The 71,776-nt window shown below is 44.4% G+C and overlaps 2 protein-coding genes across 5 annotated transcripts in view; both read right to left on the bottom strand.

Moving 5' to 3' along the window:
• The window catches only part of MORF4L2 (mortality factor 4 like 2), a 12,640-nt gene extending 5,240 nt beyond the window's left edge, over window positions 1-7,400 (bottom strand). The window contains exons 1-2 of one of the 4 annotated variants that reach the window (XM_027097531.1): window positions 7,246-7,400; window positions 4,417-4,505 (exon numbers count right to left, since the gene is read on the bottom strand). The gene's annotated coding sequence lies outside the window, so the exon portion shown is untranslated. Of the gene's footprint in view, window positions 1-4,416; window positions 4,506-5,586; window positions 5,606-5,666; window positions 5,909-5,928; window positions 6,113-7,245 lie in introns of those variants that run through there. The other 3 variants (XM_027097529.1, XM_027097530.1, XM_027097532.1) reach the window with 3 other exon arrangements.
• A 16,376-nt stretch (window positions 7,401-23,776) lies between these two features.
• LOC113615293 (glycine receptor subunit alpha-4) lies at window positions 23,777-53,084 on the bottom strand. The gene is made up of 9 exons (XM_027097517.1): window positions 52,579-53,084; window positions 48,855-48,985; window positions 48,502-48,569; window positions 47,647-47,870; window positions 47,437-47,519; window positions 45,555-45,695; window positions 42,443-42,657; window positions 29,618-29,767; window positions 23,777-24,215 (listed from the first exon to the last, which is right to left on the bottom strand). The coding sequence occupies exons 1-9, from the start codon at window positions 52,647-52,649 to the stop codon at window positions 23,925-23,927; spliced, it is 1,374 nt and encodes a 457-aa protein (XP_026953318.1). The 5' UTR covers window positions 52,650-53,084; the 3' UTR covers window positions 23,777-23,924.
• Window positions 53,085-71,776: the final 18,692 nt, after the last annotated feature.

The following is a 71,776-nucleotide window of genomic DNA, read 5'->3' as shown; positions in this document are numbered from 1 at the left end:
CTAAATATCACGAAAGTCCCATTTCCTCTTTAAATTTCCTAACTACTCTAGCCCACCTTTCACTCCCATCGCCAGTATCATATGAAGCCGTTAGTACTCCACAGCTTAGTATTTAAATGTTTCATGTGTTAGTTTTGCTTATGGAACTACATCATTAACCTCCATTTGCCATAGGTCTTGTGTAATATGTATCTTGTGCTTTTTGCAGTAGCACTTAGGTCCCTGGTGGGTATGGTATATATTAGTGAATCAGTGAGGAGGTGATTCAACACATGGGGAAAATGGAAGCACAAATTAGGGACGACAGTCATCAAATATTTTTCCACTTGTTCCCTACAGGTCAGCTCTAGGGTATGCCAGATATTGAGAAAACACATCCGTATGTTTGCCTTAGTTTTCTATCTTCAATTTCTGTGTAAATACTCTGAGGTAACCTCATCCTGGTATTAAATCACATTTTCACTTAAAAAAACTTGCTATTACAACGGATCATTTCCCCATGTTAGTAAGGTTATAATATACATACATCTTGAGAGCTGTAGGAGATCCACCAAATGGGCATACTTTAATTTACTTAACCACCCCCTTTCTGGAAAGTGACCCTCCCCCTCAATCTATCCTGTAAGTAAAATATCTTTTGCCCTCATTATTCCTTTAAGATTCCCAGATGCAGATTTAGTAGGTTAAGAGGTAATATGTTGCCAAATTACTTTCCCCACAAGTTGTACCAATTTTCAACCTCACAACTCTGGTCAGCACCGGCTATCCAGCACTGTAAATCTGACAAGGAAAATGGGTGTTTATCTACTCGGCTTGTATTTCTTATTAGTGGTTTTGACATTTAAAAAATGTGTTCCCTGGCCAGTTATATTTTGTCCTCTACCCATTCATTTTGAGTTGGTTCTTAATGAGTTTAACATTTACAGTTGTTTATCAATTGTCATATTGGGCAAATATTTCCCCTAGTTTAGTGTCTGATAAGATTTGTATGATGAAATATGTGGTTTTTCCTTCCATTAAGCTTAAAGATTAAGATGACATTTTAATGGATTTGTTTATATTTTAATTCCTTAATCCACCCAGAAATTATTTAAATTGTGAACTGAAAATCTATATTCCTCCCGCCCGAGTAATTCATTTTGTGGTAGTATTTGAGTAATAGTTCCTTTACGTAATTATAAATACCAGAATATATAAAGATGTGGGCATTCTCCCCTTACCACCTCCCCTCCCCACCTCAATCCCAGAATGAGTGTGTATGCTTTCAAATCTTTTTATGTACACATTCACACAAAAACCTACCTTTAAAACTAAATGTGTCTGTTCATATTGTGAATATGTATCATGCATTTACTTGATTTGTCTTGACAAATGTGAGATACATATTGCTCCCCACCTTTTCTCACTTTATCACGGCCATCTATATCCACACATACCTAGCTCATTCTTTTTAATATCTGCATCATTCTATAATCTCCACATAATGTAATTTAACCAGCCCCATATAAATGAACATTTAGGTTTCCAATACTTCATTACTATAGAAATGGTGTAACAGACATCAGTGTACAGACATATCAGCATGTTAGGTAATTATTCAGGACATTCTCAGCAGTGGAACTGCGCAAAGGATCTGCTTATTTACAACTTTGATGACATAGAGGCAAATTAATTTGTAAAGAGCTGTTTTAATTTGTACTCCCAGCAAAGACGTTAAAGTTCATTCACCCACACCTTCAGCAACACTGGATAAACATCTTTTTGGGAAAAAAATTGGGGGGTCCAATCTAGTATGTAGTAAGAGGTTTTTATTTGCATTTGTGTGATACTGAGCATACCTTCAGACATTCATATGTATCTTTTTCTTATGTAAATATTTATCCTCATTTCTACTAGGTTGTTTTGCCTCTTTTATTGACTTCTAATAATTAAATACTAAGGTTTTTTGGTATGTTGGAAATATTTTTTCCAAATTGTCATTTTTCTTCTAAGTGGGTCTCTCTGTGTGTATAAGAAACACAAATGTGTCAACAACCTTTTCCTTTCTGAACTTTGGCATGTCATGCCGGGGGAAAATGCTCCCAAATCAGTATTCTAAATGACTTCCTATATTATTTCTCAGTATTTTTATAGTTTCTTCCAAATATACAGCTAATTTTTCCTAGTATTAATTATTAGAGCCTATCCTTTCCCCACTGATTTGAATTGCTTATTTATAACATTCTAAATTCCTAGAGTTCTACGGGTCTTTTAAGGTACTCTCTTCCCAATGATTTTTGATTATTCAATTTTTAAAGGTATCACTGTTTCTAGGTCATCTGTTCTGTCACAGTGATGTCTGTTCTCACACCAGTATCAACACTGGTTTAATCATCATAGTTTAAAGACATAAATATTGCCCTGGAATAACATTTGTACATGGGTTCCAAGGATGTTTGATGCAGTATAATTTGAAACAGCAAAACACTGGAGTCAACCTAGAGGACTATCAATAGTGATTTGGCAAAACAAAACGTGGTTTATCCATTACATGGACTATAATGCTAGTTAAAGGAATGCCACTGTGAATGGAATCAGAACTCTATGAATGGACGTGAAGACATCCAAGACAATTTGTTGAATAAAAATAAGTTGCAAAACAATACCTATAATGTGACACCATATTTATGTAAAAGAAAACACAAAACAATATTTTATATGTATCCATATACATTTTTTAAACAGGTACATAATTAGAGATCTCGAAGGAAATAGAACTGATAATAGTGGTTAACTCTGGGGAGAGTAAGAGAATTGGAGGTATGAGAAAAGGAGACCTGGGCCTACTCCGTAATATTTTAGCTTTTTACGTTACAAGGAGACTGATTCACATGATCAATTATGTGACTAAAGATTTATATTAAAATACACATATTTAAAATTCATAATGATTTTCTGATGTATTCTTATCCATGGTTCTAACACACAGCTAGACTTTTCAGTTAATTATCATTGTATGTCGTATACTTTGTAGGCATTCCATTTGAACTGGTTTCCTTACCCCCTTCTAGGTTCTGCCCATCCTCAGAGGCCCTGGTCAAGGTCCTTTTCCTCCTTGAGGCTTTCTCCATTTCAGGCTACATTGACCCTTGTCTTCTCTGAGCTGCTACTGGCCTAACAGTACACCTCCCTCCCTTTCACCTTTAATCATTCTCCAAATGGCCTCCCGTAAAGGGGTTCTGTGCCTACCCATCTGTTGCATCTTTCCCACCAGGAAAGTGCCCTTCTCTGCAACCTAGCTTTCAGAAGAACAAAAAGTAAAAAGGAAAATATCGTGACTCCAAGGGAAAATAAAGCTGTCAAGAGACTGAAAAACCTTCCTTCATCTCCTCATGCAAGTGATGGGCCATTCAGGAATACAGACTCCAAATGCTGACATTTTTGTGTATGAATGTGTCAGAAGTGAGTGTGAACAATATCTCCAACAGTTTGTTGGAATAAACCTTTAAATGCATATACACCATGTCAGTTACATTTACATCAATTCTGGATCTTGGAACACTTCCTTTAACAGATATTTTTTGAGTCTGAGACAAAAGAGGAATGATATAAAAGTTGTTAGCAGACTGAATATGGTTATGATTTGCTAGTTAAAATTATAGCTCCTGGAAATTCCCTTATAAATAAATACGATCAACATACTCAATATCTTTCTAGATTGTTAGGGTAAGTCAGAAGTTATAATTTCAGAATTCAGTTCTAGTAGTAACTGCTGCTTCTGGAAAATCAGGAGAGAAACCAACAGTATTATTATTTTTTACAACTCTAAAAAGGTATCCACTGCTTTTATTAACATGTGTGTGCACATGTGCACGTGTGTATAAAACAGGATGAAGCAGAAGGACTAAGAGTCATAATTATTAAATCAAACACTTATATGTGCCAAACAATGTCCTGTATTTTACATGTAATTCCCTCAACAATCCGATGAAGTAGGAACTGTTCTTATCTTTATTTTACATATGAGGAAATTTAGAGCCAAAGCGAGTAAGTATCTTGCCCAGGATCACACAATAAGTGGCAGAGCCAGGATTTATATTCAGGAAGTCAGTATTTGCTCTTAACCACTAAATTATGCTGCATATGGGATGCCACAAAGTAAAAAAAAAAAAAAAAAAAAGATGTATGGCGCTAACTAGAGGAGATCAATTACAGTATCTTTTATCAAGGAATGTAAAATTATACAGCCCTCTGTTGTTTAGGCACTTTCTATATTGGAAGAACAAATGGACTTAGCTCCATCCTTCCCTTCTTATAAATGTAGAGTGCTTTCCTAGACAGGCGCTTATTAATCCTCAAAATATTCCTGGACAGTTAGGAAGGTTATGTGGAATTATCTTGTTTGCAAATTGAGGCCAGGAGAAGGGAGGCACTTACCCAAGACTCTGTAATTAGGGATGTTCTGCAATCAGGATCAGATCTTCTGATCCTCACTATTCAGCAAACTTAGCTTTTCTGATGGTAGCCTAGAAGGTCAAACAAGGGGACAGGAAAGGACATAAAATAAAAAGATATGAGATGAACGTTTTCTTTTCCATCAATGCATTTTATCACACACAAAGGACACCAAAACTGATAAATAATGTACAAGTGTTTTTTTCCTTTCTTGTGGTTACATTTTCAAATTTACCTTATTGTACATTTACCCTGATTTTTGATAAAGTAATTTGTTTTTGCTTTTTTAAAGTACTTTTTATTAAGGATAATTTCAAATGGATAAAAATGTAGGGGGAATAATATTATAAACCTATGCGAATGTATAACCCAGCTTCAACAATTACCAACTGAAGGCCATCTTGTTTTATCTATAACCCCACCCACTGCTCCCCCCCACTCCGTTTTTTTCAAGCTCACTGAAGAGCTGACTTTCTGTATTTTATTATGGAAATTTTCAAACATATACCAAGGTAGACAGAATAATGTAAGGAATCCCATATGGCCATCACTCAGCTTAAACGATTAACTTAGGGCCAATTTTGTTTCATCTATACCCCTCCCCACTTCCCCCTACCGCTGATCTTATTTTGAAGCAAATCCTAGATATCAACGTATTTTGAAGCCAATCCGAGACATTTTATTATTTAATGCATATTTTCGTATATTATCTCTACAAGCTAAAGACAATTTGAAAACATAACCACAATACCATTACAACGTCTAAAACATCGTCATTAATTCCTTAAAAAACATCAAATATCGAATCCGTCTTCAAAATTTCCCGATGCGTGTTAAACATTTTTTTTTTTATAGTTGGTGTGTCCGAATCAGGATCCAAACAAGGCCTACTCCTCGCATGCGGTTCACCTCCAGCTCGCTCTCATTCTCCATCTCTCCCCACCCCCAAGCCGCTTTTTTTTTTAAACTTTTCAATATGGAAAATTCCAATCCCCGCTATTTTGAGGTAATTCCCAAATAAATTATTTCATCGGTAAAGACTGATACGTCTCTCTTATATCTCGAATTTCTACTAGGGAAGGGGGTGATGGGCAGGAAAAGCACTGTAATGAACGACTTTACATAATTTTATGGTTTTTCTCATTCTATTACCCGGGTTTTTCTCTCCACAATAATAGCTAATATCTTCCGGAGCCAGGCTTCGTATTAAGTTATTATACGTACTATATTACCTCGCTTTCATATATTACACGCACTAATATACAGCACACGCCTCGGAGGCACACGTCTCTGAGGTAGATACTATTATTATCACCACTTTACAAACATGGAAACCGAGACGCAGAAAGAATAGCAGCCAGCCCAAGCTGGGCGTTGGCGAGTAGGAATTTGAATCTAGCTCTGCCAGATTGTAAAGCCATTAGTTAATCTTGTCTATATACGCGACGATAAGAGGAAATCGTCAACCCTTTCTCCCCACCCCCACCCCGAAACCTGAAACGAGAATCCAGCTCTTTCCAGCAGCCGACGTGTGATCACTGCCGACCCTCCAACCGCCATAGTAAAGCCAGGTTTCTCTGGCAACTGATATCCATAGGCAGACACGTCACCCTGGAGGCGGGTTTATGCCCTCCAGCCAGTCACAATCGTCTTGTCTAAGTTTTAGAATGTTCTATAACCAAATGATTGGACGAAGCCCACCACGTCAACAATGACACTTCGCCGCAGTAAAGGCGGGTGCTAGCAGCCTGCTTCTTCACGGGTAAGGCTTGAAGCAAACCAGTCACCTTCCTCCTTTAGTGCGGGCTCTGGCCAATGACGTTCGCTCTCTTAGGTCCTTAGCCCGCCCTCCAAAAGCGCGACAGGAGTTGGGTCATAAGTCTATAGGGCAGGGTGTTCACGTGGCCTACTTTCACGACCCAGAGTTCCCCAGACCAGAGGGGTTTTTTTTGTTTTTTTTTCCTGCAGGGAGGCATTATGGGTTTTTTTTTTCCACTGGGAAAGGAAGTGTCTACGTGGCCTGCGGAAACAGGATGGGCGGAAATGAGCTAAGGTTCCCGCGAGTGGGGAAGCGCTAGGTCAAATCTGGGGCCACGCCCCCGAACCTGTTGCACAACTCTTGGAGGAAAAAAAAATAAGGTAGAGTGGGGGTTTCGATGTGTGTGCGAGTTGGGGTGCGGGGGGGCTCTGCGGGCGCGCAGTGTCAGGGCGTCTGCGCGCAGGCGAGCCCACGTGGCCTTGGGCTTTCCGTGTGCGTGAACGCCAGGCCTCGTGGCGCTGGAGGTAGCTGGTGTGCGCAGGCGTGCGCCCCTAGCGTTGGGGCCGGTGTGTGTCCCGAAGCGGGTGCATGTGCGTGTGTGCGCGCGTAGGTGCGCGCGCTCAACGGATCGTTTTCTACTTTTGTGTATGTTATTCTCAGGAAAAGGAAAATTAAGTAATTAAGGTAAGGCGACCGTAACTGAGATAAAGGGTCTTAGCTAGAAATATTTCGGTGTCCCCTATCGATTTAATTTTAGACCCTAAAAATACACTTTCTTCCCACGTCTTTCTCCACGTGAAAATCCTGTTCTAAACCGTAGCCCTCCAGCGGTGAAGAGCCAAACCCTCCCATTCTCATATTAGCAATTCCAAGAAGCAGCTTCTTTGCTGTTCCCTAATAGCCTTCCCCTCCAACCCCCGCTCCCTCCGCCCTCCCCTCTTCAAGTTGCTTCCATTTCTCCTGGCACAATTTTCTGCTGAGAATATCTATATAGGACAGACTTCCCCTCCACTAGGGACTCCGAATTTCTGTGGGGGCTGAGGTTCTCTTACCTTTTTGTCCTGATCTCCACGCAGAGTGCTCTTCAGGCAAGTACGCACTCTTAATTTTCCAGAAAGTTCTCTGGGTGAGGTTTATACCTTTTGAGTTTGCCACTAGATGCCGCCAAATTCCAGCAAAGGATTGGCTGTTTGGTCCCTGGAATTATGGGATCCCCCCCTTTTCTGATTTGTTGAACTCTCCAATCTATAGAGATCGTATATATCTTTCATTGCTAGGGAAAAATCAAATTAACTTCTGTTACTAGCCCTACAAGGCAGGGGACTATGGCCCTTGATTCAAATGTTTTACCTCATTTCTTTCCTTCTTTCCTCCTTAAAAAAATCCTCCCCCCATCTCTCTCTTCTTTCCTACTTGCCTTTTGCGGGTGGGGGGGTGGTCAGAAGTGATAAATGACCCCAGGCACCAATGCTGATGAGATTCTAACCCTTTCTGTGGGGTTAAGATCTTCTCTTCAAATGCTGCCCCCCAACAAAGGGAAAATATAGATGGCTGTTTTGTCAGTAAAGATGTTTCTCTTTATTGGACTTGGACCCTGGTATTGAAAAGTGATCTTTTTACTTTTGAAATTACGATTAGATATGTGTGTTTTCACCCTATTTTCTGTAGCGGTCCTGTTAAACTATTGTTTTTGGAGTCAGAGGCCTAATTTTATTTTTTTGTTTTTGTTTTTGTATTTGTTTTGCGGTACGCGGGCCTGTCACTGTTGTGGCCTCTCCTGTTGCAGGCTCCGGACGCGCAGGCTCAGCGGCCATGGCTCACTGGCCCAGCCACTCCGCGGCACGTGGGATCCTCCCGGACCGGGGCACAAGCCCGTGTGCCCTGCATCGGCAGGCAGACTCTCAACCACTGCGCCACCAGGGAAGCCCAGAGGCCTAATTTTAAACCCCATTCCACACTTACTAGTTCTGAGAACCTGGGATTAATGTTCTGTGATCCTCAGTTTTTTTCATGCTTTCTATATTTTAGATGCTGTGTCATATCATTCACATGGATATTCTTTTATTCTTCACAAAATCCTTATTAGATGCATACTAATAAATGAACATCAAACAACAAAAGTTATACCTCTTTCAGTTATAGATCTTACACATGTGTGCATGCATGCATGTGTGTGCTCATGAACACACACATACAAGCACACACCCGGAAAGGGCAGGATTTAGAGCAGAAGTCCTCAAAGTGTTTCCCAGACACACCAATAGCATCATTATCACCTTTTGGGAAGTTGTCAGAAATTTAGATTCTCACCTCCAACCTAATTAATCAGAAATTCTAGGAGTAGGTAGCGTTTGGCTATCTGTTATAACAAACTGTTATGGTGATCCCAATGCACACTGAAGTTAAAAGCACTGCTTTGGAGGGCAGAAATACAATGCTTATTTTTGTACACTCCACTAGAGGGTACTACAGAATGTAAAGCAAAATAATAAATGCTGTATATGTTTTATTGAGACATCCTGCGTGATATCTGTCCCGTTTCACAGATTAAAAACTATTGTGAAGAGGTGCCTTTTATTTTCTCAGTGCATACAAAAGTTTGGGAACCAGAATTGAACTTTACCTGTCCTTTGAGCCCAAGCCTTTGACAGTACTATGTTGTTCAGCCACAGTAGCTTGTCTTTCTGGGCCTCAAAATGCATCACAGACACCTTGTTCCCTGCCTTGGCTAACGTTGACTAGAGCATCAAGAAGAGGGCAGGGAAGCAAACCAAATAAATGGAAGTATTTTGATGATTTCATACCTTCCCTCATCTCCATTCTATAATAAAATATCACATGAAAGCTCATAAGTGTTTCCTTTCTTGCTTTTATATTTCCCAAGTGCTCTCTACCCTACAGTTATCTTTTTTAGTTTATGTCTAAACCTCTTCTATGTGTGGGGGAGGAAAAAGGATGGTGAGGAAAGACAGTTGTTGAAAGCGACACTCTATACAGCTCTAACCCATTAATCTCAACAATAAGCCTATAAATTAGGTGATAATTATCCTTATTTTATAGATGATGAAAGTGAGTTCTAGAGACTATAATTATTTCTCTTTGGTTATGTAACTTGTAAGTAGTAGAGCCTAGGTAATTCCTGGTGTATCTGACAGTACTACCCTGCTAAACTTTCTACTCCTTGTTTTGAATCTGATTTAGTTATCTACTATTTTATGTGACTTTCAGCAAGTTCTTTAATTTTTCTGAGCCTCAGTTTCAACATATAGTAAATGGGAACAAATATTCCTGCTTCATAATCTTAGAGCTGCAGTATCCAATACAGTAACCACTAGACACATAGGTATTTAAATTTGAATTACTTAAATTTAAGTAAAATTAAAAATTTAGTTCTTCAGTTGCACTAACCGCATTTCAAGGGCTCAGTAGCTACTTATGGCTAGTGTTAGTACCAAATTAGATATCAACAAATATAGAACATTCCCACCATCAGAAAGTTTTATGGGACAGTGCTGATTTAGTGTATATAAGGTATGTAAAAGGGCCTAGCTTAGTGTATATTTCATGGCAGGTACCCAAGAAAAGTAATTTCTTCTGCTCTTGCCTTTCAGCGTCAGAGCTAGGTATATTCTCCTGTTTTATTGATGGGGTTCGGAGAGGGGAGTAACTTACCCAATATACTATATAACAGGGGATATATCTGGCATTGGGACCCACGTCTCCTGACTCTCCCTCCAATATTCTGTCTGGTAGACCTGGCCTTATGCTCTACTGAGTGAGGTCCTAAGGCCACGGGTGTGAATAATGTGAATTAAATTTGGAGTCAGGGTAGTAGCAGAAAAAGACGTAGGAACTGAATGCCTCCTATGTGCCAGGCAGCACTATGCTCAGCTCTTCACATCAATTGTCTTAGTGACTCCTCAGTGAAGCCCAGAGAAGTTAAATATTTACTCAAGTTGCCAACTAGTAAACAACAGACCAAAGATTCAGACTTCTCTGTGACTTCAGAGCCCATGTTTTTTCCCATTATGCCATGGAACCCTCTCAAATGTGAATACTCTCCTGCCCCTTCCACTTACTAGTGGGATGAAGCTTCAGCAGATTCCTGACTCTTATTAGATCCTCAGAAAATGTGAGTTACTCTTCTTCCCTTTGATTTTACAGCTGAATCAGTGTCTTCACAATCTGTGTCAACTGGAAGGGAAATATACCTTTGGTCAATGTTTGGTTTCAAGGCCCAAGGCCAAACAGGCTATGGTCGCAGCCTTCACAGAACACCTGATGGCTCTAAGATCTCTAAGTTAATTTTCAAGGCCACCATTTGCTCATATGATGACTTTGTGCTAATTAGAAACATGTGCCACCTGGGGGCAGACAAATTGCAGAGAAGTGTCCACTCTAGTGGAACAATGAGAAAAATATTTTCTTTCTCAGGGATATTGGAGCTCCACCAGGGCAGTTGAAGAATGAATTTCAGCCTCCACTTGTTCCCTCTCAGTTGGGTACCCTTGTGCAGGGTACAACCTGCCCTGCCCAACAGTATCTGCTGGCCTTGCTTGTCTTACCTCGTGGTTAGGTCTGGAAGGTAGTGGTCAGTGTCTTCTGGAGGGTGGAGAGGGACACCAGTGTCTTCCCATGGTTTCTGGGTAGTAGATGAAATTGCTCCATTCTAAGGTTAATTTGATATTTTTTCATTTGGTTCTGACTAGTTTATTGGATGATTTTTAAAAGAATGCTTGGTTACTTTAAAAGTTTTTTAAAAACCTAATATTTCAAGGCTAAGCAAAATGGTATTTCTTTAATAATGATGTATTTTCTATTTGTACCTGCCTTGTTCTATAGGGATTTCATAAAACCAGTTCAGCAAATTAGTCTGGATCAGTCTAGTTTGGTAGCCCATGACAGACAGGGCCAACGATGGAACTAGTCATGGGAAAGTTTTATCCTTTTAGGGGTATTTGTTCTCTTCTAGCTCCTCTCCTCTTCTGTAATCAACCCCTGCCCTGCTCCAACTGACCCATCCATGTGGCAGAAAGAGGTTACTTCAAATGACTGAGAACCTGAATCTAATCAATGTAGTCCTTGAGTGGCCTTGGGATGCCAGACTTGCACACAATCCCTTGGTTTCCCCTTCCTGAGTCAGTAGTTTAGCATGCGATTCACCAAAATGTGTAGCTTTGTGAACCACACACCTCACTTGGAATCATCATGTCAACTCATCTGCAGTACACATCAACCAACAGAGATGAGGACTGATTTCCCCCAGTGTATACTGACTCCTACAATCTGAGCATTGCCTCCGAGAGGATGCCTTGAGCCCTTTTTCAGAGATAACTATGGTCGTGCTTATAACTTGCACTCACAGTCCCCATTTTACTGGGAATGATAAAAGCTATGCCTTTTGAAAATTTCAGCTGTCGTATTAAAGAGGACAAAACAGTAGCACTTAAAGTGCTGTGTCTTTAAATTGTAGAAGTTTAATGATGGGCACATGGGGGTTCATTATACTAGTCTTCCTACTTTTTTGTGTTGTTTGAAGGTTTCCATAATAAAACAGTTAAAAAAGACAAAAAAAAAAGGAAAAAGTGCTTCATCAGTCCTGGGAAGGAGAACACACATGGGATTCTCTTCTGTTAACGAAGGGCTTGGGTGATAACATTTAGTAGGAAGGTACCATGTAAAACTATGTGGAGGGGGGTATTTTAGATTGAAAAAGCCTCTGTGCTGGAAATCCTGAGAAGGTCTCCTAGAAGGGGAGACTCCTCCAGTCTGCAGTCCCTCTCTACCGGATCCCTGAAGAAGTGTTGCTATAATGAGCTACTGCAAGTGAGAGAAGTGAATCATCTCCCTCGGGCCTTTGGGAGTGGGGAGAGGGTGAAAACCAGGAAACAGGCCTCAGCTAATTGGTGAAAACTGTTAGCCAGTAGGCAGAGAAACACAGGCAAAGAGAACCTGGGGGCAAGAGAAGGGGCTTCATTCTCGCCCCAGGTGAGTGCTGGAGAGGGCAAAGGTGCTAGGGAAGGAGGAGACCAGGGAGCAGAATATGTGGCAAAGAGGCCCTCACTTGGGACCTCAAAGGCTAGGCTTTGAAGGCTACAGGCCCCCATCTGATTTGCAGGTTTTAAAACAAGTGGGAAAGCTGTCTGAAGGCAAAGATTATATACGCACGCGAGTGTCCAAGGGCCTGGAACCTTGTCTGCTCAGCTTAGGAAGACAGGCTCGATAAAAGTACACTTTGAAAACTGGGTGGTTTGGTTCTTTGTTGTTGTTGTTGTGTTTTTATTTCGACTGAGCAAACGAGGGTCTTGGTACACTGGTGGGAGTCAGAAGATGTGGTTGGAGAGATGGGGCACTGTTTGGAGTGTGGGGACCTAGGAGGACAAGTTCTTTCAAAGCCCTAAAGTTGAGGTAGCATGATTAGAGGCTGGGGCCAGAGAAGAGAGCAAGGGCAGTGCCTAAAAGGTACAAAGCCAAGATTCACCCAGCAGCTCCCAGGCCAGAGTTGTGGGTGGGATGTCAGTGAGACCCAGGCGGGTGCAGCCAGTTTTCAATAGAGCTGGTCTGTGAAACTTGGCTGAGAGGACAGAAGAAGATTGATGTTTGCTCCAGCGTGGGGCTGTCAGCTGTGCTCACCGCCTCACCATAGTCCCAGCTGTAAACAAAAGTCCTGGCCCTTCATGGCACTGCAGAGCAGTCCAGGCTGGTGTAAGTCTCTGAGGACAGCTAGACCATTTTCTCATCCTGGCTGACAACCAGAAGACAGAAGAAACAATAGAAGATGGTGGTGGGAGAGGGGGTGGGATTGGAAGGGGGGTGAGAAGCAGTGACCAGTGGGAAGGAGCTGTTGATTTCAAATCTTAGGTCTTTGGATGCAAGTAGCAGAAATCTTGTAGGGAAAGAAAACCTTTTCCTTGTCAGCTTCACAGATAATAGTGAATTACTAAAGGAGGCCTGCAGGGGCTCTAGTGCCTCATTCATTCATTCATTCATTCAGTGAGTACCTTATGTGCCCATCACTGACCTAGGTACCCTGGGTGATGCCAAAGTAATCGAAGACAGTTCATAAGTTTAAGGAGCTTACAGAGTTTGTGGTTATGTGTAAAGTTAAATAACAACACTAAATAGTGTATCTTTAAACGCTAAGTGACAAACATGGAATAGGAGTTTAGAAGCAAGAGAAGCCATATTTGGATGTGATCAGAAAAGGTGGGATTTGAGAGGGCCTAGAAAGATAGACATGATTTGACTAGAAAGAAAAGGCACTTGGCATTCCAGGTTGAGACCAAAGCATTAGCAAAAAGGAGGACTGCTTTGGCTAAAGCAGAAGATTATTGTGATGGAGATTCTCTTCAACTCCTCACCCCCTCCAGCTCCTCACCATGCCTAACCCAGCCTTCAAGTCTCACCTGAAATGTCACTTCTTCACAGAGGCCTTCTTTGACCTCCAGGACCAGGTGAAGTGCCCTTGCTTTATGTTCCCCTTGGACCCACTACATTCCCCTTTTCCATCGCCATCTTCATGTAATGTCCTACTCTTGTCTCCCTACAATTTGTTTCCCACACTGTGACTCAGAATGTTCTTGGCAAAATGCAAATCTGTTTCATTTTTTACCTTTTAAAAACTCCCTTTGTTCTCTTTTCCCTCCTTTTATGTCCTTCCTGCTTCCCTCCCTCTCACTTTCCCCTCAGGTCATATCTTAAATGTCTCTGTCTCAGGGAAGCATTCCATGACACCTCTTCCCCCAGCTTCTACCATAATCAGGTCAATTCTCCCTCTTACATATTTTCATAATACTTTTTCCCTTTTACTATTCTCCACTACCTTACTACAGTTTGTCTCCTCCACCAGAATATAAGCCCTCTGAGGGCAGGGGCTATGTTTCTTCTTCACTGTGTTGCCCTCGTAGTTAGTACAGTGCCTGGCATATTGTGGGGTGCTCCACAAAAATTTATGAATGAATCCAAGGGGGATGAGGCAATATTCATAGATAAAAGCCAGCTGAAGAGATTGTTCTCACATCTATGGGCAAAGTTTAAAAAACTTTCTCTGCTTTTGATTATGGGATGAAGAAATCATTAGACAACACTGACTTTTTTTTTTTAAGGCTGCACCATGCAGCATGCGGAGTCTTAGTTCCCCAACCAGGGATTGAATCTGTGCCCCCTGCGTTGGGAGCATGGAGTCTTAACACTGGACCACCAGGGAAGTCCAACACTGACTTTTGAAGAAAACAAAACAAATAAAAAGCCAGTTCAAACTAACAATACCCAGAGAACTCCAACCTCAGCTTACCCTGAACCCTATCCTCCCAATTATTGTGTGGACTCATACTCCCTGCTTACCTGCTCCCCTACACCACTCCCTCCTCCAAAAACACAAGAAAACTTACTCATTGGTCCTTCCAACTGGAGAGATTTAGCAGTAGGGCCAAATGCACTTACTTTCACAGGTGCAGTTGTTCATTGGGCTGGTATTTATTGCCCATCTCGGTTGTCTCAAACACTGTGCTCTTAGCTACAGATGAAGAAGGCCTTATTCCTACCTTAATGGGGTTCACAGTTGAGTGAACCTCTCATACTGATCACTCAGTCGCTACCTTCAAATTGCTGACTGAAGAACTTTGCCTTACCTGGGTTCAATTTGGGAGATTTTTTAGGGCACTAAGAGCCTGCAAAGGAGCTGAATCTCAGGCGTTGGTCCTCTGGGAAACTGGGGACTCAGTGAGACACAAAGAATGGATGCCAATCCACACTAGGTTTTCACCCTTCCAGGAGGAGGCTAAGTAGCAGGGTGAAGAATGTCTGGAAGGGCAGTCAGGCAGTAGCCATTCTTTAACCTTATGAGGTTGTACCTAGTAAGGCAAACAGACCTCCAGTGTACACCCCTTGAGTGAAACAGAGTGAAGGAGCTCAAGGAATCACAGGAAAAGCAATTAGATTTCCCAATAAAAATTGAGGACCTGGCCTTCCCCCTGAAGTGAGCTGAAACAAAAATGTGGCTCCAAGAAACCTTCCAAAGATCATCATAAAGCACCCACCTTCACCCTTGGGTAGAGGTTAGTGCCAGGGAATGGTTCCTTTTCATCTTAGATTTGGTTCCCAGGTGGTTAGGAACATAACAAATGGGGATGTCAGAGAGGCAGTGCACTCCTGCCCCTGACCCCACCCCAAGGGAGAGTAAAGGGAAGCAATGGATACTGTTTTGCAGATACAGTCCTAACTGGTTATCTCTTGGTTGAGAGATAACATCAAACATAGTGCCAGTGAAGTTTTGAAGATATATTCATTAGTTTTTACCCTTTCTCTCTCCCTTGAATCCTTTACCCTGAAAATGAATCCACAAGGATATCAGAGAGAGAGGAATATATAAGTAGCAGATAGACATGAATGAGATTAATTTCCATGACTCATTACTCTACTCTGTTAGGTGGCCTTATATGAATAGGGTTCATACACCTGAAATTTGAAATTCTAAGAGATGGGACAGGAAAGGTTAACTCCAAAATCAATGGAGTATTTTTCAAAGAAGGATAATGATGTATTAGTGAAAAGTCACATTATTTCCTTCCTTAAAGGACAGCTTGAAGCTTAGGCTAATCAAATGGGCGATAATAGGTATGTTTCCATTAGGGAGAGGGTAAAAGAAGTGTAAGACTAAGGGCTTCACAAATAAATTCACAAAAGAACCTTGGACAAGGATACCCTGAGTTTGTAGAATTTGGAGCTTGGCATCACCATTTTACACCTGTACCATCCTAAGTGTTGGCAAGATTTGTGCTATCCTCTTTCTATGGGGACTTCGGACATCTAATGTGGGTATCAGCAAATAGACTAACATGGCAGAGGTTGGGGACTGAATGGTATCACAGGGACACTTTCCTCAGCTACAGATTCCATTTGGCCTTGAATCTGCTGTAGTCAACTTGTCAGAGCAGTCTCAGAAATGAGTCTCTGAAACTAATAAATTATGACACACTTTGGTCCCTCACTTTCTATTCCATCCTTACCCTTAACAGTTTCAACTAATTTGAAACAAAAAAAAAGGGAGTTACACTTAGGGCCTGGAATTTATCCTATCAGGCCCTCAGTGTCCCCATGTTGTCTGATGAGCAGACAAGACAAAATGATCTGGGAAGGCCCTTCCAGCTCTATTGTGCCAGCATCTAGAATTCTAAGACATTGTGATCCATTGACCCAGTTGCCTTATGGGAAATCCCATGAGAGATTAGTTTTCTAAAAGAGCCAATTGTTTGTTTCTCTGTGTGGGAATAGTGGTAAATGCAGTCAAGATAGCAAATGTGCTGCTGTGACCAAAGTTCCCAAGCATTCTTGCCCTCCTGATAGTCAAGGCTGTCTTTATAACAGTGATTCTCACTGCCTGAAGTAGTTAATGATTAGTGTTAAATGATTAGTGTTAAATTGAGGACTGATAAGACGGATCAGTCAACAAGGCATTGTTAGTAAGTGTAAGGGGAGAGAGGCTGATAAGAATTCAGGACTTCTGTAAGTTGATAATTTGAGGAGGAGCTTAGAGTCAGAAAGATGCCCAAATGTTAGATTCCTTTGTCATGACTGCCCTTCATTTTGGCTTATTTTTAAAACACAAGGTCTTTCTATACTAGTATCCAAATAATACAGTTGTAACACCCATTGACTGTTAAATGGATTACCTCTGAAATTTGTATTTAGATAATGCAGTTTTTTTCCCCCAAAATTATAAAAGCAGCAGTAAACTCTCTCTTTCCTGCCCCACTCCCACCCCAAATGAAGTATTATGGTGAAGTAGGTATATCAGCTGAAAGTAGAGTTACTCTGACTGAATGTGCAAATAGTGTGTATGTGAGGGGAGGAGAGGAGGTGGTTACCTGTTCTAGGACTCCTTGAAGCTGACTTTAAAAATTCCTGGCCCAGTAAATAAGACATTAAACTGAGAAATAGGAAAACTGAGAAATAGGGTTTTGGCTTTGTCACTAACTCGTTGAGAGACTTGGGTAAGTCACTTGGTATCTTTGAGCCTCATTTCCTCATCTCTTGCAAGAATACATAGTTATTTTACCTAAAAGATTTGCTCTGAGGATGACATGCCACTTAAGTGCTTTGAAAAGGAAAAAATTATAAGGATGCTTTTTACCTTGATAGTATAGTCCCTCATGACACAACCCTTGCAAAGTAAGTATAGTTGGTGAGAACTAATGCTGAAATCGAGTTGTTGAAAATTTTTAAAATGTTTTTAATTTTAAAACTTTAAGTGCTCACTACTTAAAAAATTAGCTAGCAAAAACCAATTCATTTCATGCTCTGAGCTTGTTATGAGGAATTGAAAGATAAATACATTTTAATTCTTTACTTAAAACTCATATTTGTGTGTGAGGGAAACAGAAAAAAAAAACTCCATATAATCTCTCAAGTACAAACATAGAGCTATGTACAAGGCATTATTGGAGAACCCAAATCTGGATGTTGGGGTTGTCACTAGAGTTTGCGTGAAAATGTGATATCTGGTTAGAGTCTTGATGGATGAGTAGGGGTACCTCAGGTGGAAGAGGTCAGAGGAGGGCTAGGGAACAGCATGTGCAAAGGCACAGAGCATTAGACAGGATGAGTCATTGGGTTCAGGGATCTGTGGGTGGATCAGCTTGGTCAAATGCAGCTTGCATTTAGAGGGGCGAGGGAGTGATGAGAGAAGAGGCTGGAGGCGCTGGCTGGGGTCAGAGCAGAAAATCTCTTGGAGGTCAGTTTAAGGAATGTGGCCTCTTTCCTGAAGATAATAGGGAGCTATTGAAGGATGAAAAGCAAGGAAGAGTTTCCCAAAGATTTCTGTTTTAGAAAGGTCAAATTGGCACTAGTGTGGAGGATAGGAAATCATACTGGAATCAAAAGCTGAGACAAAATGAGATCCGGGAGGATAGAAAAGGAGGGACAGATTTCAGAAATATTTGAAAGGTAGACTCAACAGGACTTGGTGATTGATTTGATCTGAGGGTCGTGGAAGAAGGAGTTGTCAAGGCTGCCTCCCAGGTTTCTGGCTTAGGTGACTGGGTAGGTGGAAGTGCCACTCACGAAGATTTGGAAGAATGGAGGAGGAAGCTTGAAGGAGATTCTGAGCTGCTTGGCTCTTGACATGTTGAGTTTGAGGTCCTTGTGGGCACCCAGGTCGGAATGTTCAACAGAGAATTGGAAAATAAGACTAGAGCTGTGGAGATTCAGAACTGAAGATAGAAATTTGAGAATCATCAGCATACAGGTTATCACAGCCACGGAAATAGTTGAGAACAGCCAAGCAGTAGGCATGCAAACAGCCAAAGATGAAATACTGGAGTATGAGAACAGCAAGAAGCAATGACCAGCCCTCTCAGAGGGCTGAGAGAGGAAACTGGAGAACTAAAGCCAAGGGAGAAGAAAATTTCAAAGAAGGTGTGACAGCTCTGACAGATGTTACAGGAAGTTATGAAAGATTAGGACAGAAAAATGTTGACCTGACACACAGCAAATAGGAAGGCAGTGGGAGGAACATGAGATGGAATGAGGGGGAAGAAGGCAGAGGATAGACTGCAGTGTGTTAAGGAGTAAATGGTAGCTGTGAGGTGTGTAAATGTCTAATAAGGACATCCCTTTAAGAAACTTGATGATGAATGGAAGGAGGGCAATAAATCAATAGCTAGAGAGAACTTCCGGGTCAAATAGAGGGTAGTTTTTACTTTTATTTTTCATTTTGAATGGGAGAGACTTTCCCTGTCTCCCCTCTCCTCCCCTTTTGTTCCTCCCTCTCCCCCTCTCCTCCTTCTCCTCTTCCTCCTCCTCCTCCTCCTCCTTCTTCTTCTCCTTCTCTCTCTCTGAAAAAGCTGAGGTTCAGAGAGATTCAGCCACTTGCCGTGGTTACATAGTTTATAAGCATGTTATATGCCAGCAGGAAGAACCCAGTTACAGCAAAGAGACTGAAAATATAAAAGAGAGGTGATTTTCACTTGACCTTTTTTGTGAGTGTGGACTCAGCAAGATGAGACACACAAAATGGCAATCTGAAGTTCCAACCAGGTCCATGTGCTAAAAGTCTGACAGACTACGATGATTGGTCTGGTCATATAATAGCTAATCTTCGTTGAGCAGTTACTACATGCCAGACACTGAGTTAAGCACTTTATCTACATTAACACATATAATTCCCACAACAACCCTATGAGGTAGGTACTGTTATCGCCTTCATTGAACAGATGTGAAAATTGAATCAGAGAAACGTTCAATGATTTATTCAAGGCCACATAGTTGTTGTGTGCTGGATCTTTCAGAGCCTTCAAATGAACCCTTAGAGGAGGAAACTGATGCTGAAGGAGATGAAGCCATTTGTCCAAGAACCCATATCTAGTGAGTTGTAATGTAAGCCCAGGCTCTGTCTGGTACCAAAGCCACTCTCTTAATCACTACACTGTCATGAATGGTAGCTATTAAAATAGACAATACGTGCACATTTTTCTAGATCCAGCTCTGTAAGGCAAAATGTTCCCTGAACTTAAGTAATAGTAAAACTTGCCCTTATTCCAGGGAGCTGAGAGCGAGAGCATGTACTTCCTTGGTAATGTACACGGTATAATGCAGCCAGGGCGTTTGTAGAAAGCATCATGGTGAAAGGAGAGGCTGAGAAAAACAGAGCTACTCAGGTGGGGCAGCAATAGCTGAGTTCTCACGTGACTTTTTCAGGTGGCTTTATGACAGCAGTAGTACTTTGTTCTTCCATGAAGAGAATGCTCTGTGAGCAAGATAGCCCTTGGCTCAGATGTCCTTCCTCCTTCTGGCCTAAGATTTGATAACAAGTTGTTCTGATGCCACCAGTCCAAGTTTGTAGACTGTAAATAAGCGCTATCCTAGATGTGAAGTATAATGAAGCAAGGAATGTGAGGTGGGAAAGAACAGCCTAATTGCTATCCCTTCAGGGATGACTGGCTCTCTGGTGGGACAGCATATGGAGCAGGGAGAGGCAGATGGTTGTACTGCCAGAATCCTTGCTCCTGGACTCTCTTGTCACTACCAGAGTTTTCATTTGGTGATTGGTTTTGAAATATAGCTTGATACTGGTCTTCCTATTTAGAATATTATTAATGTTTATTCAGATCGCTATCATTCTTTATTCAGTAATGCAATTTACCAGGTTTTGATGTCTTCTGAACTTTGGTTCTGTTATACCCAAGGACCAGCTTGGTTATGTGTGTGTGCATGCACACGTGTGTGTAAATTTTATTTGATTTTATAAGTTCCCTTCCAAGTCTATTTTTCTGTGGTCAACAGGTTAATGGAAAGCAAATGAATAGAAATGTGGTATATAATAGGTCATATGAAAAGTCATGCTTTCATTCTACATATACATACTGAGCATTGCTATGTACCAGGATTTGTGTGGGTTAGAAAGTTGTGTAAGATGCAGTCCCTGCCCTCAAAGAGCTTGTTCTACATTTCTTCCATTGAGCAAGGGATAATACTAGCTGGGTTCCTAACCCCTTGGTGGTTCCCATGTTTGGCTGATCTGTTTTTCACCAGCAAAGCAGCCTAGGAAGATCTTTAATCCCAACATAGTGAATTTGAATTTAAGATTTTGACAGCCCAAAATGACAAGATATTAATAATAATTACAACATTGATAATAGTAAACTGAGAATGGTGAGAGGCAAGTGGGGACACATGTAAAGGTTCCTAGGAGGTGATATGTTCTGGACTAAGTTGGGATATTTGCATGGCTCAGTGAAAAGGAAAAATAATGTTAACAGTCAACATTTCAGCTAGAAGAGTGTCAATTCTTTGGTGACAGGTGGGGAAAGAGGCTTATGGGAGAAAGTAAAAGGAATAAATTTTATTCACTACCTTTCTTCAACATAGAAAATTAAAAAAAAAGTATGACTGTGAAATTTGGGAGAGCAAGTGGCCCTGCTAGTGGATTGAGAGGAAAGAGGAAGACAGACCACTGGCTCTCCAAAGAGCAGAGCAAACTGAAGAGAAGATGAAGGCGCTGATAGCCTCAACAACAACTGAAGAAATAAAGCCCTTTCTCTGGAAAAACATATGTATAAAATATTTAACTGACATTAAATATTAAGAATTAATGAAAACACCAAAACACTTTATTTATGTAGGAAGTTTTTTCCCCTTTAGAAAATATACTGTTTTAAAACTTAAAATCATTTCATACGTGATCCAGGGAGAAAGCAGTGTGGATCTCTAGCGGTGAGTACTATCAGAATGAGGTAGATGGAAATGACCTCCAAATGAGTCTCTTATATTGCCTCCTGCCAACTCACTGTAAGAAGGGTCAAAGTTCAAGAATTCCATGATTGGAATGGATTGCTAGGTGTCAGACACTTCTAGTGAGACCCGCACCCCCCACCAAACTTGTGTGGGAAGGGTGAGGAAAATGAAAGCTGTTTGCACCGAATTCTGACACCCTGTGTCTCCCTTCTCCACTTGCTAGCTCCAATGGGGAGGGAGAGTACCTTCCACCTGGCATTGCTTCTGAGTAGCTTTGTGAACTCCTTTGGGCTATTATGTTGGCTGGTACTTTGGCTTCTTTGGCTCCCAGCACCAGCTGATGCCCTGAGCTGAGTCCCAGTTGGGCAGGCTCTATTGCTCAGTGCTATAGCTGTCTCCAGAGCATTGTTCGTGAGACTTCCAACAGGGCAGATTTGTGCAGTTGACCCATCTGGACAAGGTCTATAACAAGTAGAGCTCTGTGCAATAAGCTCATCTCCATAGTCCACCCCCCCCGCTACCCCCGCCTTCGGGCTGCAGCAGCCTGACACCCCAGCCCCACCATAGAGAGTATCAAAGAGATACTCTCTGCTCCTTTCAAAGGGGTATTGCTTGTGGCCTCTCATTGATTGGCACTACCTGGGCAGAAATGGGAAAACAGGGATTCTCTGCCCTCTCAATTTAATCTCCTTTCTTTAGCCAGTCCTTTAGTTTTAAATCTCCTTGGCCACCAGAGTCATAATTAATATTTTCAATAAGGTTAATTTCTGGTCCAGCTACCCTGATCAGCCCAGAATGCTCTCCTCAAAGCCAAGAGACAAGAAGAGTATCTCAGTGAACAGGAAAGAGCAGCCAAGCTCAATAGGAAAAAAAGGGGGAAAGAAGCTGAGCTCTTGGTTTGACTACAGGATTTGCTTTGGTCTTTGGATTTATTGACTTTCCATTTTGAACACCGTTTTGAGAAAGGGAGTAGAGGAGGGAGGGGAAACGAGGAAGATGAGAGAGAGAAAAAGAGAGAGAGAGAGAGAGAGAGAGAGAGATTAGACTCACATAGTTAATTATTGTAGGTCCAGAGAAAAAGTCAAGATGTTAGAGATCATTTGATCACGTCTGTCTTCCAGTTGTTTAGCTCAGCACTTTAATCTTCCCTTTTTCAGTTCTTCACAGTGGGTCATTTCAAGGGACTCAGAGTACCAAGCCCATGCTTCCCCATGTCCCAGTGGTATGTCAGGCCTGAGATGAGCCCTTCACACCCCCTCTATTCTGACATTTCTGGTAGCTTCAACTGACTGCTTCCCCTCCTCACTGTGGAAGGAGAAAGGAAGCAAGAGAAGGATTAAGAAATAACTCCAACCTTCTAACTTCCACAACTCCATCCTGAGATTGGCCAAGTCAATATTTGTCCAGGATAGGGGTCCTCTATATACCTAGTTCCTCCCTCCTTTAGGAACCTTGAAGCCCACTTTATCCCAGACGAGGTTACATGGCACTATTATATGCTCACTAAAAGGAGCAAGTTGGAAATGAGGGGTCCTGGGAAATAAAGAGACTTTGGAGAAAAAGAAGAAACAAATAAAAGCACAGCTAACAGAAGACTCCCTGAGGACAGTTTCTGTATTGTACTCCTCCTAGGTCCTACTGCTTTGGATTTCACTTTTCTTAAAAGGTTTCTAGCATCGCTGAGTAACTTTCTTGAAGACCAAGCATTTTTCTCTTTTTACACTCCATACCAGTCAAACACACCCTGCTGCCATGTTAATTAGCTAGGGAATAAAACAAATATTTCTGAGACCAGGAAATTCAGGTAGATCTGGAAGGGTGGTCTCTCTGAGAGTCCAAGATTTCTGACCTCATTCTGACAGTATTGAGCTTCCAAGGAAGCTTGAAGACCTCTCTGTTGGGTCATATAGCAATGCCCTACCCCAGTGCAGCCGATGACTGTTCCAACCTTGCTGAGAGGTGGGGAATCTATCCCCTTGCCTTCCTTCCACAGTCAAGGAAACCTGACTGGGTCACACAGGACAGCACTTGTGGATGGGAAAGACTCCCTATTTGAGCCTGTGGTAGAAGGTACAGAGGGCACAGTAAAGGTCAGGCTCTGGGTGGGACATGGCAGGGCAAAGATTGGTACAGATTAAGATGACAAATGCCAGAATCTAGTAGCAGTGGTCTGAATAGTCTCCACCAGAGAACTGAAAAACAGAGAAGCTCCTGTCAGGGAAGAAGGTCATCCTGGCCCCAAGAACATGTCCAAACCCTACTCTCATGAGAAATGGGATAGTATGGAGAAAATCTGAATTAGGGTAGGTAAGCCATCTTTCTAAGTAAAGCCACCATTGGCACCCTGCATTGTAGACCCACATGGCTTTGGGATTGGCTGTTGAAGTTCTGAGTGGGAGATCAGGGAGGAACTGTTCAAGCCTTTGATGGAATCTAATGCAGGGGGAAAGCCCACCCAGGAGGAAGCAGGAAGCCAACAGCTGGACTCTTTAGCTCCTATTCACAGTGCCTGGTGGATATCTTCTGACCGTAGCACTTTATAGACAACCCAGTAGAAGATGTTGAAGATGAGGAAAGTGAAAGGGAAGACAGCCCGGGAGATGGTGTCAATCCTCTTGGCCTGGTCCACGTAGAGTTTCCGCATGTTTTCTCCTTCCCTTAGAAGAGGGGCTGGAGGTTGGGGGCTATAAATGCCAGAACCTTCCATTGGACCTCCATCCCTTGCCTGCAGGCAGTGGCCCAGGCCATAGCCACGGAAATAAAGGCGACTTTCTCGGGTGATATCTTCCTCCTGGAATTACATGGAAGAAAAGGCAGAATTTGAGGTCACAGCTCTAAGGCAGAGGAATAGAGACCAGGCCACACAAATATCTCAGGTGGTGCTATGCAGACAGGGTGGCTGGGTACACAGGCCCACTGCATGTTTTTTTATGACCACAAAACTACTCATGAGATAGATGTATGTTAAGCAGCTATATGTGGTATGGATGGTATATGTTATGATTCCGTTTGCAGATAAACCCCGAGCGGCCTTTTTAAAATGCATAACATCATTTAGAGCCATCTAAAACTCAGTGAAGTGCCACCTCACCGCAAGAGGGACATCTCAATGTCAAGTTATCTCTGACGGGTAATAAATAGAATAAACAGAACAATGAAACCTTTAGAAAGCACAGCTGAGATATTTAGACTTGGGAACTTGACTTTAATGACTTCCAAAAGCTGCAAAATTAATTCTGCTTGTACATAGTATCTTAACAAAAATGTTTATCTCGACTTAAAGCTGAAAATTCCAAAAGTTTCAAATAACCTAGTGGGCTATCTGAATTATCGTAAAGGTGATCATGCTCTTGCAGATACGTGTGCTTCTAGGGTAACATTTATTACCCAATACACATTCCATTCATGTACAATATATGCATTCTGATGAACACATTAACACTGAAGAGGTAAATTTTTATATAAGCATTAAGCAATGTAGCAGACTACACAAAGTTTGTCTAATAAATGACAGCTGAAAATCTTAAGTAGCTATAACACAGCTGAGAGCCAGAAGGTAAGGCCACAAAGATAGATAGAGATCTAGAGAGAGATGGAGAGGGAGAAGGAGAGGGAAAAGGAGAGAGAGAGAGAGAGAGAGAACCAAAGCCCCTGAGTGATTAACAGAGAGAACTTTACTCATATAAGAGCCTTTCAGGGCCCCACTCAGAGCCTATTTACTCTTGGTTTCTATATAACCCAAACCTGCCCAATTTTGGCTACTTCTAAAGGACATACTGCCATCAGAAGTAGTGGTTCACAGCCTGGAAATTAGAGGACAGGTAAGTATATACCAAAACCTAGAAATACTTCATTCAAAGATGGTTATAATTTTGTAAAGTATTGATGTTTACAGGAGTAAAAGCTTCAGCTATGTAAGAAATAACCTGAAGTGAAATGCCCCCTTGTGGGATGGTGCCAACTATCTTCTCAGTTTGTCCAGGGCTGAGGGCTTCCTGAGACTAGGGCTTTCAGTACTAAAACAGAATAAGGCACATGTATGTTGAATGGATGTGACAGACATACATAAAATGTAGATAAAAGTAGATTTTACACATGCTATGCAGTTAGAAGGACATCATAGGGTGTTTATAATGAGATCTCTGTAGCTATAGTAACCCACTGAAAAGTGGTTTAATCGATGAGATGTTGGTGTGGTGGGCCCCAGTGAGCCTTGATTATGACAGCACTAGAAGGCCTAGCCTGTCACTGGGCATCAGAGGCAGACAAGCTTAGGTCAGAGATTTATCAACAGATTCCACCTCTTTCTCTGCTTCCTGTGGGCTCATAGTACAGACGTGGGAAAGGGCATCGGTCTTGCTCACTGCTGGGTCCCCAGTGCCTAGCACAGAGCTGGCATCCAATAGGCACCCAGTAGACATTAGTTGAATGAATGAATGGACTGATGAACCACATGCCTCAGAGTAAAGGACAGGGAACGGCTTTGTTCTCATGAAGCCAGCCTCCTCTCAGGATCTCAGACTGAAGAGTCTACTCAGAAGAGAATCTTAGCTACAGAGTACTTGGCAGGAAAAGCAATTACTCCTTGCCCCACCACTGCACAAGGGCGTGATGCCCTTCGGCCTTTAGAAAGAGTGGCACCTTTGGCATAGAGAAGGGTCTCTCTAAGTTTGCCCACCAGAGAGCCTTGCTATTCAATCCTCGATTTTTCCAGTCTTTGTGAAGAGAGTTGTACACGTGTAGGCCAGAGGCAATTCACTCCTGTGGTGGTGCTTTGACCCTGAGTTGTTGTGGTGAGGCAGCCTCAGTTCTCTCCTGAAAGTTCTTTACATAACCTGTCACCACAGACCTTGGCTCACCTCATCTGTATTCTGTAATTCATTTTCACACTGTTTCTACCAGAGAGGTTGTGCTGGACCCATTTTATAGATGAAGAACTAGAGGCAAACAAAATATCTCCCACATAAGTGAACAATGAGGGGGTAAATAAAATGATTTTTCGTTTTGCTTTCCAGTTCAGAGTCCCTCAGACTCCCTGTTCCCTGCTGCTCATCCTGATCCTCTCAGCTCTCCAGCCAGAGGATACAAGCATGGAATATATTTGTTTGCAAAAATCTCTGAAAGAGAACGTTGAATCCAACTGCTCTTTCTGTTTCTATAGATCTAATTATTTCCCCTTTTCTCCAATCACAGTAAATCTAAAGGGAATTATTGGGAAATATTCCAAGGCTGGAAAAAGCTATTTCACACAGGAGAGAAAATATGGCCAATAGAATGTCATCCTTGGCTATTTTTAATTTTAACATGTTGCACCACTTGTAGTTGGGGGAGCAAACATGAGTGGCCTAAAATTCAAGGGTGGGGATCCTGGATTTGGGTATTACCTATTTAGGCGAAATTCTGAGGGGTGTGTGTGTGTGTGTGTGTGTGTGTGTGTGTGTGTGTGTGTGTGTGGGACAGTGGAGGCTTAAACTCCACTTTGTGGCTTCCATGGCTGTTGAAATAGAACATTTCTGTGGCAGATATCTATAGGGGAGGAGGGCTGGGGAGCTAGAGAGGAAAGATATTCCAAAACCAAGCTGAGGCGGGAATGCACGGTGTGGAGATGGGAAGGGGGGATAGATATTGAGTGATATATATTGAAGTGAGAGAGGAAATTGGAGAATGGGGGAGGGTCTTGGGGGATGGAAAGAGGCAAGCAGGGTTCTGGGATCAAGCGCCTGAGAGGATTTGGCAATATTTTGAAATTTCTTCCATTTCTCAAGTTATTCTATTGATAATGGTAAGGCTCTTTCTCTTTCCATCTTGAAAGAGAGCCCTTGCCAATCAGCCTGCAAAGGTTGGTGGAGTAGATTCTGTGGCTGCTGTGTCCAGAACCTGGTGCCAGGGCCTGTTGAGATTATAAAAAAGGAGAGACAGACTCTTCCCTGTGGGGTTTCTAGACTAGCTGGGAAGACAAAGTGGAAATGTCTGGGGGAAAAAATTGAGCTATTGGATTGCCCAAAAACCCGAACGAACTTTTTGGCCAAGCCAATATTTTAGACCGTGACATGGAAGGAGATCACCATGCTGTGGAGATGGGTGGTTGAGGAGAGATTTGAGAAGAACAGAATGAAGTCTGGAGCTGGGTGAACAGCTGGCTGGCTTCTAGAATACTCCTAACTTGTTCTTGACTAAGGGATCCCTGAAAATCATATGGATTCTCTCTCTCCCTTAAGAGGGCTCCTCTCAAGACTAAAAACTGCTGCTCTAGCTGGAACAGCAGGGCCCAGAGAGAGGTTCTAGAAATGGATTAACCCTGCATCAACTTTTTCAACCTGCTCAGTGACCTCTAGGATTCTGCTACATTTCTTCTGGGATGGCAGTGGCTTTAGGAAACTCAAAAAGGGACAGGACTAATGGCACAGGTTTTGGTTTTCAGGTTTTATTTATATTAATCATAAGCCCAGTCCACTTTGAGGCAGGATCCAGGTGCCTAAGCAGGGCCCAGGCTGATGTTATAACTTCGCAAATATTGAGCACGGGTTATGACAGACTTCATTATGAAATCAGGATCACCCTATACATGACCAGGAGGGGATAGGCTGTGGGCAGTTGGAGGTTGGAGAGGTGCAGGGAAGGGGGCGGGACTAGTGTCAACCTGGAGTAGCTCTACAGTAACTGCAGCAGTCTTCTGTTTCCGGGACACCCACACAGGCAATCTAACTGGCAAAAGGACTCTGGAACTGGTTGGCAGCCTGCTCTTCTTTCCCAAGGTAGGCATTGAGAAGGCATCAAGATAAAAACCCCTATAAAGATAAGATTTTGGTACCTGCGGGCAGGCTTGACACAGCTAAAAAGGAGGTGGGGACAGTTAGCTTAGAAAAGGGTGCATCTACTTTTCTTGCCCTTCTGCCAAGTCCATATATTTTTTCTAAGTCTCAGCATTGGATAGGAAGGCTTTTAGGTCTCTTGAAGAATCGGTCCTACGCAAGGAGATGTAGTTATGGATCAATCCACTAGAGGGCGGGTTTCCCAGGACACAACTCAAGGACTGAAGCCAGGCAAGAATTGATAAATTCTGACAAACCATTAGATGAGGCAGGAGCCCTGCCCTCAGCAGAAAGGGACCTTAGCAAGGAACATGAAATCCCGGAGGATAATTTTAGTGCAGACATATGGTAAGGGTACTCCAGGAGCAGCTGAAGTGGGAGGTGGGATGTTAAGAAGAGAGAAGAACCTTAGTGCTACAGTGGCCCCGACAGGCTAGAGCCAGTGGGCTTAGATAGAACATTGTTTCCTCTCCCCCAAGAGGTCATATGTGCCTGCCGCTTGGCTTTGGAGCCTCCAGATAAGGCAGAAAACAAGGAGTCAGAGCTCAAGACAGGCCAGAGCTCTGTGTGTCTGATGATTAAGTGACCAGTATGTAGCTCAGCAAAGGCTTTTAGCTTTGCTCATAATTGGGCACTGGCTTCTGTGAGAGTGGCCCAGGCACCTCTGTTGTCATGGCAACATACCTAGCACCTATGGTCTGGGTAACGGTGGGGAGGAAGAACTGCCTCTGTTGTCATGATGACAAAATCCCTGCTCTATTTCCCCAGGTGATCACTCTACTGTAGAAGAAATGGGGTTAACAAACAAGAGCGAGGGAGAACAACAGCTCATGCCCAACAACTCTGATGCGCCCAATGAAGATCAAGGTGAAGAAATCCAACAGCCAGAAGAGGCAAGTGGTGGTTTTTCAATTCCAGTTTAGTTATGGGGACCCTTTTATAATGCTCCCCTAGAAAGGCAACAATGCTTGATCTGAATTCTTAACCACCAAACAGTATATGACAACTTGGGGTACCTTCCTCCTGGGTGGGAGGAGAGTCAGGAGCAACCACTAATTATTCTCAAAGCAATCTCATGTTAACTAACTTGACAAGGTTCTAATATTGGCTAACATTTTTTCAGTGCTTACTATGCCTATGCTCTTAATCAGTCTGCTAGACTGCCCTACAGGAATTAAGGTCCCATTGGACAGAAAAATAAATAGAATCAAAGAGGTTAAAGTACTTAGCTTATTTGTGACCAGCTTGGGACTAGAATCCAGGGTCCTGATTGCCTGTCTAGTCCTTGCAGCCTAGGTCAAGTCTTGGTTTGTGGGAGGAGTAGTAGGGAGGAAGGAGTCCAAAGGAGAAAGGAAGTGGGCCCCTCCCTAGTTATACTCACCATGCGTTGGCACCTCTGCCTTCTTCGAAGTCGCATGAATTCCTTATGCTGACGGGAGACAAAATTGACAGCAGCGTACTCCAGCAGGGCAGCGAACACGAAGAGGAGGCACACAGCCATCCAGATATCAATTGCCTTCACGTAGGACACCTGCAACATCCACCAATGGAGCAGTCAACTTTCCAGGAGTCCTTCCATGGCCTGTCCAGTGAGTTGCCAACCCATATCAACTGCCTGCTGTTCTTCAGTTTTATCCTGAATTTATTCTGGTTTTTAAAGAAGCTTCCCATGATATATCCCATTGTCTGAAGGCCCATGTCAAAGAGATCGGGCTACCCATCATCTTTCACCTCTCTGCCCTCTCCACCCTCCTCTTCCATCTGCCTTTCCTCCCTACACTTCTTTTCCTTTCTTTCTTTCTTCTTTCCTTACTTCTGCTTCTGCTTCTTATTATTCTTTTCACTCTTGTCTTCTGATTCTTTTCCTTCAATAAAAAGCAATGAACATGAATGCTGTATTTGTTTGCCTTCTGTTCTCTCCTAGGGTCATCACAGCTGTGGTGGTAATTGGGTGGGGTGCGTTATTCCCATGTGAGACACATGAGGACATTGGAGGCCTTGAGGGGAAAAATCTTAGCCAAGATTACCCAGTGAGAAGATAGCAGTAGGGCTTGGGGATCCTGGGCTTTCAATTCAGTGGTGCTGCCCTTTACCTAGGCTGTAGTATCAATATCAGACTAGGAGGTCCTTCCTTTCCTTCCTCCAACCCTATTCTTCCTTGACCTTGTGATTTTTTTCCTGCTGTTCTTTGTGAGAGACCCTGGTGGGGATTTGAACTGAGTGGTGAGTGAGTGCCTCATGTCTTACAATGAAGAGCAGAACAGGGCAGGGATCCCAATGGAGTGTACAAATCACCCCCGGCTATGGATGCGTCTCTCATTTCAAGGCACTGCTGGCTTCTGCTTATCCATTCCTTAGTGCTCTCCTCTACTACCTGCCTTGGTAGCCTTTAAGTACAGTCAGCCCTCTGTATTCATGGATTCTGCGTTTGAGGATACGAAGGGCCTAATGTAAGGGACTTGAGCATCTGCTGATTTTGCTATCTGCAGGGGGTCCTGGAAGCAATCCCCCACTGGTACTGAGGGATGACTGTACTTTTCTCTCCCATTTCCCTTGTGAAGAGTGAATGCTCACTTCTCCTGAAGCAGGGTTGTGGCTGGGTGGGACTAGAAGGGAGGCCAGAGCTCAGGTTTATGAAGTCCTTTCACTTCCTCAATCAGATCACCTCCGTACATTGTTTTGAGCAGCTGAGCTCACCTTATGGGGCTCCCCAGCAGGAGTAGGACTAATGACAGGCAACTTTTTTCATCAGCCTCTGCTATGTTGGACAGTGAGGTTGCTGCAGATTCCAGGTAAGGAGCAGGTCTCACTAGAGAAATCTTCCACCTCAGTGGTTCTTAACTAGGGCTGACTCCCCCCAACCCCACCCCACCAGGGGCCTTTCAAAATGTTAGGAGACATTTTTGGGTGCACAATTTTGGGGTGGTGCTGGCAACTGGCATCTAGTGGGTAGAGGCCAGGGAAGTTGCTAAATATCCTACAGTGCATAGGACAGCCCCTCCCAACCCACACATTAAAGAAAAATTATCTCACCCAAAATGATGATAGTGCTAAGATTGAGAAACCCTAGGAAGACACTGGAACTCACCAAAAAAGATACCCCACATCCGAAGACAAAGGAGAAGCCATAATGAGATGGTAGGAGGGGCGCAATCACAGTAAAATCAAATCCCATAACTGGTGGGTGGGTGACTCACAGACTGGAGAACACTTATACCATAGAAGGCCACCCACTGGAGTGAAGGTTCTGAGCCCCACGTCCGGCTTCCCAACCTGGGGGTCCGGTAACGGGAGGAGGAAATCCTAGAGAATCAGACTTTGAAGCCTAGTGGGAATTGATTGCAGGACTTCGACAGGACTGGGGGAAACAGAGACTCCACTCTTGGAGGGCACACACAAAGTAGTGTGCGCATTGGGACCCAGGGGAAGGAGCAGTGACCCCAGAGGAGACTGAACCAAACCTACCTGCTACTGTTGGAGGGTCTCCTGCAGAGGCGGGGGGTGGCTGTGGCTCACCGTGGGGACAGGACACTGGCAGCAGAGGTTCTGGGAAGTACTGCTTGGTGTGAGCCCTCCCAGAATCTGTCATTAGCCCCACCAAAGAGCCCAGGTAGGCTCCAGTGTTGGGTTGCCTCAGGCAAAACAACCAACAGGGAGGGAACCCAGCTCCACGCATCAACAGTCAAGCGTATTAAAGTTTTGTTTTATTTTTTTTGTGGTACGCGGGCCTCTTATGGCCTCTCCCGTTGCAGAGCACAGGCTCCAGACGTGCAGGCTCAGCAGCCATGGGTCACGGGCCTAGCCGCTCCACAGCATGTGGGATCTTCCCAGACCGGGGCATGAAGCCATGTCCTCTGCAATGGCAGGCGGACTCTCAACCACTGCACCACCAGGGAAGCCCCGTGAATTAAAGTTTTATTGAGCTCTGCCCACCAGAGCAACAGTCAGCTCTACCCACCACCCGTCCCTCCCATCAGGAAACTTACACAAGCCTCTTAGGTAGCCTCATCCACCAGAGGGCAGACAGCAGAAGCAAGAACTACAGTCCTGCAGCCTGTGGAATAAAAACCACATTCACAGAAAGATAGACAAGATGAAAAGGCAGAGGGCTACGTACCAGATGAAGGAACAAGATAAAACCCCAGAAAAACAACTGAATGAAGTGGAGATAGGCAACCTTCCAGAAAAAGAATTCAGAATAATGATAGTGAAGATGATCTAGGACCTCGGAAAAACAATGGAGGCAAAGGGGCTTCCCTGGTGGCACAGTGGTTGAGAGTCCACTTGCCGATGCAGGGGACACGGGTTCGTGCCCCCGTCTGGGAAGATCCCACATGCCGCGGAGCAGCTAGGCCCGTGAGCCATGGCCGCTGAGCCTGCACGTCCGGAGCCTGTGCTCCGCAACGGGAGAGGCCACAACAGTGAGAGGCCTGCGTAATGCAAAAAAAAAAAAAAAAAAAAAAAAAAAAAAAAAGAATGGAGGCAAAGATCGAGAAGATGCAAGAAATGTTTAACAAAGACTTAGAAGAATTAAAGAACAAACAAACAGAGATGAACAATACAATAAGTGAAATGAAAACTACACTGGAAGGAATCAACAGCAGAATAACTGAGGCAAAAGAACGGATAAGTGACCTGGAAGACAGAATGGTGGAGCTCACTGCTGCAGAACAGAATAAAGAAAAAAGAATGAAAAGAAATGAAAACAGCATAAGTGACTTCTGGGACAACATTAAACACAACAACATTCGCATTATAGGGGTCCCAGAGGAGAAGAGAGAGAGAAAGGGCCAGAGAAAATATTTGAAGAGATTATAGTTGAAAACTTCCCTAACATGGGAAAGGAAAGAGCCAGGAAGTGCAGCGAGTCCCATACAGGATAAACCCAAGGAAAAACATGCCGAGACACATAGTAATCAAATTGGCAAAAATTAAAGACAAAGAAAAATTATTGAAAGCAGCAAGGGAAAAATGAAAAATAACATACAAGGGAACTCCCATAAGGTTAACAGCTGACTTCTCAGCAGAAACTCTACAAGCCAGAAGGGAGTGGCATGATATACTTAAAGTGATGAAAGGGAAGAACTTACAACCAAGATTATTCTACCCAGCAAGGATCTCATTCAGATTCGATGGAGAAATCAAAAGCTTTACAGACAAGCAAAAGCTAAGAGAATTCAGCACCACCAAACCAGCTCTACAACAAATACTAAAGGAACTTCTCTAAGTGGGAAACACAAGAGAAGAAAAGGATCTACAAAAACAAACCCAAAGCAACTAAGAAAATGGTCATAGGAAAATACATATCGATAATTACCTTATAAATGAATGGATTAAATGCTCCAACCAAAAGACACAGGTTTGCTGAATGGATACAAAAACAAGACCCATATATATGCTGTCTACAAGAGACCCACTTCAGACCTACGGACACATACAGACTGAAAGTGAGGGGATGGAAAAAGATATTCCATGCAAATGGAAATCAAAAGAAAGCTGGAGTAGCTATACTCAGATAAAATAGACTTTAAAATAAAGAATGTTACAAGAGACAAGGACACTACATAATGATCAAGGAATCAATCCAAGAAGATACAACAATTATAAATATATATGCACACAACATAGGAGCACCTCAATACATAAGGCAACTGCTAACAGCTATAAAAAAGGAAATCGACAGTAACACAATAATAGTTGGGGACTTTAACACCTCACTTACACCAATGGACAGATCATCCAAAATGAAAATAAATAAGGAAACAGAAGCTTTAAGTGACACAATAGACCAGATAGATTTACTTGATATTTATAGGACATTCCATCCAAAAACAGCAGATTACACTTTCTTCTCAAGTGCACACAGAACATTCTCCAGGATAGATCACATCTTGGGTCACAAATCAAGCCTCAGTAAATTTAAGAAAATTGAAATCATATCAAGCATCTTTTCTGACCACAACGCTATGAGATTAGAAATGAATTACAGGGAAAAAAATGTAAAAAACACAAACACATGGACGCTAAACAATACGTTACTAAACAACCAAGAGATCACTGAAGAAATCAAAGAGGAAATCAAAAAATACCTAGAGACAAATGACAATGAAAACACAACGATCCAAAACCTATGGGGATGCAGCAAAAGCAGTTCTAAGAGGGAAGTTTATAGCTATACAAGCCTACTTCAAGAAACAAGAAAAATCTCAAGTAAACAATCTAAACTTACACCTAAAGTAACTAGAGAAAGAAGAACAAACAAAACCCAAACTTAGCAGAAGGAAAGAAATCATAAAGATCAGAGCAGAAATAAATGAAATAGAAACAAAGAAAACAATAGCAAAGATCAATACAACTAAAAGCTGGTTCTTTGAGAAGATAAACAAAATTGATAAACCATTAGCCAGACTTATCCAGAAAAAGAGGGAGAGGACTCAAATCAATAAAATTAGAAATGAAAAAGGAGAAGTTACAACAGACACCGCAGAAATACAAAGCATCCTAAGAGACTACTACAAGCAACTCTATGCCAATAAAATGGACAACCTGGAAGAAATGGACAAATTCTTAGAAAGGTATAACCTTCCAAGACTGAACCAGGAAGAAACAGAAAATATGAACAGACCAATCACAAGTAACGAAATTGAAACTGTGATTAAAACTCTTCCAACAAACAAAAGTCCAGGACCAGATGGCTTCTCACAGGTGAATTCTATGAAACATTTAGAGAAGAGCTAACACCCATCCTTCTCAAACTCTTCCAAAAAATTGCAGAGGAAGGAACACTCCCAAACTCATTCTATGAGGCCACCATCACCCTGATACCAAAACCGCACAAAGATACTACAAAAAAAGAAAATTACTGACCAATATCACTGATGAATATAGATGCAAAAATCCTCAACAAAATACTAGCAAACAGAATCCAGCAACACATTAAAAGGATCATACACCATGATCAAGTGGGATTTATCCCAGGGATGCAAGAATTCTTCAATATACACAAATCAATCAATATGATACACCATATTAACAAATGGAAGGAGAAAAACCATATGATCATCTCAATAGATGCAGAAAAAGATTTGACAAAATTCAACACCTATTTATGATAAAAACTCTCCAGAAAGTGGGCACAGAGGGAACCTACCTCAACATAATAAAGGCCGTACACGACAAATCCACAGCAAACATCATTCTCAATGGTGAAAACCTGAAAGCATTTCCTCTAAGATTAGGAACAAGACAAGGATGTCCACTCTCTCCACTATTATTCAACATAGTTTTGGAAGTCCTAGCCACAGCAATCAGAGAAGAAAATGAAATAAAAGGAATACAAATTGGAAAAGAAGAAGTAAAACTGTCACTGTTTGCAGATGACATGATACTATACATAGAGAATCCTAAAAATGCCACCAGAAAACTACTAGGGCTAATCAATGAATTTGGTAAAGTTGCAGGATACAAAATTAATGCCCAGAAATCTTGCATTCCTATACACTAATGATGAAAAATCTGAAAGAGAAATTATGGAAACACTCCCATTTACCATTGAAACAAAAAGAACAAAATACCTAGGAATAAACGTACCTAGGGAGACAAAAGACCTGTATGCAGAAAACTATAAGACACTGATGAAAGAAATTAAAGATGATACCAACAGATGGAGAGATATACCATGTTCTTGGATTGGAAGAATCAATATTGTGAAAATGATTATACTATCCAACGCAATCTACAGATTCAATGCAATCCTTTTCAAATTACCAATGGCATTTTTTACGGAACTAGAACAAATCGTCTTAAAATTTGTATGGAGACACAAAAGACCCCGAATAGCCAAAGCAGTCTTGAGGGAAAAAAACGGAGCTGGAGGAATCAGACTCCCTGACTTCAGACTATACTACAAAGCTACAGTAATCAAGAAAATATGGTACTGGCACAAAAACATAGATCAATGGAACAAGATAGAAAGCCCAGAGATAAACCCACGCACCTATGGTCAACTAATCTATGACAAAGGAGGCAAAGATATACAATGGAGAAAAGACAGTCTCTTCAATAAGTGGTGCTGGGAAAATTGGACAGCTACATGTAAAAGAATGAAATTAGAACACTTCCTAACACCATACACAAAAATAAACTCAAAATGGATTAAAGACCTAAATGTAAGGCCAGACACTATAAAACTCTTAGAGGAAAACATAGGAAGAACACTCTTTGACATAAATCACTGCAAGATCATTTTTGATCTACCTCCTAGAGTAATGGAAATAAAAACAAAAATAAACAAACGGGACATAATGAAACTTAAAAGCCTTTGCACAGCAAAGGAAACCATAAACAAGACGAAAAGACAACCCTCAGAATGGGAGAACGTATTTGCAAAGGAATCAACGGACAAAGGATTAATCTCCAAAATATATAAACAGCTCATGCAGCTCAATATTAAGAAAACAAACAACCCAATCCAAAAATGGGCAGAAGACCTAAATAGACATTTCTCCAAAGAAGACATACAGATGTCCAAGAAGCACATGAAAAGCTGTTCAACATCACTAATTATTAGAGAAATGCAAATCAAAACTACAATGAGGTATCACCTCACACCAGTTAGAATGGGCATCATCAGAAAATCTACAAACAACAAATGCTGGAGAAGGTGTGGAGAAAAGGGAACCCTCTTGCCCTGTTGGTGGGAAGGTAAATTGATACAGCCACTATGGAGAACAGTATGGAGGTTCCTTAAAAAACTAAAAATAGAATTTCCATATGATCCAGCAATCCCACTATTGGGCATATACCCAGAGAGCACCATAATTCAAAAAGACACATGCACCCCAATGTTCATTGCAGCACTATTTACAATAGTCAGGTCATGGAAGCAACCTATATGCCCATCAACAGATGAATGGATAAAGAAGTTGTGGTACATATATACAATGGAATATTACTCAGCCATAAAAAGGAACGAAACTGAGTCATTTGTTGAGACTTGGATGGACCTAGAGACTGTCATACAGAGTGAAGTAAGTCAGAAAGAGAAAAACAAATATCGTATATTAATGCATGTATGTGGAACCTAGAAAAATGGTACAGATGAACTGGTTTGCAGGGCAGAAGTTGAGACACAGATGTAGGGAACAAACGTAAAGACACCAAGGGGGGAAAACTGCGGTGGGGTGGGGATGGTGGTGTGCTGAATTGGTCGATTGGATTGACATGTATACACTGATGTGTATAAAATTGATGACTAATAAGAACCTGCCGTATAAACAAACAAACAAACAAAAAACAACTAATACTAAACTTTCTTTGGGTTATTTGTATGGAAATATGTTAATATAAATGTTTCAGACATTATATGAAATTTCTAAAAATTTTATATGTTCTGGTATAATGTTATAAGTCATAATTCTAGTTATTACTTTAAAATGTATATCTCAGAAATAACTAAATTTCCTTGTCAATTTTCTTATTATGAACTTTCATCAAATCTCTAACCGTGGTCATTTTAAAGTCTTTTGTCATTTACAGACAGTTCTGGGTGTACTCTGATGCTTTTGCAAAAATGTTCCTATAAAAGTGTTTCATCTTCAAGGATTTCATGGAAAAGACTCTGACAAGTACAGGTTTCTGGTAACTGACTATACTGCCGAACTGAATGAATAAGCATTTTCAGAACTCTAATGGAAAACTGATGGATTCATAAAAGTGCTAACAAAATATGAAGATGAAAAAAAAATTAATTGCATGGGACTGAGTGAACTGATGAGGATGATTATAATTTTTGTGACTTTCTTTTTGAATAAAAAAAATCCCACAAGGACTCAGAGGCAAAAATATACAAATCAAGTTTCACTGCAAAGTAAAGGAGCTGTTAACAGTGGAGGATTACTGGACTGAATGTCAATATTATGACCTAGTATGAGTGTGTTTCGTGTTTGGTAATTGCAATCATTGTTGCTTTTGTTGTGGTCATCCATTTACAATGCTTGGTGTCACTTTATTTATCTCTTGTAAAAATAAAGTACAGTGAGTGTGTGTAAAAAATAAAAGATTGAGAAATCCTGCTCTTTTTCTTTTAAGGCAGTTCCACTGAGATGGTAGTGATGGGTTGCTAGGCAACCCTGATTAAGCATCCCTTGGTGTTTCCACTTTGCCACCTACTAAGAGGTCATCCTATTTCATTCACCATCTCCCAGTCCCACTGTGCCCACAGGGATGTTAAGTGCTACAAAAATCCTTAATGAGGTAATGACAAGGGAGGTCCACTAAGGACTTTGGACCATCAAAAGAAAAGGACACCTCAAGCAGCAGGAAGAAAGTCTTGTTAACAATACATGTGTCAACAATACACCTTAAATATCTGTGGAATCCATCCACTTGCTACCCTGGCTCATCTGAAGGAGTGCAACAGTTTCCTAAATGGTCTCCCTGCATCTACGCTTGCCACCTGCAATCTGTTCTCCAAACAGCAGCCAGAATTTTGTTTTGAAAATGTAAGTCTGATCATATCACTCCTCTGCTTACAACCCTTCAGTCGTTCTCCATTATCCTTCTGATACAGTCAATGCTCCCCTTAGCATGACATCTAGCCCCTGCCTACTACTTCAGCCTTGTCTCGCCCCTTGCAATCTATGACCCTGCCATGATGATCAATTTCAGTTGTCTCCCAAGGAGATAACCTCTCTCTGTATCTCTCCTTTACCTCGATAACTTTTACTTAAACGTTCACTTCAGATACCGTATCCTCTGAGAAGTCTTCCCTAATCATCCTAGTTTGGGTTGGTTGCCCCTACTGTATGTGCTCAGGTTACCTACACCTTCTTAGCATCCATCAAATATATCTGGCTATTTCCTTCACTAGCCTGTAAGCTCTTCAGTGGCAGGGACTGTTTCCATCGTGTTCACTGTGCCTAGCTGAGTGTCTGGCACATAGTAAGTATCTTTTGAATTAATGAATGGATGGATAGTTCGTATTTTTCTCTGCTGGCTTCTGTTTGCTCTCTTGGCCCTCCTTGTTACTACTTGCCCCAAGCGCTGTGAGCCATTTAGATTACAAGATTTTGAAAGAATTGGGTCCCTCCTGCTCACTGAAACTTTAGGTCTAATCTGTCAGTGTCTGGTAGAAACTTCCATTTAACCCTTCCATTATGCACTGAGCCACCTGCAGTTGTGTAGATCAAGAACCTGGCAAAGGGACAGCCATGGGTGCCTTTGAGAGCCCCAGTCCTCATAAAGGCAAAGAAGGAGTGGCTTCCGGGAGCATGGGGAATGGCCATCCCAGCTGAGTTCCCTTACAAAGCGAGCCTCTGCTGCTCTCATTCTGGACACTAGAGTTGTACTGGGGGTGGAATTGCTGTGGCTTTCAGAAGCCCCTGACCTGGCACTACCTTTTTCCTTCAGGTTCCCATAAAATCTAATGTTGCAGAAACTCAAGAGTGAGCGGAAGTGCCCTGACTTAGTCCCTTGCTCTGTGGGGCTGGCCAATGAAGCTATTTAGTTCGGGGTGCATGCCTACATATTTTGCTTCTTGGCCAACGAGGCCAAGAAACGGTCCCCAACATAGAGAACAGACTTGTGGTTGCCAAAGGGGAGGTGGGGTGGGGAAGGGAAGGACTGGGAGTTTGGGATTAGCAGATGTAAACTGGTATATATAGAATGGATAAAAAACAAGGTCCTACTCTATAGCACAGGAAACTATATTCAATATCCTGTAATAAACCATAATGGAAAAGAATGTCAAAAGGAATATATATGTGTAACTGAATCACTTTGCTGTACAGCAGAGACTGACACAACATTGTAAATCAACTATACTTCAATAAAAATATATATACGTAAAAAGAAAAGGTCATCAAAATCTGATAAGGCATCAAATACTGCAACCCGCACCCCAAATCAAACCAAATCAAACAATCCTCCAACAAAGTCCATTTTTTCCATAAGAGAAAACGAAGTGATTCCTGGGAGCAGATGGATTGTGCTTGCTCACAGGAGGGGACTGGAGGAAGAAGTTCTCTCAGCAAGAATAAGGCATAAATTGCAGCATTTCCCTGAGTTAGAGGAGAATCTCCTTCTCGTGTGGCAGTGGCAATAAACAAGGGCAGGGTTCTTAGGTCTAAACTACTTTTCTGCCTCTGGCCTTCATACAAGGCCACTACTGCAGCTCCACCTGGTCCTGTAGCCCTCGCCTAATCCCAGTATGCCTCTCAGAGCCTCTTCAATACCCTTGTCCATTTAGGAAATACATTTACAGGCCTACCTCAGAGATATTGTGGGTTCGGTTCCAGATCACTGCAATAAAGCAGATATTGCAATAAAGCGAATCACACAAATCTTTTGGTTTCCCAGCGCATATAAAAGTTATGTTTACACTACACTGTAGTCTCTAGTAAGTGTGTAATAGCATTATGTCTAAAAAAACGTTGTGTATACCTTAATTAAAAAATACTTTTTGCTAAAAAAATGCTAAGCATCATCTGACAATGCAGAGTTGCCACAAACCTTCAAGTCGTTAAAAAACGCAGTATCTGCTATGTGCAATAAAGCGAAGTGCAATAAAAAGCAGTATGCTTGTATAGGAAGTGATCTCTGACAACTTCCCCTAGGACATTAGATCTTTTTTTTTTTTTTTTTTTTTTTTTTGCGGTACGCGGGCCTCTCTCTGCTGCGGCCTCTCCTACCGCGGAGCACAGGCTCCGGACGCGCAGGCCCAGCGGCCATGGCCCACGGGTCCAGCCGCTCCACGGCATGCGGGATCCTCCCGGACCGGGGTACGAACCCGCACCCCCCGCACCGGCAGGCGGACCCCCAACCACTGCCCCACCAGGGAAGCCCAGGACATTAGATCTTAATCTGAGTTTTGTCACTGTTTATCCCCAGAGGGCTTAGGACCACCTCAAAGGTTTCCTGGTGACTCAAAAATGATTGGAAACACCACCAGCTGCTTTAGGCCTAGGTCTACCACCCAGTTCTTTCCACCTAGACTCCTAATAATTATAACAATAGTTAACATTTATTGAGTGGTTATTATGTGGCAAACACTGTTCTCTGTGTTAATACATTATCTTATTTATTACTTGCAATAACCCTATGGAAGAGGTAATATTTCCATGTTACAGGTGAGGAGACTGAGACATTAAGGTCTTTACCTAAGATCACCATTAGTAAATGACAAGGTGGGGACTTAAATCAAAATCTACCTGACTCTATTCTGTTACTCTTAACCACTATTACCCCCACCCCCACCTCCCCACTATATAGCAAATTTGTAAATTAACTCTGGGTGTCTGGATTACCCCCTGTTTAAGTCCCCAGTAAAAATCTTCTTAAAAATAAACACTGGGGGATGGGCGATCACAGGGCCTGGTTTCCATCAATACAGAGCAAGAGGGAACATATTCACTGGAAGATCTGCAAAAGCTGTGTTGTTTTGGTTTCCCATTATTTCTCCATGGCCTAATACAGTGCCTGGTACATAGTACATGCTCAGTAAATATTTATTGAATGAATGAATGAGTTTGCTCCCTGATTTTCTCAGAGCCTTGCTGACTGTAAGGACATTGAGGTGACGACCTCTAAATTCCGCACATGAAGACATGAGGCAGGGAGAACCTAGGCCAAGTTCCATCAGCACAAATCTCTCTGCATAATCAAAATATCACCAGGCCCTAGGTGATCAGAGTCTACTGACTTTCATTGCTATTTGCTACCTCAAAGTTTTCTGACCCCAAAAGAAGGGACATTGTCTCTAGAGTTTTTTGTAATAGTATCCGATTTCCGACATAGCAAGAAACAGATGTCGGATTGTTTGATTGTTTCTTGTGGAGCATGACCTTGAGAAAGTCATTCTATCTCTCTGGGCTGCAATGCCCTCATCTGTACCATGAGGGAGTGGGACTTTCTACTTGCTAAGGGTCTTTTAATCTTGGACATGCTAGTATTTCCTGATGAAAGTCAAAGTAAGTCAGCACTGTCTCTACTCGTTCCCCAGCCAGACAGGGTCTGCAACCCCAGCCTCCACACTGTTGACAATGTTATTAGCAGTATGTTCTGGGGGAAGAGAATGCAGGCCACCTGCTCTTGCTCGATGGCTCTTCTCTACCTTAAATCCAAGGAAAATAGTCAGCAGGAGGGAACAGGGGATGAATGGGAAATGGGGAGCTCTATGGCAAGCAAGTTCCCTTGCATGTCTCTTCACCTTAGGCAAAGAGGCCCGGGAGCCAGAGCTCTGAGTTGTCATTGTGAGCACAGTGGTGATGCCTAGGCCCACCCGGGCAGGGGCAGCATCCATGTTGATCCAGAAGGAGACCCAGGACAGGATGACGATGAGTAGGCTGGGGATATACATCTGAATCAGGTAGTAGCCCATCTGTCGTTCCAGGTGAAACTTTACCTCGATGCAGGTGAATTTCCCTGCAAGGAAAGAGGTGAGGTATCAGGCCCCAGGTCCCCAGCCTGCAGCTGAGCCTGAGAGGCAGGACAAGGGCAGCTCTATTTCTGTGGGCCAGCCTCTGGGCACCTAACCTGCGCCAATAAATGAGCCTTTCGAAATGGCCCCAGGGAGCACCAGATGCATGTTTTGAGGAAACATGCAGAGAAACATGCAGAGAAGCCACTGGGGACTTGACCTCTTGCTCCCAGCACTTTAGTTGCCAGCAGAAGGCCTTCCCCGTGACATCACTGCAAGAGGATTAAGGGTGGGAGGGCTCCAGAGCCAGACTCTATGGGTTTGAATCCTGAACCTTCCACTCACTAGCTGTGTGACCTCAGGCAAAACACCTAAGCTTTTAAAGCTTCAGTTTCCTTGCCTGTAAAATAGAGTAACAACAATATCAACTCCATCACTGGGCAGTTGTAGGAATTAAATGAGATAATGTATTTGAGGTGTTGAGCACAGTAGGTAGCTGGTACTATTATCATGATTAACAAAATGAGCTTAGACTCCACTCAAATCTCAGCAGCCTAGCTTGTGCGTGCTGGGACCCTTGAAGCTCTCTGGCAATGATTCACTGAGGTAAACACCGCCTGTGTCTTAAGCACGTAAGAGCAGGATAGCAAACATCTGGAAACAATGTCTAACAGAGACCAGCTCTGGACAGCAGGCAGCGGGTTCCCAGAAAGCATCTGGCAGCAGCATTCTATTCCACCCACAAAAAGTGCATTGGCCCCAGGCACATGTGCCAATGCTCGCCTCCTCTGCCAGCCATCTTCATTTTACCCTGCTTTCCATCCCCAAGGCTAAGAAAACACTAGCTCAGAGCTTCTGGCAGCAGACGCTTAGGCTAACCAAAGCAAAAAACAGAGGATGTGTATATTATCATTTTATTCTGGCCTAGGCTTACTCTTAACAGGACTGTCTGATTCCTCAAGGTTAGTGATTTCATCAATGACTGATTATGGCTTTGACATGCTGTGTGATGCTGTGATCTCTTACTCTTCCCTGAGTCCACCCACCCTGGGCTTCTTGCCGTGACATGTTTTGGCTAGGTATCCATATTTTCTTTTCTTTCTTTCCTTCCTTCCTTCCTTTTTTTTTTTTTTTTTTGGTGATAGCAGTTTTGTTTTCAATGACAAAATTAACACTTGTTTAGCACAGAATGAAAGTGAGAAGTAGAGAAAGAATAATAATATTCATAAGCTTACATTTGTCAAGCCCCTACTAAGTGCCCTGACTTTATATAGTTTATCTCATTTAAATCCCATAGCAACTCTTTGGGGCAGGTCAAATTATTATTTCCCATTTTATGGGATACTGAGGCTCAAAGAGATTAAGTTATGTTGCTCAAGGGCACCCAACTAGTAAATGGTGCAGCCAGAATTCAAACTCAGCTCTATCTGACTCCAGAGTTCTTGCTCTTACCTGTTGTATCATACTGCTTTAGAAATGCCTAGTGCTATTTCCTTCCAGGGTTTTTAAACACATGCTTTTGGTTTGTTTCTTTCATCACAGTAGAATCATTCTGTGTATACAACTTTGAATCTTACCCTTTTCCACTTGAAGTTTCCCATGTTGATATAAGCACCTTGCAAGCATTCTTTTTAAATGTCTGGATAATATCCCACCAAGCAGATGCGCTATGTAATTTACTTAACTTCCACCCTATTGGCGGATATTTAGAGCAGTTCCAAGCTTTTGCTAGTATAAACAGTGATCCAGGAACCCTCTTGGGGTCTAAAGTCAATATGATATTTTGGAATATTTCCTCATAATAAATTCCAGGCAGTGGAATTCCTGGATCAACAGGTAGGGAAACAAATTTAGCTTCCAGACTAAAGTTTCTTAGCATGCCCCCTGGACCATCTGCATCAGAATCCTCAGGATGCTTGTTCAAACACAGATTTCTGGGCATCACTCCAAGCACATGTAATCAGAATCTCTGAGAGGCAGAACCCAGGAATCAATATTTTAACAGGCTCCCCAGGGAAATATGATGCACACCAAAATTTAAAACCCACCAGTCTATATACAAAATGCCAGTTTTTCCCCTAAAAAAGGTTATACCAATTTCCACTCACACCAGCATTTTCTAAATTCAGTGGCTCATTCATCTCCCCAGCTACCTGCACCTCCACATTCACACACAAATTCATAGGGCTGCACCCAAAGCATATCAGCACACCATTGGAGTGTGATCTCCCCTCTTCAGCTTGTGGCCTCTATCTCAGGGTCATAGCTCTTCACAGCCAAATTGCCAGGGGAAATGAGGAGCTAGCAGCGATTAGGGAAGCTGCAGGGGGCAGACGCTCAGGCTGGAAAACCAGCTCCTCTCCATTTCCTGGCATGCTTTTCACACCTGGGAAACCAAGCCAATTCATGAGAGTTGAGCAGTGGGGACAGTGGTAGGAGGTGTGGACGGTAAGCCAGCTGGTGACCTGAATTCTCTTCTCTCCTGGTTCAGTGAACTCACTGACTACTCCCAGATGTAGATTCCCCACTTTCCACGTGAAGTTGGCCCCAGGACAGGTGGAACACTCCTGCCACTCACTGGCACAGGACCATTTGTTCTGCAGCGTGTGATAGGGACAAGAACAAGGGCTTTGGCATTAGACAGATCTGGATTTGAATTCTAAATCAGCCATTTACTAGCTGTGTGACTTGGCCAACTGATTCAACTTCTTAGAACCTCAGTTTTCTCTTTCTGAGAAATGGGGCTGATCACCCCTACCATAATGAGATAAGTCATATGAAGCACTTAGCGCCACATCTGGTACAGATTGGACCTTCAGTAGAGGCTAGCTGCCTTGCCCCTTTCCCTCCCATCTGGAGGCCCTCTTGTGGCCCACAGCCAGTAAATATCTTGGATTTTTACCTGTGTTGTAGCGCTTGGTACAATAGCCTAGATCCTTCTCATCCCGCAAGGTAAACTGGGGCAGAGTCAACCCCTCAGCCACTTGGACAGCAGGAGAATCTTCCAGCCACTCAAACACGAGGTCATTCATGGTGTAGCCAACTGAAAGTGACAGAGATGGCAGAGGACTGCACAGTGTGGTGGCTGGACGGGGGCAGGGAGAGGGTTAGAACTGGCAGGAAAGAACAAATGAGGAATAAGGCCTGGGTTTTAGGAGTTTCATGCTCATCTTGGAAAGGAAAAGCATTCGGAAGAGGGTCAATTGCCTCATGGGCCCAGCCTAAGTGGGTAAATCAGAAAGATTCCTCTCCTACCTAGTTCTCAAGCTTTAGAAAGGCCCAAAGAGAAATTATTCTGGCAGACCTAGAAAGCACATCAAAAGGCTTGGAAAGATGTCAAGGAAACCAGCTGGGAACCTCCTGCCCCATCTCAAACCCAGGGGAGTAAGCATGTGTACTGACCACGTCTTGAGCTGAGCCAGCCTCAGAGCTGGGGCTTCTGCCACCTCACTCCAGGGAGGAAAGAGCTATTTATACCTTGCCAGTCATGCACGGGACAATGTGCATACCACAGACTTCCAGCCAGAGTCCTGACCTGGGGCAAATTGGGAGCTAACATTGAAAATGCCAAGTTGCTCACAGATAGCTAGTAGTTCGTGAAGGCTCTTGCCACGTAGGTGACTATACTCACAAGTTGGGTAGAAATGGGAGCAGAAACACCAAGCCTCACGGATGTCCAGTGTAGGGCCTTGGCCCAGAGTAGCTTTGTGACTTTGGGCAAGTCACTTCCCCTTCTGTAAAATGCTCCACCTACTTTTCAGAGGGGGTAATGAGGACCTGGATGTGAAGGTGGTTTATGAACTCTAAAAAGCTGACCACATAGGACATATTCTATCCATTACTGTTATTATATGTTGGAAACAGCCTGACAAGACTTCTTCTTTGAGGATCAAATGGATATCTCCTGATCTCACAGTCTCACTTGTCCAGGAGATGGCAAAGGAATGGACATGGGCGATGGTCCAGTCTTGCTATCCTTTAGCTTCTCTGCACTTAGGGCAGCCTCTGCAGGTTGGCACCCCCTGCCCTTGGTAGCCCTTGGCTGACCTTGCTATCCTGGGCACTGTCCTATGCCTAGAACTGTCCTCTCCCACCTCTCTACAAAAGCTATCTGTACATACTACTATATGTAAAATAGATAAACAACAAGGACCTACTGTGTAGCACAGGGAACTATATTCAATGTCTTGTAATAACCTATAATGGAAAAGGATCTGAAAAAGAATATATATATATATATATATATATATATATATATATATATATCCGAATTATTTTGCTGTACACTTGAAATTAACACAACATTGTAACTATACTTCAGTTAAAAAAATTATGTGTTCACAAGGAATCAGGGTTCAAAGACTCCCCCCTTCCCTGCCAACTCTGGATTTTTATAGGCATCTTGAATGTCTTAACTCAGGGGAAGTAAAGGTAGAATTACTTTAGGCACTGTGAGATGGAAATTATATCTGGACAGAGGAGGTACCCCTCAAATGACCCTCCATATCCAGCATAAGCACATTTGTATGTAAGGCTGGAGCCTTCCCATTCCCCGGCCCTGTGGGGCAGCCAGACCTGCCAATAGTGAAGGGATGGAAAAGCACACTGGGCTGAGTGTTAGCAAGCCCTGGCTTCTAGTCTCACCTGTGCCAAGAGCTCACTGTGTGTGCTTGGGGAAGTTCATCCCCACTCTGGGCTGCCCTTATGCTGTCTGGAATATCATGGCATGGGGTTAACTAGCTGGTATCTCAGGCCTCACTCTATGACTTTCTAGGGACACTTACAGCTCTCCAGCTGCATCGTGCAAGTCTGGATATCCATGGGGAAGTTCTTCAGGTCCATTGGGCAGGATAAAATGAGAGTCAGCCTGGCAGGGACAGTAAGAAAGAAGTTAGGCTGGCTTACTGGGCCTCAGCACAGCACAGGGAACCCTCCGCCCACCCCTCAGCCTCTACCCCTTGCCCCGAGTTCTCCTGGCTGTACGCCAGCTGCACCTGATGCTGTAGAGCACATTTCCATTCTTGAAGATGCGCAGCAACTTGTTGTCTGTGGTCACCGCATGAAAATTGGCCCCTTTCTCATTGGCAAAGAACAGATCTGGCTTCCAAATAGAGTCCAGCATGGAGGGATCGAGGTCCAGCGAGTCATCAGGATATTCTCGGTAGGCCAGGCGTGGGTCGTTCCACTGCTGCCGCAAGAAGACATTCACCCGGTAGTCCTGAAGAGAGATGGGCCCATCAGAGGCAGTGCTATTGCAGGGGCCTAGCAAGCCTACCTGGGCAGGAGGGCCATGAGGAGGAAATGCTGGGAGCACGTCTCAGGGGCAGTGGGCATTTTCCACTGTAGAAGGAGCCTGCTTTGGGCTGATATGGCAAAGAAGGGAAGGGAAAAGACATTTATTAAACACTTACTATGTGCCAGGCTCTCTGCTAAGTGCTTTCTTCATATGCATCATCTCATTTAAATCTCATGTCAATCCTGAGATGAGGGTGCTGTTAAGATCCCCATTTTACAGATGAGGAAACTGAGACAAAGAGAGATTTGAGTAACCTGCCTAAGAGATGGTAGAGTCAGGGTTTGAACGCAGGTTTATCTGATTTCCAAGCCTTGATGCTATGCATCAAGCTACCTGCCAAACTGGACCATCTGCTGCTTAGGCTAGTCTGCCTTTAGCCACTAAAACCCTGGGCTGGGGAAAGATAAACTCCCAGTGACCGACTTTGGACATCCCATGGCTTTAGCCATGACCCTGAAACAGGAAGAGGATGGCAGAGGGAGGAAAGTCTTGCTATCTGCTGGGCTTCACCCATTCACACCAGAGTGGAAGTGGGAGCAGGGCAATGCTTTACCATGGTAGTCTCGGTGATGGAGCTGAAACTGTTGATGAAGATGTTGCAGGTCACGTTCACAGGTGGGCCTAAGAGTAGCAAAGCACAGCCATATTGGCAGGGCATTCCAGGAATTTGGGAGAAATTTCCAAGACTCCCTCCCTGAGCTTGAGGTTAGGGTACTGCTGGGAGAAGGCAGTGCCTGGCACACAGGCCCATGGGTGATGGGGAGGGGACACTCCTTCTGAGCTGTGAGAGCCAGCCCTGTACCTCCAGCCTCCTGGCCCTGAGGTAGGCAATGGAGGCTAGCTCGGCAGTATGTCCCCAAAAGAAGTGGGGAGGGAAGGGTATTTTGTAGGATGAATGATTCTTACCTTTAAAATTGGGCCTAATCCTGGCATCATATCCAGATGTTCGCCCCATAAGCTTGTCCAGGAAATCAGAGGGGGACATGGGCTGGGACACCTTGGTCCCAGATTTGACTTCTTCTTTTGCCAAGGCCACCCTGGACAGGAGAGATAAAGAATTAATAACTGAGATCTGTTGTATTCTGCCTTTATCACAGACCCTCTCCTTCCTTGTTCCCTCCCCACTTTGGCTGATCTCTCCATCAGGCAGGAGGATTAGGAGATGGGTTTCTAGGTGCCCACTTGCAAAATGAGAAGTACAGAAACACATAAGCCAACACAGCAGCTCAATAGTTAGTCCTAGAAGATTGCTTTCACATATATTAGATCTTTTTGTCCTCAAAATTCTCAGCGTGATGGGGGTGAAAACTGTTATTTCCATCTTATAGGTGAGAAAACTGAGGCTTCCAAAGGAGTAATCTGTGAGACTGTAAATTGGTGCAGCCACTGTGGAAAACAATATGGAGTTCCCTCAAAATATTAAAAGTTGAACTATCTTATGATCCAGCAATTCTACTTCTGGGTATTTATCCAAAGGAAATGAGATCACTATGTTGAAAAAATATCTGCACCCTCCCATGTTCATAGCAGCATTATTTGCAATGGCCAAGACATGGAAATTACCCAAGTGTCCATCAACGGATGAATAGATAAAGAAGATGTGGTGTATATATACAATGGAATACTACTCAGCTATAGAAAAGAATGAAATAATGCCATTTGCAGCAACATGGATGGACTTGGAGGGTATTATGCTAAATGAAATAAGTCAGACAGAGAAAGACAAATACCATATGATCTCATATGTGGAATCTAACAAATGGATAGATAGATAGATAGATAGATAGATCGACCGTCCAAAAGAAAAGTGACTTGCCCAAAGTCTCACAGCTGGTGAGTGACACAGGGCCCAGGATCAGGACTTGAACCCAAGGCTGAGGTCTCATCCAGTATTCTCTTTCTGAGGGTGCCTTGAACATGCTCAAACAAGAGTGACAGAAATAATGTGGCTGTGGCAACGCTTTGTACATCTGGCCTAGCCAAGGATGGGAAGGGCTCAAGGGCAATTTACACCCCTGAGAGATAGTTTTAGTTGCTTGGCCTTCATGCTGATCCCTCAGGGGCTAGGACCCAGCTTCTGGAGAGGGCAGCTTGGCTTCTGGTGTCTGCTCCAGCAAGAAGCTATATTCTGAGCTGAACCTCAGTTCAGGGTTGTGGCAGCTACAGGCAGGTCATCTCACCTTGGCAATAAAAGAGGCAGGAAAGCAGGGCTCTAGAAGCATGGGAAAGCCTCCCAGTAAAGTGGCCATGCTGTGAAGGTCAACTCCCATCTTTTCTTCCTAAGAGCTTCATTTTGAGGAGGGGGCCAGTGTGCTTTGGCCTAGCCTAGAGGCCAGCCCCCTTCTCCCCTGACAAGTTTCCCTCTAAGAGCAGCAAAGTTCCTTCCATATGCCTGCTTGTCTGCTTAGCAGCCAATAGCTAGACTAGGGACCAGGAGCTCAGCAGGGGCTTGAGGGCAGGGGTGGGGCTCACACTGAGCTCAGGCTGGACTCCTGGCTGGGTCCTGTGCCCTCTGCTCCATCCTGCCATCATCACCAGAGCCAGCTCCCCTGCTGCCACTACTGCTGCTGCACTGCTGGGGCTGGGAGGTGGGGTGACTGCTGTCCTTCTGGGTCTGAGTCTCTTTTGAACCAGCGAGCTCCTCTTTCCCAGTAAATCTATGTACCTGCCAGTGACTGATAGAATAATACAAATAGCTGAGGCACCATGCTAAACACTATCTAGTATAGTTTTCACATCAATCTTCTCAATAATCACTCTTATTATCCTCCAGCTATAGTTGAGGAGTGCAAGATGGAGTGACTTGTTCATGATCATACAGTTCCTAAATGGTAAAGCCGAGATTCCAACCCAGAGCTATTGACTTCAAAACTAAGTCCATCTACCATAATACCATGATGCAAGCAGCCCAGGGCGGGCTGCCAAGCAACCAGAGTGGGGGAAGGTCAGTGACAGCCGCCGCACCCTGACCCTTAGAGTCTTACTTCCTTGAATCCCATGAGCAGGAGGGAGCTCTTACCCTGGGAACAGAGGCCACCTTGGCCCTGAGTGGGGGCGGCCAGAGCAGGTGGCCTAAGCAGGCTCTGAAAACCCAAGGAGGCGGGTGGTGGTGCTGGTGCAAGCAGAAGTGCGTGGCTTCACCATGGGACGTCCACACTGGCCAGGTGCTGCTGCTGGCTGCTTGTCACCTGCCTGCCGGGAGGCCACGTGGCCCTGCAGGTGGAGCAGCCAGACCCTTGCCACTGTCCTCAACCTCACTCTCATGTCACCTCTCCCACTAGCTCCAGCCCCAGGACCCTGGGACTGGCTGTGGGCTCAGCTGTCTTGGGCCCCAACCGCCGTGGCAGCCCCGCTTTTCCAGGTTACCTTGTCTGCAGACCTGAAAGCAGAGTCACTGTGTGCAACCTCTCCTTGCTCCCTTTCATTCCTGGAAATTTCCAAACACTGGCAGGACTAGGGAGGTTCCAGAGCTGGAAATCTTTCTCATGGAAGGCCTTGGGGTGGGGTAAGGGGAGAACGCTGATTCTGCTGCTGGGTACTTAAGTGACCTTGGCCAGGTCACTTGCCCTCTCTAGGCCTCAGTTTCCATAAATACAATGAAGGATTTGGTCTCAAGATTTCCTAAGGGCCTGCCTTGCTCCAATCACTCAAGTGGGAATGCTACCACCAAAGCTTGGGCCTTGAGGCAACTTCCCCTCCAGCAGGGCCAGCAAGCGTCAGCTGGGTGCCCCCTTCTGCCTGCATCCTCCTATCAACTCCAGCTGAGCTGCCATTGCACTTCGGGCTGCTTTTCGCTCTGAAGAAGTTTATCACTGCCCCCCCGCCCACTGCATCCCTGCCTGATTGCCCCCTAATGTGTCTGCCAGCAGTGAGGCAGGAGGCTCCTCAGAGGCAAGCAGATCTTGGTGTGCTCTTTGAACGAAGAGGAGGAGGACGATATTGCGGTGGCACTCACCTGCCTCCACCTTGGGAGGCATTCTTTTGACCAGTTCAGCCTAAGGCACAGCCATCTTTCCTCCTCAGCTCACCCTATCCACCTAGAATGGCTCCTGGTCTAATGAGAAAGTGAGAATGGGTAGGAGGCCATTTACAAGGAGCCCAAAGCATGTCTTGCCCCCAAGCCCAGGAAATGATGGCCACTTAGTGCCCCTCCAGGGACAGCGAGAAGACAGGTTCCCCCCTGGGCAGGGTAAGGTGACTGCAGAGGGCCAAGGTTTGTTCAGCCAACATCACTGTGATGTGTTTTTGGGAAAATCCTTACTCCTTGAAATCTCTTGGGTGAACAGCTGGCAGATGTTGGTGTCATTTTTAAGGATCTGAGGAACGTGTGGCCAAGCTGGTAGGGAGATAGGGTTGCATGACAGGACAGATGGCTTCTGTTCTGGGGCTCACTCCCTAGCCCCTACCCTGGCCCAGGAAAGTCTCACCCATGCAGAAGCCTTCCCACCTGCTCTGGAGCTTTGACATCCTTTATGAAAGTCTCCTGGGATCTGACTGGGGGAGGGTGTGTCCTCTCCTGGAGCCTTCCAGACTGTGGGCTTTTTGTAAACTTCAAGGAAACTGTGCCAGAGCCCCTGCTACCCCCGGCCAGTATTTGCATGCATCTCCTTCTTACCCCCACTCAGCTCACCTGAGGAGGACCTGCCCCGGCAGGGTCCAGAGGAGAAGGAAGGAGAGGGTTGCTGGAACAAGAGCTGTCATTCTGCGGGGACCCTGGAGTCCTTTCTCAGCCTGGCTGCCAAGGTGAGAGGGAGTATCTGGGCGGGAACGCCGAAAGTAGAGAGCCTTCTTCCTACTTGGGCCACTTGCATGGAACCCAAGGAGGGCCGGGCTAGGAGTTGCACGCTCTCTCCTCTTCTCTCTTCTCTGCCCTGTCCTTACCAGTCAGGGGCCAGAACTATTCCCCTGGAAGTGATTCTGACACAGATAACCTGTTCCTGCTCTGGCTCGCCTGGGGCTCCGGAGGGCCTCAGCCTGCCTGCTGGGGTGCTGAGGAAGATTCTTTTTGGGCAGCAATCACTCTCTAAACCCTGGAGAGTCTTGGAGGGGAGGGAAGAGGGAGACTGTAGGAAGATGTTTCCCTCCCTCCCGCCTCCCCCTGAGATGCACCCTTTGAAAGCGGCAATTTAAAGGCACAGTCGCCAGCAGCTGGAGTGGGGCTCCGAGAGCGAGCCTGTGTGCTGTGTGCTGGGGAGGAGCTTGGGCTGCCGCTGCAGCCTGGAGAGGGCCGGAGGTGTTCTGTCTAGCTTCTAACTGTCCAGCTGGAGGAGTGCATGCAGGCTGCCCTGATTCCCCAACCTCCCCAGCAGTTCCCCTTTTAGCCTGGAGCCAAGCTGTGACCGAACTCTAAAGGCTTAATGATTTTTGTAAGGGGGACAAAGACCTGAGAGGGTTTAGGGGAGCCAGTGGGTTTCCTCCAGCTGACAGCTTCAGGGATGAGAGGAGGTGAGGAGGAGGCCGAGGGCAGGGGTGGCTTTTCCTCAACCCTCTGGGTGGAGACACAAGGGATGTATAAGGCAGAGGAACTTCGGAGTTCTCCTATGTCTGCCTGCCTATCAGTCTGTCCATCTGTCTGTCTGCATGACCCATCTTCATCCTTGTAGCTGTGCATCCTCTTTCCTGCCTGCTTACCTCCCTTAGCTCATCTCTGCTGAGCTTGGGGGGCTCTCTTTAGCTCTCTGAAACCCCCTTTCCCCAGCCTGGCGAGGCTGTAAGGAGGAATAGGTGTCCCTGACAGGGGCAGGGCAGGCCTGGCGCACAGCAGGCTTTGCAAGCTTCAGAGAAGTCAAGGGGGCCAAGAGCAATGACCCGGCAGCCCCGAAGCCCAGGATGGAGTAGAGAGGCAGGGAGTGTGGGCCGCTCCCCGTCCCCTTGCTTCTGCCCATTTGCTTACAGCATCCAGGTGCTTGAGCAGTTCTTTTCTTGACGACCCTTCCCCAAACTTGCTCAAGCACCACCTGAACCGCTCTGGGACTTCCGCGAGTGCCTCATCCACCCTCCCTCCCTCCCTCTTTTTCCTTACTTTCTTCCTCCCTCTCTCCCTGAAGCTTTCCTTCATCTTTACTCTCTCCATCTCTAATCTCCCTTCCTGTTTCTTTTCTGGGTCTCACCTTTTGTGGGGGTCTGTCTCCCCCTCTTCTTTTACCCTCACTTTCTCTCCATTCCTGTTTGCTCTCTCAACTTCCCATTATCTCCATTTTCTCACGCTCTCTTTTTAAATTACGACTGTGAGAAGCAAAATGTTTTCATTTATTCTGCAGTGGAAACTCTCACAACAGCTCATCTGAGTTCTTGAGTGTGTACTCAGGGGAGGGGTCGGTGTCACTTTATAGGGGTCAATTCCAGCGCTGACTGCGGCCCCTCAGCCCCACCAGAGAAGGGTGTGCGGGGATTGCAAGCTCTTCAAAGGGACCCACTTAGAGGCAATGAAGGGTAGAACTTGTGCTGCATCTCCCTTGTGGTTGTGTTATTATTAAAGAAGAGGAATTTTTAAACCACCAATGAAGGGGAAAGAAGATAATTTTAAAGATTACACACTAAAATGTTGATGGCGGAGCTGGGCTTTTGGAATTGGGACTGGAAACATTACAAGCCTGATATCATGCTTATATGGCCAGTAAGTACAAAATACGAAGTACTAATTTTCCTGAAAATATCTTTAGCAGCTCTTTCACCTGCTTACCCTCCCTCCGTGTTTTCTGTAAGCATCACAATCCCCACTCCGTGGGCAGGAACCAAGTCTTACACCACCTCTCAGGGCAGAGCTGCAGGCTAGGGCACTAAGGGGGGCGGGCAGCAGAAGCACTTGATCCTATTTAACTCATTCCCTCTGACAAGCTTGATTTTGTCTCTTCCCCTTCCTCAACTCCTCCCTATTGCTTTCAAGCTGAAGTTCAAGGCGCTGCATGACCTGGTCACTCTGCTCCTCCGCTGATGTGTCCCGTGGGGTCCCTGAGTGCTGAGAACACAGCGGGATCAGTTTCCTGGGAGGAAAGATCCCTTCTTATGAAAGGCTGCCGCCATGACCAAGGGTCTGGCCGATATGTTGAAGGGATACGGCTTCCCAAGGGTGCTGAAAGGCTTTGGGAGAAGGAGGGAGGCCAGGGAGGCAAAGAACTGGATAAGCTGCTCCTAGGAGGTGACAAGAAGCAGGGGAGATGACCATTCAAGAGTTCCCTCTACTAATAGGAAGCCACACTTTCTGAAGGTGACTTCAGCATTTTCTGGTGTGGGAGGGGCACAAATTTGTGTCCAGCCTCGTCCCACAAATTTTTTCTCTTCTTATTATCAAACTATGGTATATGGGAATCTCCATGCTCCAAAATGTATTGCACCCTTTTCCTCTTTTGAAATTGGTTTTCCCATTCGCCACAAGAAGTGGCTGGATTGCAGCAGGAGGTTGCGTAGAAGCTACAATAAGTAAAATGTTTTACTGGATGAAAGATGATTTCATCATGAAAAAACTACTGAGCTGCTAAAAATGGATTAAGCACATCATTTTCATAAATGTTTCATTACAGGAAAGAGTCTGTCACATTTCAGCCCAATACAAGGAAAATTACAATTGTGCCCTCCTGACAAGCAGGCTTCTGCAACCTCAGTCTGAGGAGAAGCATGTCTGTGCAGGATCGGGTATTATCTGGTGAATTCAGTGACTTTTAGGGCTTAATTTTGGGGGCAGAGTTGGAGAGTCATTTGGCATCCCGTCCTGGATCCAACTCCCCCATACTATTTATCCCACTTATTTAAGTATAAAGTGGTCTGTGGGGGTACCTCAAAAGTCGACTGTGTTCCCAAGCTGAGGAAACTCTCAAAGCATTAGCTACTTTTCAGAAGCACTGGGGTAAGAAGTTGGGGGCATGTGTGAAATAAAAGACAGACGTCTTCTGGGGCTTCCCTCGTGGCGCAGTGGTTGAGAGTCCGCCTGCCGATGCAGGGGACACGTGTTCGTGCCCCGGTCTGGGAAGATCCCACATGCCGCGGAGCGGCTAGGCCCGTGAGCCATGGCCGCTGAGCCTGCGCGTCCGGAGCCTGTGCTCCGCAACGGGAGAGGCCACAACAGTGTGAGGCCCACGTACCGCAAAAAAAAAAAAAAAAAAAGACATCTTTTAAAATGTCTGCTGACAAGGACAGGGGCGTTTCGGTTGGATCTCCAAGGAGCAAGGCTGCATCTTGTTGCCGTGTGTGAGTTTTTCTTTTCAGGGTCATTTTCAACCTCCAAGGATGTGACAGTTTACTTGAAAGTGGGGGCTCAACTTCTGGTGCTGACGGAGCGCTGCCGGCAGAGGCGGGAAGCCCTCATGCCCTTCAGACTCAAGGAGATATGCACAGTGTGTGTGAGGTAATAGTGGTGGTGGGAGTTTCACAGTCCTCTATTCAGCTGGAGGAAGGAAGAAGAAAGAACAAAATGGCAGATGTGTTAGATATGTTCAGTGCTCTCCTAAGACTTTTGGAGAGTAATTGATTTAAGTCCCATGTTTCCAAGATTACCTTTCCTTCTTTTATGGAATATTTCCGGCATGGGTTTTGCAGACCAAGCCTTGGGTATCTGAATTTGGGGGAGCCCATGGAGAGGTTGACTGAGCTTCTCTCAGACCTCAAATATGAACCAGTTATCAGCACCAGGATAGCACAGTGAACAATGGTCCTGCCTCTGTTGCTGGCTGTCTGTTCAGTGTCTAGGAGTCAACAGAGAAGTGGGGCTCCAGGCAGGGATGGTGTATTGACTAGCACCCAGATAGGCACCATTTCTCTCCTGCTGGACCCTCAGCATCATTACTTATCCCACCAGCCACTTGAGAGTGATTCACTAGGCATGCAGGAGAGTTTCATTAAGGTTTCCACAGAGTTTGCATTGACTCTCCTTGTCTCTTGGCTCTCATAACTCTGAAACATTCTTTTTCGGGGATGATAGGACCATGTCACGCTTCTCCTCAAAAGTAAATTGGTTTTTGCTGGTGATCATGTTCATGAATATCTTATTTCGCTCACTTGGGGACTATGATCATCCATGATGTGTAAGCTGTGAAGCCCTTACATAACATAAAAGTAATAGGACTTGGAAAGATGAATAAATATTTACCGTGTGGAACGGACTGTGTTCCCACTGATTCATGCATGCACTTAACAAATATTTATTGAGTGCACATCATAGGCTAGATGTTTTAGGTGCTGTAGATACAACAGTGAACAAAGCAGACGAAGTCCACGCCCTTATGTAGCTTACATTCTAGTGGGGTAATGATGTAATTGCCTCCCAAAGAAGGTTCTGCATGGGTCATCAGCAGTGCCCCAGGGCCTGAGTACCTCTTGAAGCATTTGATCTGGACATTTATTACATGGCCTAGAAAAAATAGAGATGAAAAAGACACAAATGAACTTATTTACAAAATAGAAACAGACATAGAAAACAAATTTATGGTTACCGCAGGGGAAATGGGGTTGGGGGACAGATAAATTAGGAGGTTGGAATTAACATATACACACTACAATATATAAAATAGATAATCAACAAGGACCTACTGTATAGCATAGGGAACTATACTCAATATTTTGTAATAACCTATAAGGGAAAAGAATCTGAAAAATAATATCTATCTATCTATCTATATCTATACATATATCTGAATCACTGTGCTGTATACCTGAAACTAGCATGATATTGTAAATCAGCTATACTTCAATTAAAAAAAAAAGAGAGATGACTTTTCAGCAGACAGGAATGAACTTCATTTCCATGTATCCCAGAATCTGTCTGCTAGTCACATCACAAGAGGTCATCACCTGCTAGACACCACCCCAAGAAGCTTATCCTCCAATAATCCAATCCTAAACAGAATATACATGTCCGAGTCCCTTGAGTATCTCTGGTGGTGCATACAGATTTGTCTGTGACTGATAATAAGCACCTTCCTCTGAAGGATAGTTAGGGGGATTAACGGCACTCTTAGCACTCTTGCTGTGGTGCTTCTCTAAGTGGTCTCCAATTATTTAGGATTCATTCTCTCTCTCTGCCTCTCTTCCTCTCTCTCTTTTGTCTTTGTTTTTCCTTTCTGTCTTTCTTTCAGTCTGTCTTTCTGTCTGTCCTCAAGCCTTTTTTTTTCCCCATGAATAAATTCAATGTCTGTTGCAATAGGATATTGGACACCGAAGTAAGGAAGAATTTAGTTGGTGACTAAACATAGAAATATGCAGAAAGCTGAATTTGCATTAATGATACCAATTATATAGTTATAGTTAGATCAGCAATTTTTATATGGCAGGAACTAGACTTTAACATTAGAAAAGATGTGATAGTTTAACCTTGCACTCCTGTAGTGTTCATCATCTGAATATATACATGTGTGTGCATGCAGACACACACACAGAGCACCTCTTGATAGTGTGAAGATGATGCCGCTGCCACTAGCAATTATCATCTCAGAGTGTGACTGTGGGGTGTGATGAAGTTGGGGTGTGATGAGTAGTCCTTTTCTTCCTGAGTGCAGGTGGATCTTGTTCTTTGATTTGTGGCTGTGTTTCTACATATACTGCACTAATGAAGCCCTTTTCGACACAGTCACTTACACGGGAAAAATTGGAATCCCTTGGTAAGGTGCCAAGTTGAACCACTGCTCTGTGTATAGGGTGGGTTAACACATTTTGTGAAAGTTATGGGGCATATGGCCCAAAGCGACATATTCTAATCAATAACAGGCACTCCTGAGCTGCAGGTCACACACAGTAGCTTTTGCTGCCACCCGCTCCTGCACGGTCAGCAACATCATCGTCCAACACCGAGAGAGTGCTGCTTTGAGAACTCTGACTTCTCTTTCCTGCCCATTGTCAGTTTCTTTCTGTAACCTTCACATTGCCTTTCTACCGTGTATTACATCCCACGTGTTCTATAATCCCCTCACTTTCCACAGCAGTGTACCCACTGCTGAGTCAAAGGCAGGTGCTGTTTCACAACTGCAAGCCCAGTACAACCAGCCTCAATTACGGTGCAGTTTCAGCATAGACAAATAGGATGCTGAGGTCTTGACATTTTCAGGCAAGCAGTGGCATGGAGCCAGGGAAGTCTACTCAGTTGCATCACCTTAAGCAAAAACACTTAGGAGACTAACTTATTTTCCACGTACAGAACCGGGTCTATGAAATGGTAGAATGGAGTAGAAGAGGACCATTTAGAAGGTTCACTGAGTAAGGATGAATATTTTCACTCTTCAGAGAAGCATCCAGGAGAAAACTGGAAGCATGGGCAGGGGAGCTCAGCTCATCCTGAGCTACTGGAGGGAGAGAATTTGAAGTGGCTCTTTTTCGATGACTCAGATTCCATTCCAGATCAAGCAGCCACCAGCAAAAGTCAGAAGATTAACACATAAAGTGAAACGAAAGAGATATTCCTCATACCACAGACCAAGTCCTGGAGAAGCTGTTAATCAGTGCTAAGAAGGCCAGTGCCTGGCGAGTCTTAGCTCATGTTACTTGCATTGATTGAATCCTGGGGTAGAACTGAGTCCACCATAGACTCTAATGATACCAAAGGGCCAGCCTCATCCCCTTACTCTGAGAGGATTCTCTGATCTCCATGGAGACTAGAAAGGAGTTCTAGTTACTGTGGTAGAGAAATTTCTGGCATTCAAGCGCTTCCAACTTGTCAGAGGCAGAGAAGATTCTTTGTTCCAAGTTGGTGGGATTTATAATTGTTATTAGATACATTTCACTGTATTTTAACTCCTTGTTTCAATCTGATCTGCTATGATTGGTTCTTCCTAGATCCATGTTACAGATGGGAAAATGAAACCCACAACACAGTTTACTTCTGTCTTCTCTGCCTCACATCTCTGTCCTCTCTGTACCTCTACTCTCATTCAACCTCCAATTTCCCAAGCATAAAGATAGTATGTTTACAAGTTGGTGAAACTCAAGCCAACCAATAAGATAGACTAAAACTTAGATGAAACTAGGCTTCTTTTTGCAGTTAGTGTCCAGGAAATGTTTAGATGTCTGTCTCATGTCCAATTCTATATTCAGACTCTGGCCTCTCCACTGCTCTGCATCTACTCAGACCTCTACTTACCTGTGAGTTAAGAGTGTCATTTTTCAGAGATGAACTGAAGTCTACCGATGCCCAGTGAGGATCAGGGTAGGCCTCTTCATTTGAAGAAAAGGAGAATAAGAAGTAAAGAATGATTGATTCATCATGGGTCTTGGTTCTGCCATGCAGATCTCCCTGGTCTCAGGAGGTGAGTGCAGATTGGAGAAAGGACAGCATCCTGCTTTCCTACGAATCAAAGGCCACTCTAGAGGTTTTTGTAGGAAGAAACTGCATTTTCTCCAGCCTACATTCCACAGAACCTGGCCATGGAATAGGCTTTTTCTCCCCCCAGAGGTCAAAAAAGTTGGCCATGAAGCCAGGAGTCAAAGCGAGGCAGGCTTATTCCCCAACTGGCTGCTCTAGTCAAGTCAGAACAAACTAGATCCTTAGAACATTAAGGGACAGTAGATAGTCCATAATCAATACTTCCTTCCAAATCAAACTTTGCTGTAGTTAGCGGTGAAGTTGTCTCCACCCTAGTAAGGGGATCTTTTCAGCTACCAGATGAATCATGGCTGAAATTAACGCAGCAGATATTTTTTTCCCTAAAGGGCTTGATTCTTCTCTGCTCTGCGCCGCCGCTTCCTGCCCCCTGTCATCAATCCTCTTCAACCCTTCTCTGTACTTGAGCTGAGAAGAAGGAAAGTGCAGTTGACTCTCAGGTTCCCTCTGATGTCTTTGTGCGGAAGCTTGGCTCAGTCTGTCATGAGCAGAGATGGTGGCAGCCTTGACTTGCCCTCAGAGGTGGTTTCAAAGTGCCTTGTGGCTTCCATTTGGCCCCTGAAACATATTATTTGGTGAGGAATGAGGGGAAAGACTAAAATTCAACAGCAGAGTCTTGCATGGGGCAAATGAAGAAGCGCTAGAATTCCCCTCAAAATCTCATGCAAAACCACCAAGTCATAGAATGTTAGAAATGGATAGGATATTATAGATCAAATCCAATCTCCTTTTTTGAAGGCTCAAGAAAGTACTGAAAGGGTGAAATGACGGGCTGGAGGTGATTCAGCTATTTGGTGTGGAGCTTGGAGTAGATCTCAGAAACTTTGGCTCCCGAACAACCTGCTCCCCATCACATTCCTGCCTTCCACTGGAAGCTGAAACCAGTCCTCTGCTTTGTGCTCTGTGACATTTCCCCTGGCCCTCTCCACAAGGTGCACGTGTGCACACCTATACTTTGCCCTGCACCTGGTAGCCGTGACCGCTTCCCGGCTAAGCACAGGCCCAGGCAAATGTCTTCCCGAGTTGCTACTTTGCTGTAAAGTGTCAGCAGCAGAGCCAAGGGAGTCCTTTTAATTAAGCCACAAGTCCGCTAAATTATGCACACATAAGCTGCTTCCTCCACTGTTTACTCAGTAACTCATTCTCCTCCAAAAAAAGAAAACAAAACAAAACAAAAACAAAGCTGAGATGAGAAATGAGAGAAGGAAAGAGTGCAAGAGAGAGAAATGAAATGAGTGGATTTCCTTAGAATTTCTTGGCATCCCGCTCCCCCCCTTACCTAAAGCATTTCTTTAACCCTCGTTCTGCAGGGCCAAATTCCCTTGCAAGCCTGGGCACACAAGGTCCCACTCTAATAACGATAATGATAAAAATAATGTTGCTCAGCAGCGTCTTTATCCAGAGTCCTCATAAGCATAGAAGTTTGGTGTCAGATCCAAATGCTGTGTTCCACAGAGGCCTGGGTCTCTCCTTTGACCACAAGAAGTAAGTGATCTGGAAAGAGGAAGCTGTGTGCTCCAAGGGGCAAGCAGGTGATGCCGTGGGCAACCTTGGGTACACTTGCTTTGAGAGCGCTCATTCCTAAGAGAGTTGGTGAGGGTCCCAGTGCCCCCAGACCCATCCTGTCTGTGGGAGAATTCAGCACCACCCACCTTTGTTTCAGTGGAACTTTCCCATGTAGAAGTGATTCTGCCTCTACAAAGTTGACTGCTCTCGTGTCAGGCACCTCCAGAGCCATGATTTTCATTAACTCACAAGTATCATTATTCCCAGAAACAGGCTCAGAGATGAAAAGTGGAGAGCCAGGTCTCATAAACAGAGCTCCTAGCACCCAACAGTCTTTCCACAACAACACAGATGCATATGGATAGGCTGAATAGAGCCTGGCTCACGGGAAATATTTGCTAAATGTGTGTTGGATGAATGGAAAAAGGACTCCTCAACTCCCTTGCTTTCCTTTCTGCCACACTAGTCCCTTGGATCTAAGCAGAAAGACATATGTTTGTTATCCAGGACTTTTCCATTGACCAGACCCCTCCAAACAATGCTGATTAAAGAGTATACCTGGGACCATTCCCACTGAGTGAGTCAGGACAGAATCTTCCTCCCCCAAACCTCTTCCGAAGGTCGTCGTGGAAGGGACAGGTTTTGGCGTTAGACTGCCTAGGTTTAAATCCTTGCTCTGTCACTTGCTAGCTGTGTGACCCTCTACAAGTGACTTAACCAGTCTAAGCCTCTGTTTCCGCATCTGCTAAATGAGATAATAAATTAGACCTGTGCCCTCAGGGTTGTCATGAAGATTAAATGTGATAATACACTCTAGCCTAGGGCCAGCACTTGATAAGCTATTATTATTCTTCTCGGCCCTGGAGTAGTTCTTTCCCTTCATCTGCTCTGTGGGCTGAAGTGGTCTTGCTGCATTGTGCCCCCTCAGCCAGGGGTGCCAGAACAGAGGATGTGGGCTTTGGAGGGAGTACCATATATCCCTCACCCAGAGCAAAGACCAGTGCTTGCTAGGCCAGTTAGAATTGCAGCTGGAAAATATCCTGGATGAGGGCTTAGCTCTGGGAGAAGAGATGGTTAGAAATATTCCTTGAGGGGTGGAACAGGAAGCTGTGAGTACAGACAGAATAAACCAGAGAAGATAGACAGAAGGGAAAGGGAGGCTGGGGAGATGGGGGAAGAAAAAGTTTGGGAGAGACAGGGAGGGGCTGGAGAGCCGAGGAGAAGCTAACTTTCTACTAGAACATTAAGCACAAATGAGGGGAAATAAAATTAACATCTTTATTGAAAAGAAAAACAAGGAAGTAAGAAATATTCCTGTTTGGGGAAATCTTGTATAGAAAGGAGCAGGTGCTGGGGGCCTTTGGAGGCTGGCTGCCATGGTGATGCTATACGTCTTTTTTTCTATTACCCTGTGAATCTGGCAGCTGATAGCTTCTTTCTGCTCTAGTTTCTAAGTACAGGGCTTAGCCCTCAGTGCATCTTTGGTTTCCATCTCCAGCACTCTGGATATGCTGTGGGACCTATTGGCTTGTTGTCATGGCTTCTTTTTGAAATGATACTTGTCCAGAAAGAAAAAGAAGAGAGGGTGTATGCTGGAGGAGAGAGGGAGAAGCATTCTGTGTGGCTCTTTGCAGATAGATGAGAAGGCAAGTTTAGCACGTTGGGGAGCACTTTTGTCAGAGAGATATGGAGGGAACTCTTATCCTAGTGACTCCTTCGTTTCCAAGGTAAATCTAGGTGGGCTCTTCTCTAAGAAAATAAGGTGACCAATCGCCTTGGTTTGCCAACACTGAGGGGTTTCCTGGGACATGGAACTTTCAATTATACAACAAGGAGAGTCAGAGACAAACCGGGACAGGCGGTAACCCTAAGACAAAGCCCACTCAGGAAGTCCAAGATGAAGGGAGCCCACATTCTTCAGAGCCTGACATTAAACAATCACATGCAGGGACCACAGAAGGCTCTTGAGAGAAAGTCACTATTTAACCCAGGCTCATAAACATAGACAACTTAATAGCTCGGTTTTTGCCACCAAACCATTTTCCCCATGCTATTGTATGTAAAGAGATTCTCCAAGTTCCAGTGTTAGAAGCAGCTGGAGACCTTGTTAAAAATACAAATTCTTGAGCCCGCCCTGACCTGCTAAATCCAAGTCTCTGGGGGGCTGTGCAGCCCAGGGATCTACCTGTTATCAAGTTGTCTCTCAGACTCTCATGCCCACAGTCTGAGGGCTAGGTGTTGAAAAGCCTCGGCGGCAGCAGTCACAGTTTGTTTGTCAAGTGAAAGCCAGCAGGCATCCAGACCCCAGAGTCTGACCCACAAAGGCAGAATGCTAGGAAACACCCTGACCCGGAGCAGGGACACACCTGGCCCTCCTGCACCCTCTCCCCTCACTCATTGCCTGGCTGGTGCCTTCTCTCCCTCGGGGTCAGGCCTAAGCATCACCTCCTTGGACTTCTTTCCTGGCTTCCTACTCCATCTTACACGTGTTCACAACACCTCTCTATTTATTTCTTTGTGTTTCTCATGATTTGTAATCTCACGTCCATGTGTGTGGCTCCTCATAAGTTCCCCACCAACTAGACTGTAAGCTCCCTGAGGTCCAGGCCTGTGTTGTTCTCATTGCTGAGCTCCCACAGCACCTAGTGCAGGGCCAGGCACAGGATACGTGGCAGGTAAATATTTGGGGATGAATGCATGCATCAGTGGATGGATGGATGGGTGGGTGGGTGGGTGGGTGGTTGGGGAGGCACTGCTGGCAGCCCCAGATGGGACGACAGTGCTGAGTGGCAATCTTCTGCAGAGTCAGTCCTGGCTGCTCTGTTGGCGAGGTTGCCTACAACACCATCAATGGGCTTGAAGGTGACAGGGCCCAGGGCCCTTCTCTGAAGGTTCCTGGCTCTTGGCAGAATCCTCCGTCGCTCCCCAAATGGAAAGCAAACAGAAGCCAAGGCAGCCAGGTCTGGGGTAAGAGGCCAAGGGAAGCAGCCCCTTTTTCTCCTGTTAATCTGTCTTTTATTACAGGGTGGGGGTGGTCTCAGCCAAGAACCCAGAAGGTTAGAGGGAAATTATGTTTCCTCCCCCACAGCCCTTGCTCTGTCCTATTCAGAGTTGTGGGCAAACGTCCTGTAAGCCCACGAGCACTGGTCTCCATGGCAGTGTTGCCCAGGATGCCTCGAAAATGAGGAGGCCCACACGAGCGTTTGCAGGACATCACATGGGGTGTGCACCCATAGGGACATATCCTGAAGGGCTGGCCCAGGCAACTTGCAAACCACATGTTCTCATCATCAGAATGTCGTGCTCCTTCTGGAATGAAAAGCCAGGTCCCAGTGACTTGAACAGATCAAACTCTGGAGAACGAGGATCTGATGAGATGCACATAGCTACCGTCTACTGAGAGTCTCTCAAGGCTGTGTGCTGACTGCTGTACAGTTTGCAGCAATCTTTTGAGGTGGGCACTATTGTTGTCCCTGTTTTACAGATGAGAAGACTGAGGCTTTGTCGGGCTAAGCAGGTTTGTTACTGTCACGTACCTCAGAAGAGACAGAGCTGAGATGTGAACCCCGGGCAGCCTGGTTCCAGAGCCCACGCCCTGAATCGCCACACCGTCTGTATTGCCTCCCTCGTACAAGTGAAAACTCAGGCACAGAGAAGCCAAGCGGTGTGCCCAGGGTCACACAGCTGGCTAATGGCAGAGCTGGAACCAGAAATTAGGTCTCCTCTCCCCACTCTGGCTCTCTACCCCACATGGCTCTGTCCCTCTAGGTACAATAGGGATGGACAACTTGTCCTACTTTACCCAGCCAAGCAGAGTGCTAACGGCAGAGACCGAGTTCTCTTCAATTCCGTGACAGTATTTCTTTGACTGCTCAGCACTCGGACGTTCTAGGGCTGAGAAGCATGGTGGGTCAGGCCTTCTGTGTTTGTCCAAAGCTTTTGAGAAGGCTGACACCCCAGACCACCACGCTGGTCACCCTACGGTGAAGAGCCTGCCTGTGCCCCATCACCCTCCCGAGTCCCCGGGTCTCAAGGACTCCGTCTCACAGGCCCTTTGGGGGAACCTTCCACGCCGGCCACTGCATCTCTTCCTCCCCTTGGCTTTCTCGCTGGCTAGCTGTGTGGCCTGGGGCCCGGTGGGTCACCCCCACCCAGGGCTTTTAATGAGAAGTTTTGTCATGCTCAGGCAGCAAAGATGAATAATTCAGCAAAGGGAGCTCAGGGAATGTTATTCTTTCAGTCCACTGACAGTGGGAGAGACAGAAAAGGACTGCATCTTATTCTGGGAGGGATGGGGGAGGGGTGACAGCCGTATGGGAGAGGAGGGGGAGGAGAACGAAGGCTGTACAGAAGTCACTAACTGAATTCTGAGGGATCCTTGTCCAAGCCACTTTGCCACTTAGGAGTTAAGCCTACTTAGGCTGGTGCAAATCCCCACTAATCTGTTGGCTTTTGTCCCATCCAGCAGTGATCTCTTTATGACCAATGCCTACTTCCAGAGAGCAGTGCTGTAATCTATAGGGGTGGTGGCCTGTTTTCTTTATTCATTGGACTTTAGAAATGATTAAGAGTTCTCAGAGGGGAAAGAGGACTGATGGAGGGAAGAAGTGACATGCATTCCTGGTCCTCATTTCGGTGCCGGGGGAAAACAAACAAACCTTGCAGAAGCCCTTGACAGCTTGCACTGCATCTGAGCACATATCCCTGCCTAGTTTGTTGGGTAGTGGGGTGGGGGGAGGCTAATTCTTAGACAGCACCTTTGAGGAGAAGGCATCAAAAGGTTTTCCTGCCAGGTGATGCATTTCTACTTCTGAAGGTGTGTGAGAGATGCCAAGCTTCTTCCCAGTTGGCAATTTGGGACGCAGCACTGGTGCCCTAGATCATCTTTGTCTGAAGAGAAGGCAGCAGTCTTTTAGTGGGAATTGGCACATGACAGAAAGCAAGATTTCAAATGCTTTGCGTGCCAAGGAGACCCAGTGGCTTATGCTCAGAGATTTTAGAGTCAGAAAACAGTGGATTTTAGCCCCAGCTAGACTACTTCTTGGCTCTGTGATCTTAGGCAATTTGTATCACCTCCTTTGAGCCTCAGGTTCCTTACTTGTACAGTGAGGAATAGTAACTGAACTCACTTTTCTGATTGCTGTGAGGACTATAAGAGGGATAAGTTTGTAAACTATAAAACTTTGTACTTGGGTAAGGGGTATTGACAAGTAGAAAGGCACACTTAGCAACCCACACTGTCTCACCTGGGGCCCTTCAGACAAACTGATTTGCCAGTGTTGGGAATAAAGTATGTGGCCGAGTAACTGTCTCTATGAAAAGTTAACTGGCATTTTGGGGAGCCAAATAGTAACTTTAATCTCAGTGGCACTTCCCTAACCCCAGCATAGGGAGGCAGGCTTTGGAGTCCAAGGGGCCTGTGTTTGGTACCAGGCTCTGCCACTTACTAACCATGTGAGTTGGAAAAAATTAATTAATGTCTTTGAGCCTCATTATTCTCATACATGGAATGGAATTAAATAATAGTTTCTACCCCTCAGTGTTGTCACAAGGTTTAAATTAGAGTGTGCGTCTGAAGTACTTAACACAGGATCTGGCTCATAGTAGTTGTTCAATAAAGGGAAGCTTTAGATGCTGCTGTTGTCTTAAGTGATCAAGAGACTCTGAGATTATACACATAGTAGGTTTCATTCAAAAAAATCTTCAGTGAATACCTACTGCATGCCAAGCGGCCACTGGAGACACACTGATGAGCAAAATCAGACATGACCTCTGCCCTTATGGACATTAGTCTAGTGACTTTCAATAAATGCTGAGTGAGCGTGTGAGTGGAATCAAGACTCCATCCTGACTCAGAAATTAGTAAGTCTAAGGTGTTAAGGTCTTGGAGGTTGAGGCTAAAGGGAAGATGATTATATTTTCACACTCTGGGACTCTGCCCCTCACTAAGGGAATGGAAAGAGTGTGCAGATGGTATCAGGCACAGGGGCACATAGAGAGGAAGGAAGGTAGTGGTTTTTTAAAAAAAATTAATTAATTTTTTGGCTGCGTTGGGTCTTCGTTTCTGTGCATGGGCTTTTTTTTTCCCTCTAGTTGCAGCGAGTGCGGGCTACTCTTCGTTGTGGTGCGCGGGCTTCTCACTGCGATGGCTCCTCATTGCAGAGCACAGGCTCTAGGCACGTGGACTTCAGTAGTTGTGGCACGCAGGCTCAGTAGTTGTGGCACGCGGGCTTAGTTGCTCCGTGGCATGTGGGATCTTCCCGGACCAGGGCTCGAACCCATGTCCCCTGCATTGGCAGGTGGATTCTTAACCACTGTGCTACCAGGGAAGCCCCAAGGTAGTGTTTTTAAAGAGGAAAGAGTATTCAGTTCCATTTGCAATAGGGGAAATCAAACCCACTAGGAACAAATTGAGGAAGCAACCCTTCACTAGTGGTGGACATGAGCAAAACACCTAAGGGCCTTCCCTGAGTCTTTCCTCCCCAACTTACTGCCTCCCCTTTCCTTGTCAAAGCATGCATTTAGGAAAAGAACTAAGAATTCATCCATATTGCTGTGGGGTAGGGCCAGTGTGAGCTGCCTGGGGATTAGCCTTGGGTCTGATTTCCTAGTCCAGGCCCAGCTCATTATGTGTGTCAGTGACTCTATTCCAGCCCCATACCCAGCTCCAGCCTCAGTTTCTTAGGAAAGTAGTTGCCAAGGCAGTTGCCAGCGGGAGGTATAGAGACTCTGATAAGACTTGAAGACTCCCTTCTTGGCAGATGGCTGTCTATCCATGGGGGTCAGTGCCCTTTAGTGGACAGAGTGAACCAAAAGAAGGCTATAGCAATGGTGCCTTTGGGAGGCCTGGGGTGGCAGAGTTATTGGTCAGAGGAGCTGAATTGCCAGGAATCTTTCCTGAGGAGCATGCCTCCTGTTCCTCTCGGGAGAGAGACTCTCACAAATGACCAGCTACCTCCTGGGCGAGGTAAAAGTGGGAACCCTGCCGACTTTTACTTCCTAGCTCCTCTTTCTGCTTTTGGCCAAAGAAGGAGTGTATCACTTTGGGCTACAAAGAGCTGACTGGTATCCACCCACCCTGAAGTATCCCTCAGACTGCAGAGACTTGCCTGAGGGGAAGGGGGAAGAGAGTGGGGTGAGCCAGCCTTCACCCAGGACCTCTGAGGGTTAATCCAAGTTGGCACTGGAGGTCCTCTCCACCTTCCCGAGAGAGTTCCTGAGAGATGCTGCCTGATGGAAACCTGCCATTCCTCACCTCAGTGTTCCTTCTCCTCTCTCTGCCGCCGCCCCCTCCTTCAACTTCCACATCTCCTCAGGACCAGTTTAATTTGCCTAGTATTGCAATCATCCCAGCCGAAGCAGCCAGCCTCCACTCTTCACTAACAACTGGACTGGAGACTGAGGAGGCCTGGAGACTTACTGGTTGCTATGGTGAGGACTGGTCCCTGAGGGGATTAAGGAGTTAGGAGCTTGCACTTTATTGTTTGTTGCTTTTGATGAGTTCTGTTGGCTTTTCTTCCCCTACCCCTCTTTCCCTCCATTCCCCTCCCACCCACCCCACCAAAGTCTCAAAGCACTAAAGCAGAAGGAGATTACTAGAAGCAAAATCAGCTCCTGATGCGGGCCACACTAAATACAGGCTGCCCTGCTGAGCATAATTGGCGTGTGCTTTGCAGTGCAGACTCCTGGGAGGGCCACGTTTGGAAGGCAAGAGGTTACACCTTTGTGGCATGATGTGGCATCCTGAGGCAGAGGGGGACTGCTGGGGGAGGAGGGTTCGCTGACTCTCTCTGAAGCCTCCATAGTTTTCTGGCCACAGAATAAGAAACGCATAGACAAACTATTTAGATGCCAGGAGTTTGGGTGGAGGGAAGCCTCTGGAAAGAGGGAGGCCTCTGGAAAAATGGAGGCAGCTCAGTCCTGTCAGTCTGGGAACTCCTGTCTGGTGTCTCCCTGACCCCAAAGTCCTTTGACAAGAGTCCAGGCATTCAGTCCACAAAAATCTCCCTCTGTCGGCTGCCTCCTTTCCCAGTGGTGACCAAGGTAGAACATATTTGTGGAAAATATGTGGGCTCCAGAAGGGTTGTGAGGGTATTATTATTATTATTATTATTTTATAAATAGTTTCCCTTCAATTCAGTCCATTTCTCTGAAAAGTTGATTCAGGGGGATTTTGTGGACTGGGCGCTTGGACTCTAGTCAAAAATGACTTTGCTTCCTTCTTAATTGGTACCCTGGGGCTTGGGAGCTATACAAAGGGAAAAGGTCATGGGAAAGAAACCCCGAGTGTACCAGCAAGTCCAGATCATGGCAAATGGTGACGTCTTAGTGGTTCCTATCTCTTTCATCCTGTGGCAACTGCATAAAGCTAGCCTGATTGGATGAGTATCTCAGAGTGATGACATCAAATGCTGTCCCTGTACCACTAGTCCAAAACTTTTATCCATCCTAGCCTGGGAATAGGGAACCTGCTCCCTTTTTAACCCTCTTTTATCCATCCTAGCCTGGGAATAGGGAACCTGCTCCCTTTTTAGTCCAAACTTTTATCCATCCTAAACTTTTATCCATCCTAGCCTGGGAATAGGGAACCTGCTCCCTTTTTAACCCTCTAAACTTGTATTCTCAGCTTCCAAGGTCTTTACTTACCCTTACCTAGGTGTTGCTTTGTGCATATTCTCAGGTCCCTGTGTCCATGTTTTATTCTTCTAGCTAGATAGCACGTTTCCTAAAGGCAAGTTCTGTGTCATAAGCTCCACTAGACTTCCTCTTCAGGGCTTTGGAACACAATAGGAGCTTGATAATGGATCTTGACTTACTGATCAAAACTGAAGACCACAGGAAGAGTCTATTCTATGTAGAACTGACATAATGTAGCAATAGTGGGAAAATTGGCTTATTATAAAGAAAAATAAGATTAAATGCTTTTCTCATGTCATATACAAAATAAACTCTTAAAGATATTGAAGATTTAAACATAAAAAGCAACTATACAACTCTTGGTAGAAAATGCAGGAGAATATCTTTGCAGCGTGGGGGTGGGAATGTTTTCCTAAGGGGTAGAGAGCACAAACCATAAAGGCAAAAGTGGATGGATTTGATTAAAGTCCATTAAGAATAAAGATTTCTTTTCTACAGAGGACACAATGAGCAAATTGAACAGACAGGTAACAGATTTGGAGAAAATATTTGTAATATATATGAGCAAAACAGATTAATATCCAGAATATGTAGGGCAAGAAAGAGATAGGAAATTTGATAGAGAAAACAGCAAATGTACAAATAGGCGATTTACAGAAGGGGAAGCTCCAATAAGTGGATCGTAATCATTTGAAGAAATGTTCAACCTCATTATCATTAGGAAAAGGCAAATTAAAACAGCAACAAGATATTCTTTTATATCCATCAGAGTGCAAAACATTTAAAAAGAGTAAGCTAATAACAAGTGTTAATAACAATGTAGGGAAACAGGGAATTATGTAAATGGATACAGCTATTTTGTAGAGGAATTTGCAAATATTTAGAAAATTTGTACATACCCTATGACAGAGCAATTCTACTTCTGGATGTATATCCCACAAGAACTTCTCTCACAGGTACACAAAGTGGCTTGTATGAAAATGTCCATTGCAATATTGCAGAATTAGAAACAACCTAAATGTTCATCAACAGGGGAACAAATATGCAAATCTTGGAATACTATTCAGTAATCAAAATGATCACACTAGATCCATAGATATCAACATAATTATTTCTCTATAATTGTGATACTGTGTGAAATAAAGAAGCAGAAAAAAGATGTACAGATAATATTACTTATGTAAATCAAACACATAAGAAAAAAGAGAGTGGGTGTCCATCAGGAAAAGAAATGGCACTGGGAAAGACGATAAAGAGGGAAAGAAATAAAGTAAGATGAATAAATAAACAAGGACCAATATATTGTGCAGCACAGGGAACTATATTCAATATCTTGTAATAACCTATAATGGAAAAGAATCTGAAAAAGAATACGTATATATAC

Source organism: Aethalodelphis obliquidens, unplaced genomic scaffold, assembly GCF_003676395.1.
Source record: "Aethalodelphis obliquidens isolate GAN/ISIS:26980383/991018 unplaced genomic scaffold, ASM367639v1 scaffold114, whole genome shotgun sequence".
In the NCBI taxonomy this organism is placed as follows: domain Eukaryota; kingdom Metazoa; phylum Chordata; class Mammalia; order Artiodactyla; family Delphinidae; genus Aethalodelphis; species Aethalodelphis obliquidens.
Note: the sequence above shows the minus strand (reverse complement) of the source record. Positions and strands in the feature narration are given on the sequence as shown.

Coding starts and splice junctions, on each gene's coding strand:
- LOC113615293 (XM_027097517.1), bottom strand. CDS start 52,649: ATGACAGCTCTTGTTCCAGCAACCCTCTCCTTCCTTCTCCTCTGGACC. Junction 45,696..47,436: donor CACGATGCAGCTGGAGAGCT/GTAAGTGTCCCT, acceptor TGTCACTTTCAG/TTGGCTACACCATGAATGAC. Junction 29,768..42,442: donor CCCGGGCCTCTTTGCCTAAG/GTGAAGAGACAT, acceptor TGGATGTTGCAG/GTGTCCTACGTGAAGGCAAT.